General features: G+C 46.3%; 2 protein-coding genes and 1 long non-coding RNA gene across 3 annotated transcripts; 2 read left to right on the top strand and 1 right to left on the bottom strand.

Moving 5' to 3' along the window:
- Positions 1-21,970: 21,970 nt before the first annotated feature.
- Positions 21,971-30,486, bottom strand: LOC124654916 (nudix hydrolase 26, chloroplastic-like). The gene is made up of 6 exons (XM_047193889.1): positions 30,271-30,486; positions 30,141-30,191; positions 29,888-29,980; positions 29,590-29,684; positions 22,267-22,381; positions 21,971-22,180 (listed from the first exon to the last, which is right to left on the bottom strand). The coding sequence occupies exons 1-6, from the start codon at positions 30,484-30,486 to the stop codon at positions 22,094-22,096; spliced, it is 657 nt and encodes a 218-aa protein (XP_047049845.1). The 3' UTR covers positions 21,971-22,093.
- A 4,250-nt stretch (positions 30,487-34,736) lies between these two features.
- Positions 34,737-38,917, top strand: LOC124655869 (DEAD-box ATP-dependent RNA helicase 9-like). Its single transcript, XM_047194699.1, has 7 exons — positions 34,737-35,138; positions 36,022-36,149; positions 36,257-36,665; positions 37,269-37,367; positions 37,463-37,687; positions 37,820-37,981; positions 38,060-38,917. Exons 1-7 carry the CDS (start codon positions 34,737-34,739, stop codon positions 38,525-38,527), a joined length of 1,893 nt encoding a protein of 630 aa, XP_047050655.1. The 3' UTR covers positions 38,528-38,917.
- Positions 38,918-49,599: 10,682 nt separating this feature from the next.
- Positions 49,600-50,283, top strand: LOC124651838. The gene is made up of 3 exons (XR_006987513.1): positions 49,600-49,736; positions 50,024-50,142; positions 50,267-50,283. It is a non-coding gene; the product is annotated as an uncharacterized LOC124651838 (long non-coding RNA).
- The last annotated feature ends 21,806 nt before the right edge of the window (positions 50,284-72,089 follow it).

Here is a 72,089-nt window from a genome sequence, read left to right as displayed (position 1 = left end):
CCCCGAGCACGCAAGCCACCATGCCGAAAAGAAAATCAACAGGTTCCTCAACATCCGCGGCGAATAACACAGATCGCCATAGCTCCCAATGGGGGATTCACAGATGCAGAACCTTCAGAAACATCACAAGCAAACAACATACGAGATCCTCGTGTATCAAACACTAAGGGTAGGAAACGCAAGAAAGCTTTCCAAAAACCACTGGATATAGGGAGAAAAGAAATACGTGTTTGCAAACAGTGTGGTTCCACACAACATGATTTCAGGACATGTACACAGAGAGGAGAGCTCGCAGATGAGAATTAAGAAGTACTGATGATTTGTTCTTGAATGTAAAATGATCTTCAATTATGGGACATATTCCGATTACTGTAATGTTATTTGACTCCATTCCTATCAAGTTGTTTTAGGCAAATAATGAGAACTAATATCTATTTATGTCTATTTATTACATAAGATATCTGCTGGTACCAAAAATGGTAGTGTTAGGCAGTGCCGTGTTCATGTACTTTTAAAATTCCAGTTGCTTCAAACTGTGGTTATGCATAGTTTGCGCGCCACGATGGAAAATTACATCGGCCCCCTATAGGCACCGCCTACTCCACCTCACATCTTATCTGTCTGTTTAACCTTATCTCTTGATTATCCGATGGAGGTACTGATGGTTTTTGCCTGTCAACTACTCTCTCGTGAGTGATTTTCAGTTGCATCTGTCTCTATTTTTAAGAACATGGTATTCATTGCAATTTTATATCTAGAGAATTTGAAGTCATAATTTACAGGCACAATTATATTGGTAGCTAGGCGTTAGGAATCTGGGAGCTAGGCGTTGAGAATATGGCAGCTACGTTTTTTGGAGGCTCGCAAACTATGCGCTGAGAATCTGGCAGCTAGGACTTGCGAATATGGAAGCTAGGCGCTGCGAATCTGGCAGCTAGGCGATGGGATTCTAGCAGCGATGATAACACAGTACTCAGCGAATCAGTAAACTTTTGACAATTAGACATTAAAACCTGGCAGCCATCAACAAGAATTTGGCAAGCATTCGAAATGAACTTGGCAGCACGGAACCACATATATGCGGCGCCGCCGCGTAGCACAACCCTATTTAAAAAGCTACATGCAAAGCAAGAGCATGCCGAAGGATGGTCAGCCAGCCGAATGGAAAACAAAACTACCGTGCTAAAAAACTACTCAGTGGCACCGCACAGATAGTCCTCCTGTGTGTCTTTAATTAGAGCTAGTTACCAGGATAAAAAAGATCGGATATACCTACCAGATTAATTATGACTAGTTACCAGGATCAACACATATAGCTATCAGATTACTTATCAGGCCATTTTTGATAAGTAGCTACCATGTTTCTCTGACATAGCTATCAGATTATTTTAACACCCCTGCCAGGTTTTTGTAGAAAACTACCAGATAGTTTTGATGCTACCAGATAGTTTTGATGCACCTACCTGATTTTCTGAACCTTCATGCCCCTATAGAATGCATTTAACAGAAGTAGAAAAAAAGAAGATATCCTACCTGATTACATTGTTGAATAGGTTGTACCTCCACCTATCTTTCTCTTCATTGAAATCTGCAGTTAACCATCTATATGGATAAATCCTCCTTAACTTCAGCACATCATCTTTTGCAAGTGCAGGGACCTTCTGCCCATCCCACTTCTCGATATTATAGATAGTGTGGAAACCACAATCAAAACTTTCACATGAAAAAAAGGGGGAAAACTAGATTATTAAATAAGCAATGCGCAAAAAAAGAAAAAACCCACAATGAGGGAATCTTGAAAAAAAGCAAAAGAAAATGTAAGAGAAAAAAATGACATACATATTTGCCTGTATTGGCACATCTATGATCTTCAGTTCCCAGTCCTTGATCTGAACCTTTGATGTGTTGTAGTGTATCTCCCATAAAGCCTTGATATTATTGATAAGACGAGTTGCATGACTAACAAGCGACTCATCCCCTTGAGAACGCATGGAATCGAGTGCTTCAAACCTTTCAGCTTGAAAGTTCATAGACAAACAGTACCAGTGATTTCCCTCTTTATTTGCCTTTTGAACCTCTTCCAAAACAGGGAATGAGATCTGCATAAAACAAGGAACACACAAAAAAAGTGGATTAGCCACCCCATAGCTAAAAAAGATAGTAGACATGTAAATACAAAAAAAAACACAAACTCACTTGCTTCATCACACTAAGAGAATAATTCTCAGTCCTCTTGAACATGGAAACAAGTGCTTTCTTCTGGAACTGCCCATTGAGCAAGTAAACAGATACTTGGTACGGAACAATCATCTTTCCGACCGAAGTGTTGGTGCGCCGAAGATACTCAATGCCAACTTCCATACAGTGGTTTGAGAGTTCACCTCTTCCATGAACTGAATTAGCTAAATCACTTGTGGTCGTGAAACTATCATGGTACTTGATGATTTGGTACCTGATGTTTATGAGGAAAAATAAAAAAATAACTTAAGTTAGTATCCAAAATGTGCTGCATTTTGGTTTGTAGGCATGGATATACAGATAGGTAGAAAATGAGAACACACTATATTGGAAAAAAAAACATAAAAAAAATGCTTACGTCCTAATCTGTGATTTCACTGGCCTCTGATGCTTGTTACTGAGCATGAGCTTCTGGTAAATTTCTTCCTGCTCAGGACTAACTTTTATTGAACTGTCAAATGGTGACTGCATAAAGTGTGATGACTTCTTCACCCTAACTTTGCATGGATGAACCTTTGGAGTGACACTATGCAGATTAGAAGCCCCTAATGACACTGAAGGTGCTGAAGCAATTTGCAATGCTTTTTGCCTCGCAATGAACGCCTTTGACAATTCCTCATATCTTGCAAGTTCTTCCATACCTTTCTCGCTCAGTTGAACGGCATCTCCTGCGATAACTGCTTGAACTTCTTCTGAAAATTGAAACTCTTCAAAATCATCCCTGCTAGCTGCATATACATTATGAAAAAAGTGTATTTTTAATTATGTGCATATACATGTTTAATCTCATGTGTACACTATTATCATGGGGCATGTAAAAAAAGACAACAACGAGTAGCACAAAAACTATGCTGAGATGCAAAAAACAAACGAGTGCAAAAATACATGTGATAAAAAGAAATGGAGAGAAAGAAGAAATACCTGATGGACCTGCCCAATCTAATGGAGCAATAGGTGATATGGACTTAGGAACTGCATATTCTTGCGATGAGAACTCTTCTTTTTGAGAATCACTGACTATAGTGTCTGGTGAGCTGAACCCAAGATCAAAACCCGGTGGAGTGAACATACCAACACGGTTATCTCTAGTAGCACCAGATGATGATGTTCCTTCGCTCATATGCTTCCTTTTCCGTGAACCATCTCCTGCTGAGCTTGACTGGTTGGCAGCAAACCTTGACAAGAAACCGGACTTCACCACAGATTCGGAGAATTTCCGAACAGCTTCTGCAACTTCTGGAGATACAGTAGCAGGGCTGCCCCTCTGCAGGCCAAGTATGCCTAGGCGTGCCTTGACTTGAGGAGACAGTGCCCATGGTTTCCTTGATCTATTAGCATCAGCGAATGTCGTAATGGGCTTGCACAGATTCCCTTCATCACTTTGGATCAATTGCTGCTGTTCAGTAATAGTCGGAGAGATTGCAATAGCGGTGTCCTTGCATTTCCCATCGCTTGATGCAATCTGTTTGCTCTCGTTGCTACTGGTTAAAGCAATGGTTGCTGGTGTCATATATGCAACAGATGGGGAAATAGCAATAGCGGTACTCAAAGTTTTGCCATCGGCGACACCACTTCCGGACATATTTTGAGAGTTTGTTGTACCTGACTGTGGGTGAAAGTACAATGGCTGTTCTTAATGACTTCCCATCCACTTGTGATGAAGCTTGCGTAAAAACACCAATGGAATCTCTGCTTACTACTCCATCAACAGCAACATCAACAGTTTTTGTACCTTCGGTTGGTATCTCTGAGTTGCTTACAGCAGAAATACTTGCGAGCCTTGGAGATTTCCTTGACGGTGTAATGCTTGGGATTCTGAGCCGTTTCCTGCATACAGATAAAGTAAAAAACACTGGAGGGAAAACACCAAAAAAGTAAAAATTACAGCTTCATGGCCAGTGTGCAAAAAAAAGATGATTAAAAACACCAAACCTCTTCTTTAAGGATTTGCTGGATGCAACTTCACACCTAGAATCGTGCACTGTTTTCTCTACTTCATGGCCAGTGGCATTACATTCAGAATCAATTTTATCACTGCAGGAAAACACAAACACAAAAAAGATTTTCAGCTTGCCAAATTCTGCACTATTTGTTAACGAGATAAGTATGTGTTAAAAATTCGGATAGGCATTATGAAGCTGAAAGCTATCAAAACATGAATTTAGCAAAACTACTTACCTCTCATGAATTGTGTCCAAGTCAGCACGACCAATTGGTGTAGTAAGCTCTATTGCAATTGCATTATTGTCCTTTGTGTGAGCACTTGCTTTAGACGAGGTTCCTATGGTATGCTTCTTCCTTTTGCTCAACATCGCTGCAAGACCAATCGCACTCCCCTTTATCATTTCATCATCTCTTTGTGTACACTCTAATGGTGAATCGAGCCCGCACCTCGGCTTCATTCGTGCAATCGGATGTATCCAAGTCACCGAGTGATGGAATCATTATCTGTGAATGCATGGCAGGAGGAGATTCGCTATAACTTGCATCTTTAGTATTAGCCAAAGCAGTAATACTGTTTGTTTCATCAGCTTTTGTGTCGCAAGGGGATGCGACAGCACTAGTGTTTGCATCTGGACTATTGCTTGCATCTGGACTATTGCTTGCATCTGGACTATTGCTTGCATCTGGATATACAAGAACAAATTCATTCCCCTGAACTTCTTTATCTGTAGGTGCTACCTCCTTCACATAATGGCGGATTCTATGACCAACTATTTTAGTAGCAGCTGGTGAACCTCTTCCTTCCTCCTGATCTGCTTCATGTGAAGATAATTCTATGTCTTCATGTTCTTCGACTTCATCATCAGTTCCTTCATCATCACTAACTTCAGTATCCAAATCTGACTCACTCATAGTTGTCAAACCTTGAACAAGAGTACTCAACAAACCATTGAGTCCAGATGCAAAAGATTGCATTAAGGTGGATGCTTTAATCCTTTGCTGCAACAAAAGAAACAGATATAACCAATTAGACACAACAGAAACAAAAAAATTGTACAACCAGATAATTCCAAAAACAATATTCACAAAAAACACACAACTACCAAATTATTTAGAAGTGGCTACCAAATTCTCTTGTACTAACTGCCATTTAATTTAGTACTAGCTGCCAGTAAAAACAGTCATAGCTGTGATTTAACTTAGTCCTAGCTACCAGTAAAGCTTATTTGCAGACAACTACCAAATTATTTAGAAGTGGCTACCAAATTCTCTTGTACTAACTGCCATTTAATTTAGTACTAGCTGCCAGTAAAAACAGTCATAGCTGTGATTTAACTTAGTCCTAGCTACCAGTAAAGCTTATTTGCAGACAACTACCAAATTATTTAGAAGTGGCTACCAAATTCTCTTGTACTAACTGCCATTTAATTTAGTACTAGCTGCCAGTAAAAAAACAGAAACTGCCATTTAACTTAGTCCTAGCTACCAGTAAATCACTCCTAAAAATGCTAGCTTCTTTAATGGCCAAGTAATTTACAACAAAAAAAGCAACTACCAACTTATTTAGAAGTGGCTACCATGTTGATTAGAAATGGCTAGCAAAAATTGATTAGAAATGGCTACCAGATTATTTACAAAAAAAAGCTAAAATGAACCCATACATAGTTAAGCTAAAAAAATGCCATATACGCCACTGCGCCACCTTAAATTATCCATAAAAAACTGTGGGATTGCTACAAGAAAAAATCCTCTGTACGAGAGATCATATGCAGTAGAAAAAGATGGGGGCATAAAAGCTAGTATACCTTCTTTGTGCAAGTGGGGTGTGTATTAATTTTCATCCAAGCATCAAAACCATCAGGGCCACCAAAAAGGGCCATCCCTGTAGCAAATTCCTCTTTGTACTCATCCTTCAGCTGTATTGTTTCATAAATTCAAAATAAAAAACACATATTAAAAAATATGGTAGATACATGATCTTGAATCAGAAAACACAGAGTGTGTAACACATATGCAAACACACAAAAAAATGCATACCTGCATTGCCCCAAAAGTGGTTGTATCATACTCCTGCGCATCAAGTGCCCCGACCGCATCGATGGCTAATTTCGACCATGCGTTGATAGCAAATGGAGCGTCCTCAATCTCAAGCTCCAAATGATTTGTCTCAAGAGCATCAAAATATCGCAACTGGTATTACCACACAAAACAACAACAAAATTTGAGACAAATTACATATATAACAGAGAAAAAAGAAGAAAAGGTTACATGTAAAAACATGGAAAATGAGGAAAATTTACTCACCATGCGATACGACAAGCAACCCTTTGTATACTTCCCATTGGACAAACTCTGATGTAGTTCAACAGCAACAAACTTGCAGATGTTCATCTCATTTGCACGAGCAATGTCGGCCTTTGTAATTTGGAAGCAATAGATACATGCCACAGAAAAAGGAGGAAAAAGAGACAATAAATTCAGATGGGCACACAGGATGGTATGGAAAAAAATGTCTGAAAATGAAGCAGATTAGTAACTACCAGCATGGGATAACATTTGTTGCTCATTTTAGTATCTGTTGTAGGGGCAATCATTGTTGACATGATGAAAAGCATCCACAGTTCCTTAAATGTGTCGTCGGCACCATCGTATTGCTCAACCAGCCTTGCAAGTTCTGAAACCCTTGGCCTACTGCTTAGTCCAGGGAAAAGCCTTGCAGAAATTTCAGCCTCTAACGTGTAATCAGCGTAATATTTGACATCCAACTGCCCTTGAGGAAGACCCGTCATTATACGGACAGACTCGTCTGTCAATGGGATCACACCGCGACAAGGGATAACAAAAGCTCTTCTTGCTGGCTGATAACACTGAACAAACCAATTGATCACTGGGTTGTGCAGCTGCTCGCACTTAATGTCCAGTAAACTGCCTTGCCCCATTTGTACTATCGCTTCACGCTTTTCAGGAGTCAAGCTTTCATAAAGCTTAATTACCGGAGCTGGAGAGGCCCTATTCCTGTCTATACTGGAACCCTGTGGAAAAATAAGAATAGCGAAAAAGCATGAAACCAGCAGTAGTAGGTAGCTACAAAACACAAAAGGATAGTGCCATCTACATGGAAGTAAAACTATGAAGGGAACCAGAAATAAAAATGCATATATATTTGGTGACACTGAACAAAAAGAAACCCCGACAGTAGTACATCATAATTAGGTAGTTAGAAAAAAAACAAAAAAGAACAATGGCATATACATGGAATAAACACAAAGTATAATGGATGTATATATATGGTGACAGTGAACAGGAAATCTGGCAGTAATTGCGGCATAAAAAGGTAGTTAGGAAAATAAGGACAATGGCATATACATGGAATAAAAATCCTTGGAAACACAAAGTATAATGGATGTATATATATGGTGACAGTGAACAGGAAACCTGGCAGTAATTGCGGCATAAAATAGGTAGTTAGGAAAAAAAAGGACAATGGCAACTACATGGAAATATAAAACCTTGGAGACACAAGAAAATCATCATATATATGGCAAAAAACATTAAACAAAGAACTTCGGAGTGCTACGATATTAAATGTTGTATCAAATTTAAAGTTCAACATAGATGATTCGGGAAAATGTGCAATATTATTATGCAAAAAGAAACACATAGTTATGCCACATGAGAACTTACATGGTGACGCTTCCGTACTGCTTTCCCTTTGACAGCAGCCTTGTTTCGTACTCCCTTCCTCCTAGCCATCAAACTGTTGCCTGCACACAAAAAAACCCCACGCATGTTCATCTAAATGCTTGCTCTCACATAAACTTATTCACTAGTGGCCAGATATAAAAAAGTAGACATGGACATCAGAAACGGTCTACATCGCCAACTAATTCTACAAAACACATCACACTTATATGGTGAACACAACTACCAGATAAAAAAATATTAGAAATGCAGGGATATGTGATAAAGGTATCGCAAAGAAAAAACAAGATCCCTACATACACTTCTACTATATAAAACATGAAGAAGCTCCCAAAAGAAAATCCATCCATAGCAGGGCAGGCCATCTAGAAAACCTAATACAAAATGCCACATCAGGGGCATGAACTTCAGCAAACCAGTACAAAAAAATTACAGCTAGTCCACCACAAGCTATAAAAAATGATGGAAACAAACAACAACATGTAGGTATGCAAACAGATCTGCCTATTCTAGGCATGTAGGTTGCATCCGAAAAGAAAATCCCTACCACTCTCCCCGAAGAAACTACCACGAGCCAAAAACAGCTTCCAAAAGCCAAAAAATCAACCGCGCAGGAGGCATCAAAACTTCACAAAAAACGGAACCTACAACTGAACTACCAGCAGCACATATAACTTGACCACCTTGCTGCGCGCACGCTGAAGGAGACAACCAGTGTATACTAAGCTGGGGGACAATTCCACCGACCCGCGTGCGGAGAAGCAACGGGGGATGACGGGCCGAGACCTCAATGTCCACAACAGGTACACGCCGGGGACGCGCCTTCCCTCCGCCGCGCCTTTCATATCCAATCGGGCCGGACAACATGAACCCGAAGCTAGCGGGGTACTCCAAACCTTGATGTTGGTCCATGGCATAATAAGAAGGTAAATTCCAAAACCATGCAGCAGAGTCAACTGAAAAACCATGGCTCGCATCATCCAAGCATCATGAAAAATATGTCACGAGTTTGCCTAAACCTCCATATGCCTACATACACAGAGAAGTATCTGGGAGCAGACGAACAAGTATGAAGGGGGCGGGGGGAATCATAACCCTAGGACGAAAAATACAGGGGTATACCCAAATTCATCTACGGATACGCATCAGAGGCATCCAGATCTACCGACAACCATCATAAATCCAAGGTGGAACCAACGAATTGGGCACCCATCGCGTGATTTGGAGGCGCCATACCTCAGGTCGGAGCAGACACCCGCACCAACCCGAAGCGAGGGGGTGAGATGGAGGCCGGAGAGAGAGGTGAGGGAGGAGGTCGTCCACCGGACTCGTCGCCGGAGAGTGGGAGAGAGGCGTGGCTCGGTGCGATGCGGTGCGTAGAGAGAGGGCGAGAGGAATGGGTAACAAAACGTACACGGGGAGAAGCGCGGAGACTCACCACCTTGAGCGCGGCGACGGATCTCACGGCCGCCGCCGAAGAATCGAAGAAAAAACGGCGAAGAATCGAGCTCCGCCACGAATCGCCTCCGCGTCGCCGGAGATAGAGGAGAGAGAAAGAACGAAGAACTCTGAGCGGTTCGGACGAAAAAACAAAGGAGAAATGGCACGGTTCCCGAAATTCAAATGCCACTCACTTACAGGTGGAGCCCACCATCCGACCAGGCATCCAGATATGCGGTGTCAAAACATTGGCCCGCCCACCCGTCCACCACGAGGCCCACCACCACACGCGAACCCTTAGATGGCGATGCGCGAATCGCGACGCATCCGTCGCACGGGAGACGCGCTCGTGCGGCGCTTGCCTGTATCATTTCCCATTAATTAATGCTCCAGATGACGTAGTACAACATCAACATCGTTGGGGGTGTAGATACATGCACGTTTCTTCGAGAGTGAGGAAAAGAAAGGATGGACGAATTGAAGAGCTTTTCATCCGTTAATTAATTCGTTGACAGGCTGGAACCACCGGGCAGTCGCGGGGAGAAGCGAACGAACACGCATCCCTTCCGATAATAACGACCACATCGATGGATTTAATGCCTCACGCGCGACCAGCCTGGCCTCGATCTGCCTCCTCCTCCTCAGTCCTCACGCGCGCGGCGCGGCCAGCTTCCGCGTACGTAGATGCGTAAAGAAAATGAGCAACGAAAATGTACTCGGACATTATTATGTGTCACAGCATACGTAGATGCGTGCACGATCGAGAAGACACGATTGGAGCGAGCAAATCAACAGACGCCCTTGTAGCCCACGCACCAGTCGGCCACGAACTGCTTATGCTCACTGATTTGCCACTGGCAGTCCGCGCAAGGCAAGTCATTGCAAATGGCGGAGAACGCCATCCCTGCCTCGCGATCGCAGGCGTCGCAGCGGCTGCCATTGCATTTGGACCAGATGCAATTATTCATGTTCTGGGACAAGCAGGCGGGGCACCTGCCAAGCAGCTGGCACTGGCGCAGAAAAGGTCGCAACTCGGAGGAGGAGGGTCGCCGCACTTCGGGCCGCAGTCGCTGCAACTGCATTGCACAGCAGGCGCCGGCGGTGAAGCTGGCACTGGTTCTGGGCCCAGCGACCGGCAGCGCGCCGACGAAGGCAGAACCAGCATAGCGAGGATGGCAGCGATGGCGGCCATCTTGAGAGCGATGGTGGCTGAACCTGAAGCCATATTTCAGAGGAATGTGGAGATCAACGAAGTGGTGTGCATACGAAGGAGCACGCTGATGCTACTTATAGGCACCCAGCAACCCTAGCCATCCATCTAAGGCTGGTACCTCCTCCTAAACTACGTTTATGTTGGCTGTTTATTCAAGTGCACCAAGTGTCCAAGTTGCACGTTGAGATCTACGCTCCTCATAAGTCATAACTACTCATCTGAATTGACCGGCACCATTTTTCATGTGCACGTCTAAGAAATAGAGACATGGGCGCTCACCGCGGCCTCCAGTGCGTTTGGCAATTTTGGCCGCCCGATCTTGACCGTGAGGCGATCACAGCTGTCCGTTTGCATTGTAAATTTTCTCTGCAGTTTTCGGTCCCGCCTATCATCGACTGTGTGGTTGAGAATTTGTGTGTATGTGGTCTCATCACCGACTTGCCGTTCATAACCATCCGATCCAGGACCAAACCCACGTCGATATGAACCTTTGGTTTGTCACTGTGTGTGACATGGTTATTTATGCACTTGCACCAAGTTGCACGTTGAGATCTGCGCAGTGAACGTTCCTTCATAACTACCCATCTGTACAGTATTAACCGGGCACCATTCCTCACGTGCACATGGTTGTTGAGAGCCACTCAAGAAAGCTCCCCGTGGCTTCAGCCTTCAAGTACCTTGACCATCATTTTAGGAGGGGCAAAAAGGCGCATTGATGGCAGCTGAAGGGGCCAACTTTTAATATTTATGGTTGTGTGTGGTCAAATATGACAAATACTAAGTGGTATTATGCAAATTTCAGTTTAGTTGAGGCAACAACAAAAACAAGGTGCGAAAATGGTGTTCAGAATCTATGATTTTCATACGACCTCTAAAAGGGCTAGGTTCCACTGTCACGACGATAACAGAATAAGAGAACAACATTCAGTGCAAACAGAAAATGAAACGTGGTTTTTGTACGAGACCCTATACTGCTAGCGCCAGACTAAAGATTTATAACATAACAATATAGGGATAAACTTTTACATACAGCGCAAACGGTAGCCAGAAGGGTCAAAAGCAATGCATGATCAAAGAAGACACGTCATAGGAGCGACCTAATAGTCGGCATACATTTTCTCGTACAATATTATTTCATCTTATGTTTTGTTGCCGCTTAATGGTTGTTAGTAATTCTTTGTTTGTGATGTGGAAATGTTTAGCATACTGAATGTACACACATGTTTCCGTTTCTTTTATTATCTTTTTTGCGGCTTCTCAAACGATGCATATGTTAGGGCTTAACCCTCCTTAAAAAAACCTTTGTTGCGAGGGAAAAAAAGACTAGTACTTCAATGTATTTAGCAGTATGTATTTCATATGTTTTTATTGAAGTTTTTTTATAGCACACATTAGTGGTTGTATTATATACATTACTAGATCATGGATGCGCGCTTTGCTGCGCCCGCCCATATTAAAAAAAGAAGGATGAAAATATGTAGGAAAGTCTAGATCATATACAAAATTGCGTGTAAAAAAGTTTGATGTATAATTTCTCACATAGATGCTATATCATTTAGTTCTATCCATGACAACCGTTGTTATTCATACAGGACACTCAAGAAAATAAACCCACACATTACTTCTCGCATAAATATTTTTGGTATGATGCTTATACAACACATTATTGTTGATCAAGTCACAAATTAACACTTCTTTTCAGAGGGAGAACCCCAATTTAAGTGTTCAAAACATCATAATAATCATGGTTAAAACATTCCAAAGATTGAAAAGTTGAATACTACTTGAGGCAGCAAGCTGCTCTATTCGCTAGTTTCCTATCATCAGCCATGAAGAGTGAGAGCGCCATCTTTCCAACATGGCCTTCATGATTTCAAAACAAATAAGCACTATGACTGAAATGCTGGCACTGTTGTGCTCGCTTCATATCTTGGCAGCACAAAGAAAGGGGGGATATCAGGAACTCACCAACCATTACTAACATCATTCTGCATTCTCAAAAATCAGGATAAGCACGGGAATAATCTAAAGGAAAATCAACACTTCACTCTCTGAACAACATAGATGAGCAAACTGCAAGATATTTTATAATAAACAAAATTTCTAAACCTTATATGGACCTAGAAAGATCGCGGAACTCTCCTTGATTGTACTGATTATCAGGGTTGTGTTTATATATACACATTACAAGTAATATACCGGCGAGCTAGCTAGCTAGTTCTACAACAGAATCAGTTAGAGTGCCGAGTATGGTGTACATGCAATCGAGATCATTAGTAGCGTGGCTAATATGTTGCCGTGGGCGTAGGGAGACACGGTTTGCCAAGGTCAAGCCAGTCCGCAACGGTCAGGTGAAGCTCAGCCAGAGCGCTCTTTCGAACAGACATTCCTTCAAGGCAGGAGTCATTGCTCCTGACTGCATGATTATATTTCTAATAAGATTAGTAATAAACCATCAAGAATTTTTATCTCTCAAACAGTGAGTCCACGGTGAGGTATTACAGTTCCCGTAAGAACTACCATCTCGAAAGTGACAGCACTGAGTCTGCGATTTGTAGTAGACTTTGTAGAAGTAGTAAAAGATGAGTAGTAAACTGAACATATAGTCACTCAACTAATCATTCTCTCCTGAAATCAAATATTACTGCAAATTGTATCAGTCGTTTTCTATATTTGGAGATAATAGTTTTCCTTTTGAGTTCAGCTGGTGTTTCCTCACCGTTCCTGCAAAATTAGACCTAATAAAACTTTGGCATTCATATTCAGAGTAACTCGCATCAGATGTGTCCTCGACAGAGCGGCATTTGATAATACAACTACTGAGTGTAACTCTAATCCATCAGGCAAAGCTACTTACTGATTCTAAATTGGTCAATAGATAAAATAAAATAAAATGAACTACACAAAAGTTTAATTATTAACCAAACTACTTACCCTTGTACGTTTCCAGTAATAATTTCATCAAACTCTAATTGGGAAACCTGCAAAAAATACTGGGGCAAGTGAGGAAAGAAACTTCGAAGGGAGAGTTGGGCACAAAATTATAAGTGCTACCACTGATTAAATGATTTCCGGTGCGGACAATTTCAGTATTTTTTGTCTTCTGTGCAGGATTATTGCGAGCCAAAAACGAATAACAGAAGGAAAGAAAACGCACCTCAGTGTCTAGTTTCTCCCACACATAAGTCGGACAAAAGAGCAACAAAGGAAATATACCTTCTCACAAATTTCACAGTTTTCATCAAGAAGGCCCTGGATTTTTCATTATATAACTGCGTACTTCGAAGCTCACAAAAATATATATGTGACCGACAACAGTTCCCACAGATCCCAATATTTAACACTCCTATTCTTTGGATTATTATGCACCTTCTGTGGTGAAGAGTTTCAATATTTCAGTTTGCCTATGTGCGAAGATGCATACAAACAATCCTTTACTATAAGGGCTGGCAAGCTTTCAGGATATTACAGCTTTGGAAGGAAGCAATTAGAATATAATCCAATAGATACAGCATAGTATGAAAATATAATTATATCTCCTAAACGAAACCTGAAAGTAAATGCATGTACCATTAATTGAGCTAAATTATTACTCCATTCCATGTTACAAAACCATGAATATGAAATCGATAGAATTTTCAGTTATGCCAAGCAGAGTAGGTACATCTAATACCTTGAACAGTCAGTCCAAAAACATGACCAAATCTATAGACCTTCCTCCTTTTCTCTAGGGAAAAATAATGAAACTTAGTTTCCTTGGATGGATCAACCTTAAAGGATGCTTTGAGGGACTTTGAGACCGTAACCTACAGAACACCCCCTGGTGGTTTCACCCATCTCGATTAGCACATGGTACAAATGGTTCCACTCTGCACATTTGATATGTCCTTCTTCAGTCCATCAAACCTTGGTGCAGAATTCTTGACAGAATTAACCATCTGCGTCTACCTCTACACCATGTCGTTATGCTCAATTAGAGAAAAGGTCTTGCATCCATCCTTAAGCTATATGTGTATGATTGTCTGTCTACCTACAAACCATGGGGCAGCAAGAAGGTCAAGGATTGAGAGCCTGTTTCGTCACTGGAATATAATGAGTTAATCATCACTGTTCCCCGAATTCTTAAAAGAACAAGAAATTTAGAAGTCATTGCCAAGGAATACAAGCCAAGCAGTATATAAACGGAAACAATCAAACATAGGTTCATAATAGAGGACGAAAGAACTAATAAATAGGAGCTAGAAAGTCCAATATACATGTGTGGATGAAACAAAACAGAAATCACCTCCAAGAAGTTACAGAGAGCCTTGTCTTCTACTCCTGCAACTGATCGAGGCACCATTTTCTTCAACCACCGCCTCTTCTCCACCACTTGTTCGCTGTTCATCATCGTTTCGTCATCTGACACTATAAAAAACTCTTCACCGTCAAGCGGATAACAATAAATCCTATCACTTGGTTAATTGCTAAAGACAGATCGTACATTTCGGGCGCAGATGCGTCGATTTATATATCGTCGTTTGGACCCGCGTAGCAACTTTGCCTCGTGTGGTTTGCGGACTCCATGCCGATGCGAAGAACTTACTGAGGAGACTCTTTATTTCTTGGGGCAGTGGACATCGAAGGTGTTGATGTAGATGATGACGCGGCGGATGATTTGCGTGATGAAGGCGAGACCGGGGCCGTTGGCGAACAGTTGCTGGACCATTCAATTCAGTGCGTGATGCGCACCTGCAAGTGTAGTGGTCGAGGCGTCACGAGTAATCGCCATGGGAGGGATTACATCACCGGAGGAGCCGCCGCGCTCGGAAGAGGAAGAGCGATGGGGGCGCTGGTGCGAATGCGGAAGAAAAACAGAGATACAACATTGGGCCAGCCTCCGAGAGAATGGGCCATGCGCTAAATTCGGCCCGAGTCACCACATGACGCCGAGGTTGATTTTCGGAGTAGCAGCCCAACCACGTTTGGGCCGACCGGGACAAGCGGGTGTACGAAGTAAAAAACGACCAACAATCTGGAACGTCCAATGATCATATCCAACGGTGTATAACGTTAGATCGCTGAGAGGGCTCCTAGCTGGTTCAGTTTTACTGTTACTCAATGCACCATATCACGGGTTAAAGAACACATCAAGTGCTACCACATATATAGGTGATACCAGATTCTTGGCCAGTGTAGTTTATATATATAGCAAATGGCCAATGAGATGTTCCACGATTAATTTGTGCATAGAACTTTGAATTTAACCGAAATATAAGGGATGGACACTGGCTTATCAGCCAGTGCCAATTACATAGGGGCAACTCGTAGATCATGGAGAGTACGTATATGCATCTGATGGCTGATGCTGATTAGTATCTCAGCCTTTTCATAGCAGTGTGAGTACAATCCCGCCATATCATAGTCACGCTTAGCCATTAATGCTCCTTTTTCTCTTAAAAACAAAGCTAGTAAAGCTAAAAGCAGACCTAGTTTATCCATCACTGGCTTCGACTAAGATACAAGACAATATCCAATCTGAAATCATATATATGCAGAGATACTTCATGTATATTCTTACAGCCCCCTGCAAAGATATTTGTTTTTGAGAGAGTAACTAAGATAGTCAAGGTCTCAAGGACATTACAATTGAACACATACACATGTCTATAACTTTCTTATTTCCCCCCTCAGATCCATGAGAATATAATGTGTTCAACAAATGTTTGTATGGAATAATCAAGTATGTGTTTTTGCAATGAACATTTATAAGTCAAAATATGCATCCAAGCGACACAAACCAATCTACAAAGGCTTTTAATATTCTTCTTGCTTTTTCATAAAAAAGATGTTGAACCAAAAGCTTCTTAAGGGGCAGTTCTCGGAGGGCAAGAAAATAATGGAAATTTTTAAGAAAATAATGTTTCTTTGTAGTTTATGATGTTAAATCTTCAAAATCCATTTTGAATACGAAAATACTTCTTACTATGCAAAAGTGTTGTTATATAGCTAGTTTTATTTAATTAAATTTTTTTAAAAAAATCTATTTAGTATAGATAACTAATAACCACAAAGAAACTGAAAAAGGTTGAAAAGCGGATCCATAAGTCTAATTATAATAGAGCGACTCTAGCGGATTTTATTGCTTAATGCGTATGTGCATGTGGTGTGCTTCCTATGGGTCATACTATGTAGTGCTTTGGGAGTTTCATTGTGCTTGTGTGTACTTATCTGAATTCAATCAAACCACTTATTTTCCGGTATGAGAATCTAATGGTGTTCGCCCCATGATCGGGGAAGAAACTCTCAGCCGATAACAATTCACTAATCGCTCCATAAAAGGCTCTACCCCTAGAACCCAAAGACATACCCACTTATAAAAGAAATTGTACTATACTTTCATAGAGTGATAAGGAATATGTGCTTCCGCAGATTTCTTATATATTTATTATTTTATTCTTTCTTCTCTTTGTGATTATAATATTTACTACTAAACTCCGTAATAATACAAACTTATATGCGGTGTCGGCTCTTGCCCCATGTAACTTCATATTCCACCGCGTAGTACTTGACTTTTAGATGGCCGCTGCCGCACGAAAATGGTCAACATGGTCGGAGGATGGAGCACGCAAGGGGCACTAGTACATAATAGACTACTAGTCGCGTGTATATTTTGGCTACCAGTCGCGTGCCCCGTCCCGCGACTGGTACCTCGCCACTGGTAGTCTAGGTACCAGTCGCGTGTCGATTTTGGCGCGCTGCTATATATTACTATACCAGTTGCATGCGCGTTTTTGGTCCGATGCTAGTGCTTTATTTTTATTTAAAAAAGCTAGGAACATCGCCCAAGTGTCCACGTGATTTTACATAGAACACCCTAAAAACAGAAGTAAAGCAATCGAGTCCATGTCACATCCTCGTAGAGTTCACGAGATCTAGGAGAGGAGAGGAGACGGAGCAGGGAATTCGAGTTGGTAGCCGTTGCCAAAAAGAAGACGCTGGAAAAGTGAAAGAGGAGGAGAGGAAAGAGTAGGAGGGAAGAAGGTGGAGAAGTGGAAGAGGATGAGGAAAAGTGGGTGGAGAAGCGGAAGAGGGTGAGGGGAGAAGGTAGATGGAAGAGGATGAGGGAAAGAGGATGGAGAAGTGCAAAAGTGATTTTTTTTGAAAAAAAAATCGATTTGAAATTATTTTCATCGAAATCTAAAACCTCTCTACAAACTCTGTTTCTTTTTCGATTTTTTGGAATCTAAAAAAAATAGTAAACGGTCCTAGGCAGTTGAAATCGGATGTAAAATTTTCTGCAGATACATTTTCATGTAAAAAAGCTTTTTCATCGGAGGTCGTATGCAAAATCTAAAGCCATTTTACGGAAACATGACGCCATTTTTCAAAATAGGTCAAAATTATTGTTTGTTAATTTTCATTAAAACTAGATGACATAACACATGGCCATCTTGAAGGATGTTTTTGAATTTTCCATTTTTTCAAAACTGAAAATACGATATCGATCCAAGGGAGGCGGCGGGTGCAAATCCTAGGAATTAGTAGTAGCATGTCAAAATAGGGCACGCTAATTAGTAGTACCATATCAAAATAGGGCACTCTACAGCTCACCCGCACCCTGTTCGCCAACTATATTGGAAGCGGGCAAGCAAAAGGATATGCGATCGTTCGCCAATTAGTAGGGGAGCGGTGATGCAACACAGAACATTAGTTGTCCAAGGCGAGGCTGCAAAGGGGCAAAGGGAGGCGTGGGAAGGGGCAACTATGTGGATCCAGTTTCTTCCATTAGCCCGCCGCCCGCCAACAGCGAGACAAGAATGGAAGCCAAATACAAGAAAGATCGGCAATTTTATGAGAAATAGTTTGTGTTAAGGAACCTGGCAGAGTGATGGTTTGCATCATATTCCTTAAAATTTAAGTAATGATGGCTTTATAAGGAAGTGGTAGAAAGGAAAATGGAAGGTTTCAAACTGAGGACAAAAATGTGTCTGGACGAGTAGTACTGCAACCTCATGCTTGTCTTGTCCTTCCGCATAACGAATTGACCTTATGCTAATTAACCGATGTCCTACCCTTTTCGTACTTCTTCAGGTCCTTGCATTGCATTTGCGATCGGTCGTTTAAAGGCATGCAAAGCTCAGCGGTCCGCATGCAGTGTGCTATTTGCAGCATTACTTTGCCTGGAATTCAGAGCTAGCCACCATGACAAAGCGCCGCCAAAGGCAGAGATGAATCTGTGGTTTATGTTCCAAACCATGAGTGCCAACTGAACTAATTGCAGGAAATTGTATTAGAGGAACATCACTAGTTACTTAGTTAGTTATTAGTTAGCACTACGCAAACAACACATCGACTTGAATCTTGATCTTGCATGCACCATATGATCATCAGCTCGACTTTTCAGGGTGAAAGTTTGCCTATCTGCAGCAACGAATTCTGCTAGTTCACAAGAACTTCAAACCTTGCTTGTCCTAGCGATCAAGTCTTCACTTCATTTCATAGTTTTTTTCTGCAGCTACCGAAAGCAGAGCAACAAAAGAAGAGCCAGCTCATATCAAAAAGAAAAAGAAAAAAAAAAAGAGCCAGCTCAGTGCTCAGCTCTCTAACAAACTAGATCCCCTTTGGAAGCATTCCATTCGCTTGGCCTATTTTCTTTGAACTAAAGCTCCTTGTTCTTCCAGAAAAGGGAACTAAATAAAGCTCACCTAACTAGTGAAACCTTTATTTCTAAGCGGGATCGTTGTGCTCGGTACCTCATCTGGCAGCAAAGTGAAGGGGAAATAAAATGTTCTCAGAATCTCAGACAGTTGAAACAGTGTTAGACATGGACTAAATTACGGAGAACAAAAACTTTTAATCTTTTGTACGAAGAAGACCAAACACGACAGCATTGCTAGATGACTATTATCTGTCAGTACAAAATGATCGCTTTTACCACACAAGGAACTGTGAAGGGATCCCACAATCCCCACACAGAAAAAGGGATCCGACCATGAGATGCATGTCCTGAGAAAAGAACACAAAATATGGTACAGAACAAAGAGAAACAAGCAAATGCGAAGCCAGTCATTAGAACTGGTCTAAAATCAACCAGCCTCGTCATACCATGACTTGGAGTTTAAAAAGAATGGAACTGATCACCTGAATACACCTGGTCTCTCTGTTCATTGTCCTCGTAAAATATTATGCCTAAATTCATATCTATCATTAGAGGCAGGTAATACAAGCCTAAAAATCCAAAAATACCCTCCAGGGCACCAAAGTTTGTATGAGCCACTATCCAGTCACCGAGAAACATAGCTTCAGACGGGTGTCACTGAGGTCTTCTTATATAGCATTGTTTCATTTCTGCTACCAAAAAACTCAAGCATTGCAGGAACGACATAAAGATTCAGGCGACTCGGGCATCTTCAATTTTAGTACACACACGCCCGCGCTCTGGGGAAAAAGCAGAAGGAAATGAAGGTTAGGAATAAATAAATAAGGGAACAGTTTGACATCGGATCAGAAATTTTTGAGAATATTTAAAACCCTGTACCGTCATCTCAAACAGAACACAGTACCATCATTGAGGGAATCGTCTTCCATGTCCATCTCCATCTGTGGAAAACATGTATCATTATTTAATTTGTAAGATCAAATAGAAATGAAAGAAATAAACATCACATAACAAACATAATATCCTAACATCAAAATGGCACATGTTCTGTCATATGCAAGGGAGAAAAGAAAAATGAAATATCTATAGCCAGCAATCACACAAGATTCTAGCCTGAAGTGAATTGATGGCAATCTCTAGTTTGTAATGGTATCTAAAGCTATGCACATAATAACCTGAACTTTCGCAAGCTAGTGATATATGGAAATAGCTACTTCATCTTTCCTAAGTTGGCACTATACCATAAATAAATGCAACATGGCATAACCACCACAGAATGTGAATAACTTCCTAAACATATACAGATGTTTCCTTTTTAACTGATAACATGCAGTTATTGCTCCTCACTATGGAAGCATGTGTTTCATGATATAGCGAGCTGAAAGCTCAGAGCATAGGAAGTCGACCATACAATACACAGGTTTTAAAAGTAAATAGGACACGTAAGATTAAATGAAGATGACTAATACCAGAAATGAATACATCCATGCACATTTCAATACAGACAATGCCAATCATTTTTGACAAGTGACAGTAAATGAGAAACTAAACAAAAAACATCACATAGCAATTATTTCCCCAGAAAATATTCATCCTAAAGATATACAGACAAAAATGCCAACACGAAGATGCAGAGTACAAACTCAAAACCATAAATCATAGTACTACTAAATATCTGATTGCATTTGTCACCATTCGTATATGCCAATACTCCTGCCATACACGAGTGCAGCATGCAGACAACAAATTCATAATGTGCTGTTCTAAAACTTCGACGACCTAATTTCCATGCAAGCTAAAAGCCTTACACTACAGAGGGCAAAATGGCATAGAAGCTCCACTTTCAAATCGTATTCGAGTGGTTTATATTGCTCATGGGAATTATGGTATAACCTATAACCACAGAATAGATGAGGTGAACAAGTGACCAGAATGACACCAAACACCTTAAACTAGACAAGAAATCCACACGTATGCAATTAATTGCAAGAAAGAAACCTATTAAAATTCACTGCAAATGCACTGAAAAAATAATGCCCAAACGATATGCTCCAGTCCTACATTCCTAAATGCTCTTCAGCTGGATAAAAATAACATGACATCTTAACTGCTGTGAGCACATCTAACAAATCTAACGTATTTATTCTCGCACTATGAACAGGACAGAACAGAACAGAATGGCAAGGTTTAGATCAATCATATTCCTAATAGGAAGAATTTATACCTGACGGTTAACATGGCAAATCCTGATGCAGCTCAACTCTGCAGTGGAGGTGCATCCATCTCCGTAACCAGCCACATCGCATTGCATTTCCTCATGAGCTTATCAGACAGACAATATCATGACAGACACGTAGTACAAAATGTAGAATGCCAAATTGATCATGTGCTCCCACAGCAAGTTATTCTCCGATTCAGGGCTTTGTGATATTTGTTGCCAAGCGATACTAAGAACATATTCATCCATACAGAATTTCATGGTTGGAACCTAAGTATCAGATGCTGCTGCCAAGGAGTTGGTTGTACCTGTAAATTCGAGTTATGTTGACGACAAGAAATTGGAAAGGATTGATGACAGGGGCAATAATATTTTCTCTTGCTGACAATATCCAGCCCCTTCCGTTTCTAAAAAATAAAATAAAAACCCAGCCCTTCTGGTTTGTTGCATGGCACGAAAATTAGCCAGAACAAGAAACGGAACAAAAGCATAGGAGGAGACTGTAGCTAGATTCTTATTGTAACAGCGTACTCATATCAATGCAGACTCGTGAGGAAATTTAGCGGCAAGATAACAATGGCAAGATAACATTTAGCGGCGAAATGCCAAAAATACTCGCACGGTTCAGGTACATTCTGAGAAAATTATTGAGGCTGTATGCAGCTCTAGACATATAACTTATGGAAGCCGCACAAATCTATGATGAAGTCGCTGGATCAGACTGTAGATACGGGGCGAAGTGCTTTAGGGTCTCCTCATACACAGGCTTCTTGAATTCAACAGCCTGCTCGACATGGAACTATATTAGGCATTTATCCCAGAATGAAAGGAACAGGAGGGTGGGTATTATTGAGCTAGAAAGCAGCTCACCTTCTCTATCACTTGCTTAGGTGTCATCCATGTCCATTCCGAGAACTCTGGCTTCTCGGATCCATCACCCATCAGGTTGATCTCGTCATCGCTCCCAGTAAGTCTAAATAGAAACCTGCTCATTTGCATTATGAGTCCGCAGTTAAGTACAAACATGGTTAATTCATAAATGTATTATGTATATAGATCAATGTTTCGATCAAGAACAACGGGAAGATTTAAGTGCCACTGACAGCAATTAACACATGATAACATCTGACCAAGTTGCAACTTACACAAGTCTAGCTGGACCTAAATGCACGACAGGATGAGTCAAGGCACAAGCCTAGATGGACTAAATGGAAGAGTATCAAAGAGGTGAAGAGATGGTATAAGTGGGCTGTACCATACATCACTAAACCGTAAACTCGAGCCAAATTTGGGATACCCATACATACCAACTACCAACCACAAATTTCATACCAGTGACACCAGCTGGTAGAGACTAGGGTTCTACCGGGTCTAGGGCGGAGATTGTAAGGGTGGAAGTGAGGGCGGAGAGGTTGGAGAGCTCGGCGCCGGCGGCTGGGCGCCGTCGCGGAGGAAGGAGGCGGCGGCTAGGGTTGGTGCGGCGGGGGCACGGGGTCTCCGTCTCCCTTCAGGAGACGAGACAGTAATGATACTGAATATTGTCTGATTAATCTCGAAGGGATACAAGTGTTTATATAGGAGGACGGCCTCCTCTAAACCCTAATTTACTTGGGCTAAGCCCATAACTAGCCACTAGTGGGCTTCCTGCGTGTATAGGTCAAACCGACCATAACATCTCTCCCCGCCTTCTCAAACAGCTCGTCCTCGAGCTGAACTCTGAAACCTGCGGCGGAGATCTTCAAGCTTCTCCCAAGTCGCCTCGTCCTGCGGCGGGCCTCGTCCAATGCACCAAGACGTGCCAAACACCACGGCGCTGCTCGGGCCTTCAACACGCGAGCCACACTCGCCGGGGCAGGCTCGAGACGCCCATCCGAAGTAGGTGGAAGAGCTGGTGGTGCGAAGGAGGGTCGCCCGGTAGGCCTTCGGGAGACCGACGTTGAAGACGTCGTGGAGGCGCGAGCCCGCGAGCAACTCGAGGCGGTAGGCGAGCTTGCCGATGCGCTCCGGCACACGGAAAGGACCGGCGTAACGAGGGCCCAACTTGCGCCGGGAGCGCGGGTCCAAGGACCGGGTCGTCCGGTGAAGAAGGCGGAGCCGGACCCGGTCGTCCACCGCAAACTCCGCCTCGCGATGATGAGCATCATAGTACCTCCTAGCCAGCCGCCGAGCCCGAAGAAGCCGGCGGCGTGCCTCGACCCGATATCTCGTCGCGGGTACGCGAGCGGGTCATCCGCCGTCTCGGTACGGGCCGTGCCGGACGCATAGGGAAGCATCGCCGGTGGTGGCCTCCCGTAGACCACCTCAAAGGGAGTAGTGTGCAGCGCGGAGTGGTAGGACGTGTTGTAGCGGTACTCGGCCCACGCCGACCGGTCCACCCAAGCTCGTGGACGATCCCCGGTGATGCGGCGCAGGTACATGGCGATGATCTTGTTGACGACCTCGGACCGGCCGTCCGTCCGAGGATGAAACGCCGTGCTCATGCGGAGCTTCACGCCTGCCAACCCAAAGAGGTCCCTCCGGACGTGACCCGTGAACACGGGATCACGATCACTGACGATGGAGGACGGAAACCCGTGGAGGCGAACGATGCCGTCGAAGAAGGCGCGTGCCACGGACGCCGCCGTATAGGGATGGCCGAGGGCGATGAAGTGCGCGTACTTGGAGAAACGGTCGACCACCGTGAGGATGACGGACTTGCCGCCAACCTTCGGCAGCCCCTCGATGAAGTCCATGGAGATGTCCGCCCGCACTGGGACGGCACGTCCGGCGGTTGCGGTAAGCCCGCCGGACGGAGCGTTTCCGTCTTGTTCCGCCGGCATGTGACACACGCTCGCACCCGGTCTCGCACCGGGACGCCATCCCCCGGAATGTAAAAATCAGCGCGGAGACGGTGCGGGGTCTTCCGGACGCCCTCGTGACTGCGAGAATGCGCCAAGGACAAGGCCCGATGGCGCGAGGTCTCCATGATCCGGCACAAAGATGCGGCGCCCATGGAGGAGTAGTCCCTCGTCCGGGCGCCATGGCGCGGCCAGCTCGCCGTCGGCCGGCGCCGGCGCGGCTGCCGCGCATCCGCGGCCTCGGTAGTAGCGCGGCGAACCTCGTCAATGAAGGCGAAAGATGGCCCGGAGTGGATGCGGAGGGCCGCACCGGCCGTGGGCGCGTCCGCGGCGTCGTCGATGTCGCGGCGGGACGAGGGCGTCGGCGACCGTGTTGAGGCGGCCGGGCGGTACTCGACGGTGAAGTCGAAGCCGAAGAGCTTGCCGATCCACCGATGCTGCGCGACGCGTGGAGAGGCGCCGATCCGGCAAGAACTTCGGTGCGTAGTGGTCCGTGCGCACACGGAATGTCCGGCCCCAAAGATACGCCCGCCGGTGGCGCACCGCCTGGACCAGCCCGATCAGCTCGCGCTCATATGCGGCGAGCTTGTGGTGGCGCGCGGCGAAGGGCGGCGAAGAAAGCGAGTGGCCCCTCGCCACGGTGAAGGACGGCGCCGAGCCGATGCCGGAGGCGTCGCGGTCCACCACAAACGGCTCGTCGAAGTCCGGCATCCGAAGAACGGGGCCCGTCGTGAGTGCCGCTGCCGGGCGGCGAAGGCCGTGGCCGCCTCCTCGTCCCGGGAGAAGCGTCGCGGCGAGCGGGCGCGTGAGAGGCGCGGCGATGAGGCCGAAGTCCTGGATGTACCGCCGGTAGTATCCCGCGAGGCCCAAAAATCCGCGAAGAGCTCGCGGCGGCCGGGGCGTCGGCCGAGGCGGCGGCGGCGGCGACCTTGTCCGCGTCCATCGCGACACCGTCGGCGAAGATGACGTGGCCCAAGTACGCGACGGAGGTCGTGCCAAACGAGCACTTCGAGCGCTTGAGATGAAGACGATGCGCTCGAAACTCGTTGAAGATGATGGCCACGTGCTTGCGGGTGCTCCGCCCGGGATGCGGCTGTAGATCAAAATATCATCAAAGAAAACAAGCACAAAGCGTCGTAGGTAGGGGCTGAGCACGTCGTTCATCAGGGCCTGGAAGGTCGCCGGCGCGTTGGAGAGGCCGAAAGGCATCACCAAAAACTCGTAGTGGCCATGGTGAGTGCGGAACGCCGTCTTGGCGATGTCGTCGGGTGCATGCGCACTCGATGATAGCCCGAGCGCAAGTCGAGCTTGGTGAAGAAGCGCGCGCCATGCAGCTCGTCCAGGAGCTCATCCACGACGGGGATGGGGAACTTGTCCTTGGATGTGACGGTGTTGAGGGCGCGAAAGTCGATGCAGAAGCGCCACGTGCCGTCGGCCTTGCGCACAAGGAGCACGAGGGCGCAGAACGGCGGCGTCGAAATCCGGATGATGCCCTGTGCCAGCATGACCGCCACCTGGCGCTCGAGCTCGTCCTTCTGCAGCTGGGGGTACCGGTACGGCCGCACGGCGGCGGGCGCCGTGTTCGGCGGCAGGTGTATGCGGTGGTCACGGGGCCGCGAGGGAGGGAGGCCCTGCGGCTCGTCGAAGAGGTCGCCGTGCTGCGCTGCGGTAAGTCGGCCGGGAGCGGGTGCGCCTCGTCCAAGCGCGGCGGCCATCGAGGTGGAGCTGCGGAGATGCGCCGGTGCTGCCCAAGCCCGTCCGGTGGAACACGGCGGCCGCCCTCGCGCCGAAGATGAGGGACAGCACGTCGAGGTCCCAAAGGATGGGGCCTAAGGTGCTCAGGAAGTCGAGGCCGAGGATGAAGTCGTAGCAGCCCAAGTCGATGCCGACGCAATCGATGGAGAATGGCTCGTCGCCTACGAGCACGGGAACCTGTCACGCCACGCCCTGGCACGTAAGACGGTCCCCGTTGGCGACGGTGACACTGTACCTCTCCGATCCCGCCGGCTGGAGAGCGAGGCGGCGCATGGCGGTGTTGGATAGGAAGTTGTGCGTCGAGCCCGTGTCCACCAGCGCAGTGAGACGCTCCCCATTGATCGTCACCGGGAGCAGCATCGTCTTTGCCGTCTTGATGCCCGCCATAGCATGAAGAGAGACGACGAAGGCGGACGCGTCGACCGGCGCGTAGGTCGTGACACCGGCCTCAGTGACGGTGGCAGTGACGGTGGCGGCCGCGAGCTCGGCGGTGAGGGCCTCCACGTCGGCGTCGTCGACGGTCTCCAGGTAGAAGAGGCGGGCGCACGTGTGGCCCGGCGCGTGCACTTCTCGTCGCGGTTGAAGCACGGCCCCGGCGGCGCCGCTCGAGCTGCTCCGCGGCCGTCGGCCGCTTGAAGGGGCGAGTCGGCGCGAGGAGGGCCCGCGGCGGCCGGCGCGGGCGCGGCGGGGCGGTGGGCGTCGGGGTGGGTCGGAGCGCGGGACGAGCGGCTGCCACGTTGCGCGTAGACCTGTCGCATGGCGATGGCGCGCGCTGCTCGTAGGCCCGTGCGTAGTACATGGCCGTCTCGCGAGTCCGCGAGCTCGCGCATCTCGACGTCGACGCGGATGTAGTCGGGGAGGCCGCCGACGAAGAGATCGGCGCGCCGCCGCGCCAAGACGCCCGGGGCATGGCACGCGAGCGCCGAAAGCGGTCGGCGAAGTCCTCGGACCGTGGTGGTGAAGGCGAGGCGTCCCGGCTCGGCGAGGCGGCTTCCGCGTAGGGTCGGCCCAAACCGGCTGGAGGCACGGGTCACGGAAGCGCTCCCGGGACGGCATCCCGCCCTCGTCCCGCTCGAGGGCGTAGTACCAAGTCCGCGCGGCGCCCCGTAGGTGATAGGAGGCGATCCACGTGCGGTCGGCGCGAGCGTCCGCGCCCCGAAAGAGCCGCTCACACCGGTTCGGCCGGTTCGGGGATCGGTGGCGCCGTCGTAGGTGGCGAACTCCGGCTTGGTGAAGCGGGCGCGGCCGCTGTGCCGAGGCGGGACCTCGGGGGCGCCTCCGGCGGCCCGGGTTGAAGGACGTGCTCGCGGCGAAGGGGGCCGCAAACCCGCCGAGACCGCCAAAGGGTGGGCGGGCTGCTCGAGCCGTCGTCCGCGCCGCGGTCCCGAGTGTAGACGGGCGACGCGTCGATCCATGTGGGAATTGGCGAAGGCGATGGCGGCCACCACGCGGGGCGACCGTTGTCGGCGGCGGAGGCGGGCGGCGGGGGCGGCGGCGGAACGGCGGCCGGTGGGGGCGGCGGCGAACGGCGGCCGGTGCGGGGCGGCGGCGAACGGCGGCCGGTGGGGGCGGCGGGTGCTGGCCGGCCTTGATCTCCGCGAGTTCGAAACGGATGGCGCGGAGACGCGTCGGCGAGGTCCGCCAAAGTAGCGGGCGAGGAGGTCGAGGCCCGTGGGGGCGGCGGCGGCCTGGTCTCCGTTGGAGGCGGCGGCGGCTCCCTGCAGCGCGTGGGCGCCGGCCATGGCGGCGGCGGTGGCGGTGGTGGTGTTGGTGGCGGCGGCGGACGTGGCGGCGATGGGGTCGACGGGGGGGCCATTGGAGCCCATGAGACCTAGGCAATCTGATACCAAAGTGGTAGAGACTAGGGTTCTACCGGGTCTAGGGCGGAGATTGTAAGGGTGGAAGTGAGGGCGGAGAGGTTGGAGAGCTCGGCGCCGGCGGCTGGGCGCCGTCGCGGAGGAAGGAGGCGGCGGCTAGGGTTGGTGCGGCGGGGGCACGGGGTCTCCCGTCTCCCTTCGGAGACGAGACGATAATGATACCGAATATTGTCCGCTTAATCTCGAAGGGATACAAGTGTTTATATAGGAGGACGGCCTCCTCTAAACCCTAATTTACTTGGGCTAAGCCCCTAATTTACTTGGGCTAAGCCCATAACTAGCCACTAGTGGGCTTCCTGCGTGTATAGGTCAAACCGACCATAACACCAGCTTTTGGGAAAGATAATAGGCATGTACAGTGGCGGAGCTAGGGGGACCAGCAGGGGCCACGGCCCACCCTATGCCAACATGCAGCAAGAAGAACTCCCAGGTTTAGAGGTGATTGGTGGGGCTAATCAGTGGAGATTACTTTGACCTGCCCCCCTTATATGAAAATGAGCTTGCTCGGGCCCCATTTTGGTTCAATCCTGCCTCCACCCCTGGGCATGTACCCTATACCAAGCTATCAAAATAGTAAGACCATAAGATGAGAGAACAGAGGTGTAACTTAGAAAGAGTTTCAGTCGCCAACAAATGGATTGTGTTCCTATAGGCTTTTCGCAAAAAAACCAATATATAGGCATAGTTCGACCTTACTAGAGTTAATTTCATGTAGCCTAACAATTTGCGGGCTTGGGATCTCAGAGTTCCACTGAAACCAAATATTGTCTAACAAGTACAGGCTACGGGAAGTCCTGTACTAAAGTTCATTAGGAAGCTTTCTACCAAGGGATGCATTACGAAAACTTGGATCAGTACCAAGTATGACCCTTGGATGCATGTGAGTGAGTTGGATAGATGCAAGCTGTCCATCACTCGCAGCTTAATGGCTCCTCAGACTTTCCTACCTATGCTCACCTAAGGAGCTTCTTACTGAACTTTTGTCCATGATTCCCATATAAATTTATTCCAATGTGCTACAGCTGGAGACATGTGTACATCCACATGCACACCGTGCAAGACAAGTGTGCACAATGTACCCCGCACATGCATACAAATGCATCAGTACAATTAATAATTGCAAGCTCAAATGCACAGGAGCATCCTGCTAGGTGTAAGGTGCTAAACACAGACTTCCAACAATACAAAAGATGGTTTCTCGGAAATGGAATTGTAACATATACGTCACATACAAATACGCATATAAGATCTTGCATTGTAGTTATAATTCATAGTGTACTCCATAAAATGCATAATGAACCATGTTCTAATATCAATAAGGATGCTATATAATAAGGCATTTTAAGATATCCGCAAGGATACTTACGATACAACATGTTTTAATGGGTTTTTCTAACAAGGTAACTGGTATCAGATTTAGTTTGTGAATCACTATATGTCATGTATAATAGCGTGGTAGTTTGCAGAGAGGGCTATAGCTACCCAGTTGTATCATGGGGTTGGAGTATGCTGTATGTTTATTGCTATGGCATCTGAAAATTGGGCGACTCAAACTCAATGATTCCTTCAGAAAAAAACTACCCAGTGATGATGATTAGGTATCGAGGTTTCAAATTGTATAACATGTTTCTTGTAGGACTAATCTGCAGGTCGAAACAGGAAAAAACAGCAAGCTGTGGTTACTGGGCATCATCATTCTTAGGTCAAGATGTTACGAGGCTTACCATTTCTGAGCCTGGCCCTTCCAGTTGGTCCCCCACCTCGCATTCAGCTTGTCTCTCACGTCCGCGGGGAAATCATATGTTAACCAATTGGGAGCCTACACATGGACACACACAACACGACAGATCAGCAGAAATATCTTGTGAGGATAATCATGGAAACGGATTAGTTAAGCCACATATTCGTAGAAGACATAGACAATTCATCATACACTGAGACAGTTGGATAGTAGTCATTCCATCTACGCTATGCTTGAAAACGATCATAAGAACTTGGGAAGCAACAAAGGAAGCGACTGACCTCGGCGACGATCTCGGCAGATGTAACGCCGGTTTCTTCCCTCAACTCCCTAACCGCGGCCGCTCTCGGCTCTTCGCCTGGGTCTATACCACCCTGTCGCAACACAGAGCAGCACGGAAAATCAACTAGGGGTTGGGTTCATGTGTAGCATAATGCAATACCAATGGAAGTAATCGATAGTTAGGCTACTGAAAACGAATTCCCGAGTGGCAGTAGAACAGTGCTAGTAGTCTTCATCAGACTTTCAGTGTACCTGAGGCATCTGCCACGCGGTGGGGATGTCGATCCTGGACGCGGAGAAGATCTGCGGCAGGAGAGGAGAAGGGATCAGCGGGAGAGGGGGTGGGTATAAAGAGGGAGTAGGAGGGTAGGGGGGCGGGTGCCTTGGTGAGGGAGGGGTCGGCGAGGCAGATGCCGACGTTGGTGCGGTAGCCCTCCGGCGGCGCGTCCATGGAGGCGAAGGGAGAGGCCGAGCAGGAGAGCGCGCGGCGGCGGCGGCGGTGGACGATCCTTGGGAACCGGAGGACGGCGGAGCAAGAGGAGGCGGAGGAGGATATGGTGGGGGTCAGAATGAGGCAGCGTGCGGCGGCCACCGTCATGGAGAAGATCGATTGGCAAGTGGGAGAGACGATAGTGGTGGCCTGGTGGGGCCGCGGTATTGGGTGAAGTCAGTGTGGGCCTGCTTTCGTAATTGGCCTGGCCTGGACTGGTTTGCCCTGTGATAGAACGTGGGCCTGGAGGACAGGCGATTTGCACAAAAATAACCTAAAAGTGAAAGAAATCGATTAACCCTTCGGCGAAACTATTTCACCCATTTCACTTTTTTGTGTGGCGCTCCTCCCATGGGTGTGTGGCGCCCCTCCTGCCGGCGCCACTCTCCCAGCCGACGTGGCGCCGTCGACGCTGAGCTGCTCCACCGATCCGACGTGGCAGCATGTGTGGCGCCCCTCCCATCGGCGCCACACATGCATTTGTAATTGCCCAAAACATACTATCAGACAATTCGTCTGGGACTTAGCCGTTTTGGCGAGGCTCTATGTGTGGCGCCGATGCCACGGGCGCCACACATCACAGTGTGGCGCCGATGCCACGGGCGCCACACATAGAGCCTCGCCAAAACGGCTAAGGATTTATCGTCCGGAGCCCCTGGATGTTTTCGACCCAGTACTTGATATAAGTTGGCATGTGTGGCGCCGATGTCGTGGGCGCCACACAGTGCAGTGTGGCGCCACTGTGGAGGGTGCCACACGTTGACTTGTGTTAAAAACATGAAAAATCCTACCAATCTCCAACAGTTTTCATTGGACACAACAAGTAGCAATCTCAGAACATACACAACAAGTAGCAATCTCAGAAGATGTAGTCTACATCGTAGCAAGTAAATTCAAACAACAAGTAGCATTACAAACATTGTTCGAAATGACATAGGGTTCACAATTCGATACTTATGAAGATATAGTTCACAACAACGACGTAGCACATCCTCATCGTCGTCCTCGACGTGCCGTCCCTCGCGGGCCGCTTCGGACGGCCATCCTCTTCGTCCGCTGCCGTGGCTCTTGTTGCTGCTGCTCCTGCTGCTCCTGCTGCTCCTCCTGCTCCTCCTCCTCTGAAGAGAACGGCTCGTCGTTCCTCATCCTCGACAAAGATGATCTCCGCGGCGGCCCCTCATCCTCCTCAATGACAACCTTCTTTCCTCGGGTGACATAATCTTCCGGAGTGTACCGGTTTGGAGCCTTACCCCTTGGCTTCAACCGGTAAGCCGACCGTGGGGCTTGCTTGGAGGTATGCTTTGGAGGTATGCTTTGACTCGTAATCAACTCGTCGTCAGAATCTTCACAAACATGAACACATGAGATTACAAAAGTTGAAATTAGTAAGAACATGTTTTACAGCGAACAAAATAGTCCATACCGCGCTTCTTCGAAGAGGAGGATGTAGGGATTTCGCCTTCGCGGCAACCTAGCAAGTTGGCTAACCGCCGCATCTTTCGTGCGGTGTTCCGCGTCATGGAACTCATGGTTACAAAGCCACCGGAACATAATAGCGTACATTCAAAGTTGGTGATCATACCTTAATGAAATGCCGCAACGGTCCGACAGGCTTTTCATCTCTCCCGCTCCGGTCCCACATAACCTCGCACTCGTCGACTGTTTTTGGATCTCCGACCGCTGTGACAAACATAGCATACACAATTTAAGCGAGCACATGGCAATCTAGATGATGTACTAGTTAATGAGAGAATCCATTACCACGAAGTTCAGCTCGGAAGCAATAGAAGTCGATCTCCCTCTGCGAGCATAGGTATCGTGCTGGCTTTGCGCAACCTCATCGAACTCGATGGGGTCGTCCAAGATGTGCTCAGCATACGCGTCCTTCACTAACTCGATACGCGTGTTTTCATGGAACCACTGGAGGTAGTTGTTGAAAGCGGCCAAGTCGTGAGGCATAATCTCCACAGGCTGGCCAGTCCGTGTCGCTTCCAAACGAGTGTTGGAACGCCGCGATGTGGCCGCTATGATGGACCGGCCAATTTGTGATCTTCCTCTGCCGCCGCCTATCAAGCCCGCAAGAATTAAGAAGTTAGATTGTACCTCTTCTATCAAGAATCTTTCATCGCATGAATCAAGAAGTTAGATTGTACCTATGAAGCGCCTTGTCCGTGTCTTGCCACTGAGGTGGGCACTCCTGATACAGCCCAAACTGTCTCATCACTCTGTGCGGCTGGTGATGTTCAACAAGCCACATGTGTGGCGCCGATGGGAGGGGCGCCACACATGCTGCCACGTCGGACCGGCGGACCAGCTCAGCGTCGACGGCGCCACGTCGGCTAGGAGAGTGGCGCCGGCAGGAGGGGCGCCACTCGGGCATATGTGGCGCCCATGGGAGAGGCGCCACACAAAAGGGTTAGATGGGTGAAATAGTTTCGCCGGAGGATCAGTCTGTGCTTTTCTTTCACTTTTGGGTTATTTTTGTGCAAATCGCCTCGAGCACATCTGCTCCTTTTCATTTTCCAGATAATTCCAAGGGCAAACACTTTGGAAAGTTGATGTAGTAGTAGGGATGCTGGGGCCCTTTCCTTGCAGATCTTTGGTAAATTTATTTACCAGGGAATTAGTATGTCAAATTTGATGATCACCATCAACATCTAATAGGGGATGATGACTAGAAAGAATTCTCACTATACTTGGGACAGAGACTTTTTTTTTTGCCCCTGGACACTAGTGCTCCTATTGTTTTAAAAAAAAATAAAAAATCACACTTATACGTTTTAAAAAAATATCATGGTGTAGCCAATGAGTTATTCCATAAACGTGCAAATTTTTTTTATTTCAAATACAAAATATTATGGGCTACAGAAAATGACAAACATGTAGATCTAGGTATGCATATTTCAAATTTCCAAATTTCAATTGATTTTGTCTTTATTGTGTAGCCTACAATATGAATAATTTCATATTAAAATTTTACACGCTTGTAGGTTACAACATTTACTATGTCAAGATTTATTTTTAGATTTTTTGAAACAAATATGTATGATTTTCCATTTTTTTAAACAGAAGGAGCACTGATGCCGAAGAGCCAGAGACATTTAATTAATACTTATAGTATGTTCTAGTTTTTACCCTCTCCCCCCAACCCAATATCTAGATGTGTAGCACACATGGGACAACCTTCATTTCAAGGAATAAGACGCACGTGTATTCCAAGACTAATTTTTAATTGAGCAACAAAATTTTAATTGTATTATATGTAATTAGCACCGTTAGTTTCGTATTGAAAAGCACTTTCTAATATATTTAAAGTAATTCTTGGTCAAATAAAAAAATACGTAAAACGATGACACCTTATAGCTTCGTACGAATAGCTTTCCTACACAAGAATTTCATAGGATCTTTTACAAGAAGTTTGATCTCTTGGAAAATACTCTTTTTGTCAATGATAACCATGACATACACTCTATCTCTGTACAAATTTCCTGCATTTAACCAAAAAACCTTTCTTACCGATTATTGTGTTGTTATTCCCGTTAGGTTTTAAGGAATGTACAACGTCCTCCATGCCATCTAGAGACGGCGATAACTATAACTTACAATGCATTATCTCTTATTGTTATCCTTTGTAATTGATGAAAATTAATTAAATTTTAGTACAAAATTATGTTGCTAAGAAAGCCATGTGGTACAATGGAGCAAACCATTTTCTCTTTATTTTCTAAGGGATCATCACTTAGCTAAAGGGAAGCTATTTTTTTCTATTCTCTCTCCTCTAACTTAGTAAATATCCTTCCTCTACAAGGGAAATCCATAACGTCACCCTATTGCACATGCTCTTAGATGCTATATTCTGTGTTTTTCTTTTTTTAAAAAATCTGCATTGACCCCCCCAATTTCGACGCCCGGTCAGGATTTTATTCGGAATTCTTTTAAGCGGAACAAAAAAAAAATTGAGAACTTCAATATCCGGCCCATTCAAGAGAAAGGGAGTTACACCAGCGTCGGCCTAGTCGCCCCAGCCCATACGAAACAAGCAAACCGAGCAGAGCGCCAAGCCCAGCGCCGCGCACAACCGTCCTTGCTTTTCCTCCAAGCAATACGTCCTCACCCATGCTTCCACCATTTCTACCCACTGACACCCGGGCTCACAAACCACGCGGCCCCACAAGTCATTGACGTGAAAACTGTTCTCCTTCTCACTCCCACAAGTAGATATTTTGGCCCGTACGCGCGCGCCGGAGCCACAGAAATATCCGACGCCTATTAACCCATTCCCTCTCCCCCGTTCCCCACTCCTCCTCCGTCCCCTCCAAAAACCCTAAACCCCGCCGTAAACCCTAGCCGCCGCCACGATGTACGCCATGATCCGCCGCGCGGAGCCGCTCCGCCGGCGCGCCGCGTCCGCCGTCCTGGCCGCGCTGCACCACCGCCCGGCCGCGGCTCCCTCCGCCTCCGCCGCGGCGGCCCTCGCGCCGCGGCCGCGGCCGCCGCCGGCGAGCTGGTTCCACTCGTCCCCGGCGTTCCTCGGGTTCCGCGAGACGGGCGCCGCGCGGGCGGGCGCGCGCCCCGAGTTCGCGGCCGACGAGGGGTGGAGCTACGAGGAGGAGAGCAGGCCTGCGGCGGGGGTCAGGGTTGGAGCCAAGGTTGGGGGCGGGGCCAACGAGGAGGGGCTCGAGATCGCCAAGCTCGGGATCTCGCACGAGATCGTCTCCAAGCTCGCTGGGAAGGGCATCACCAAGCTCTTCCCCATCCAGGTAACAGGAGCAGCCATGGGCCGCCTGCCTCTTTTCTCCCTATCTCTCAGATTGGAGCGTGATTGTTATCTATAGCTGTGATCGTCGGTGAATTGCTTGCTCTCTCGAGCTACTGCTTGATTGCTGCGCAATTAATTACTTTCTCCATTGGAAATAATATAATAGCATAGCTCAGTACAAGGCTTCTCTGTTGCGGGCAACTGTTTAGCATTTCTGCCCGTGGGGTGTCCCCAGTACTCCATCCCCGTCCCAAAATAACTTGCTCAACTTTGTCTAGACACCTAACTATATACACGCATTTCAGTAATAGATGCATCCGCATTTAGAAACAATTGAGAGAGTTATTTTGAGACACAGGGATTATGATATTTTTTCAGATGCTGCAATTGTACGGAACATGCTAACTCCATGAGTTTAGCTTTGTGTTGTCTTCCACTGCCTATGTGAAGCAAACTTGATCTTCGGTTGGTACTCAAATGAACGATTTGTTGCTACAGAAATTTCGACACCATAACCTCATTTTATTTATAACCATAGACACAAATTGATGGTTGCCAGACATTGCTCAGCAGTCGATGGATTGTTGCCATCACTTTGTACTGTTGTCTGCCTGCTCGGTTGTTTCAGACATATGATAGTTATATGCATGCTCAGCAGTTCTTGCTTCTGCTTCTAGATTGGGACAAATTAGAATATCCTTGTATGTATATATATATAAACGAAGCAAGAGCACCCCTACAAGTATTTTTCTGTTTTGCTTCCTTATGACATCACTGTGGCATTAGTGTAGATTGTTTGCTGCTTGCCTGATCACCCACCATTGCTGGACGCTTCACATGTTTTTGATGTTAAATTTGGCTTCTTTTTTATATGTCATGTGTAGAAAGCTGTCCTTGAGCCAGCAATGCAAGGAAAGGACATGGTTGGCCGTGCCAAAACGGGGACAGGGAAAACCTTGGCATTTGGAATCCCCATTATGGATGCGATTATTCGCCATAACAAAGCTAACTCGTAAGTTGGACAGTTTTAAGACCATGTACATTGATATTTTTCTGGGTGCTCCTTTTGGTGTGCTCTTGTGTCATACTGTAACCTCAATTGAATATTTGGATTCACAGACCTGGACAGTATCCCCTGGCGATATGTTTGGCACCAACAAGGGAACTTGCAAAACAAGTTGAGAAAGAATTTGTTGATTCCTCCAATCTGGCGACACTCTGTGTGTATGGAGGATCTCCGATTCAGCAACAAATAAGAGCACTTAGCGGGGGTGTTGATATAGTTGTTGGGACACCTGGGCGGGTGATTGATCTGCTAAAAAGAGGTACTCTGAATCTGTCAATGGTCCAGTTCGTTGTTCTTGATGAAGCAGACCAGATGTTGTCAGTGGGTTTTGATGAAGCTGTTGAGGTAATCTTGCAAAAGGTGCCTGTGAAACGTCAAACTTTGATGTTCTCTGCAACAATGCCACCCTGGATACGCAAGCTGACAGCCAAGTACCTCAAGAATCCTGTCGTAGTTGACCTTGTGAGTACTACTTTCTGTTGTGTTCACACTTCTCTAATTGCTCAACCCTGCAACTTCAATTTCATCGCATAATTGGTGGAACCATCTCAGAACTAGTTTGCCATGTATTTCCTGTGTCTATTTGGGATGGTCATCTTCTTAGAATTAGAGCTTATCCTTTGTAATAACTTCAATTCTCTTATGTTAGCATTTTACTTCTGCTGGGTACCCATATTCTTCATAACTGTTTAATTCTTACTTCTGTTGTCTGTACATAAGCATATTGTTAGTATCGAGCTGTATATAAGGAAACTGTTATAGTGATGCCAATGTTTAAGTCTTCCTGCAAATTTCTCTTTTCTTACTGTTGCACTGAAATTGCAAAACTCAGCTTGAATTGTTAAGCGCTAGTGATGGGAAAGCTAGTATTGGCAAATTGTGGTATGGTACTTCCCCACAGTAAAAAGCCAATTCACATCACTAACTGCAATGCTATGAACTGAGAAAAAAGTAGGGGTTAGCTTTGCTCTTGGTTTCAGCTGCATGGCATCATAAGCACATTGTTCTATTAAGAAATCAGTAGCTACCATCTGGAACTGGTTTATGATACTTGTCGTTTTCTAGGTGGGTGAAGATGACCAGAAGCTGGCAGAAGGAATTACCCTGTTTACTATTGCCACGGAGAAACGTGAGAAACCTGCTGTCCTTGGCCAACTGATTAAGGCAAGGGTGTTCTGTGTTTCTAGTACTTAATAAGTACTATGTAATTTGTATCTAGTTTTTTTGTGGCACTCTCAAGTAATTTTGTATTGTTCCAGGATCATGCTAAAGGCGGTAAGTGCATCGTGTTTACGCAAACAAAAAGGGATGCTGATAATTTGGCGTATGCCATGGGTCGGAGTATCCAGTGCCAGGCCCTTCATGGAGATATTACACAAGCCCAGAGAGAGAGGACACTTCAAGGATTTCGCGAAGGGCGGTTTAGTACTTTGATTGCTACAGATGTTGCTGCTCGTGGTTTGGATATTCCAAATGTAGATCTGGTTAGTGTTTTTCTGCCTTTTGAGTTCTTCATTTCTCATTTAGAACTGTGATTTGAACTGTTTGGTGTCGGCAAGTGCATCTGAGTAGAACATGTTCTGTCAACTCCTTGACTGGCTTTGGTTCCTTTTCAGGTGATACATTTTGAATTGCCAAACAATTCAGAGATATTTGTTCACAGGACTGGCCGTACTGGCCGTGCTGGGAAGAAGGGTACCGCAATTGCGATGCACACCTACAACGAAAGCCGAGCTGTCAGGGGGATTGAGAATGACGTTGGAGGCAAGTTTAAAGAGGTGAGGTTTTGCATCGTGTAGTTCTCTGTTAGAATTATGTTTCATGACATTACACTCAACTTGTTGATTTATTCCCAGCTTCCGAAGATCAATGTTGAAGGATCTGACTTGATGATGTCTGGTGGTTTCGATTCCTACGGAAGTGGAGGCGGTGGTTTTGGTGGGCGTGGTGGTGGCAGTTTCGGTGGGCGTGGTGGTGGCGGCGGTTTCGGTGGGCGCGGCGGTGGTGGTTATGGCAACTCTTCAAGCCGAGGTGGTGGGTTCGGTGATTCTGGAGGATTTGGTCGTTCAGGTGGTGGATTCAGCCGCTCAGGTGGATTTGGCGAATCAGGCTTCGGCCGTTCAGGTGGTGGCGGTGGATTCGGTGATTCAGGGTTTGGCCGCTCTGGTGGCGGCGGCGGTGGCGGTGGATTTGGCGATTCAGGGTTTGGTCGATCTGGTCGGTCCAGTGGTGGGTTTGGAGATTCTGGCTCAGGTGGGTTTGGTAGCGGCTCCGGTGGCTCTGGCTTCAGTGGATTTGGTAGCTTTGGAAGCAAAAGCTCTTAAAAGATTATCCACTGGGTTTGGCAACTCAGCATAGCCTAGCAACCCTTTAATTGGAGGAAACTGCCAAACCCAGCCAACTGGAGCTGTGATGGTTCTTATCAGAAGAGGTGACTATTCTTCTTATTCGGCCAAGGCCGAATTTCTAGCGCAACAAACACCATACGCTTGTCTGGAGCTGCCAGCTTTGAAGGCAGCCGGGAAATAATCACGAGGCTTTTTTGTGTTCTTTTTCTTTTGTGCTTTCCTGCTGCAAGTTATTTGCAGTAGGGTTCCTTGTAATATATGCAGTGTGTCTGTTCTTTGCGGATAACAGTATTATATCTGCTTTTCTTTTTTTGTAGTTTTGTATTGTATTAAGCAGCCCTCAGCGGACCTATCTAATGACCCGAACTATAGTCTCTAGAAGAATATGTTAGAGCATCTCCAGTCGCGTCCCCCAAAGCGATTTGGGGCGCGCCGGATAAAAAAAGCGTTCCAGCCGCGTCCCCCAAAGCCCTTTTTCGTCCGGCGCGCCCCCATTCGGTGTCCGGCGCCCCGAGCCCGTCCCCGTCCCACAGGGGACGCACCGGGGACGCCGGACACAACGAAAAGCGAGGCGGGGAGTGGCGGGGCCGACCCGTCGCCGGCACAATTAATTTAAACCCAACCGTCGCCTACCTCGCGACGGAAGTTATTGGCGCGCAGCGACGGTGCAGCTCCCGCGAGAGGGCGCAGCCGACGCGTCCCGTCGCGCCTAGCTCGCGTGCCGGCGTTAATGAGCGCCACCGCTCCTCCGCCTCTCTCCGGCCTATAAAAAGGGCGCCTCTCATCGTCCCTCTCACACACAAACCCTAGCGCCTCTCTCCCAAACCCTAGCCGCCACCATCTCTCAACAAGACTCGACGCCATGTCTGGTAGAGGCGGAGGCGGACCTCGCGGCCGCGGCCGTGGTCGTGGTCGTGGCCGCGGCGCGCGCTGAACGCTCGCCGTCGCCTTCCACGCCGCCGCCTTCATCATCGTCGGAGATGGACGTGGAGCCGGACGTCCCGTTCGAGTTCGTCCACGTCCTCAAGGGCGACCCGCGCGGCATCCGGAGGCTGCCGGACTCCTTCGCCGAGTACGTCGGCGGCGTACGCCCGCGCACGATGCATCCGCGGGAGCATTCGTGCGGCTACCGCCGGTGGATCGTCAAGGCGATCTACGACGCGCGCGGCAAGATGTACTTCAACATCGGGCCGGGAGAAGTTCGCGCGCCACCACAGCCTCCAAGCCGGCTTCATCCTCGTGTTCTCCTACTTCGGCAACAGGGACATGAGCGTCAAGGTCTTCGACGAGAGGCGCCGCCTCCGGGACTACCACGTCGACAGGGGACGACGACAAGCACCGACGAGGAGGACGACCGAATGAGTGTTGTTTCTTCGCAGCGAAAACGTGCACGGAGGTTTCGCGCTCGTTCGCCTCATCGGTAGAACCAACAAGGGCACCATCCTCCCGCTGGATTTTCCAGCTTAGGTGATCGGGTGTGCCCTCGAGTGTTCTTTCTTAGCAGCGGACACACGAAACCTTCGATGCACGGCCTAGTTAGGTTTAGTTTCTTTGCAATATTTTATATTTGTGTCCACCATGGTTCAAACTATGTATTAGTTTGTGGAAAACCATGTTCCAAACTGTGTTTTCGTGTAAACCACGTTCCAAATTATGTATTAGTTTGTGGAAATTGAAATAAAAATGTCAGAAAAATTATTTTAAATGTTTGGGGCGGCGTTTGGGGGACGCGGCTGGGGAGCGACGTCCCCCAAACGCGGCACGAACGAAACACGTCCCCCAAACGCTCGATCCGGCGCGGTTTGGGGGACGGTTTGGGGGACGCGACTGGAGATGCTCTTACAGATGGTTATTTCTGCATTCGCTTCAGTTACTCCCTCCGTCCATGAAAGATGTTAGATTTTTCTAAATTTGGATGTATGGATAGAGGTAGTACTATTTATTGCTAATGTCGTGGCAAGTAAAAGAGTGCTGCTATACACACGACAATTTATGTCCGATACCCGTATGATCCTTTGTAGCGCCAGCTTCCTTCACGTGGGCAACGGTTGGACTCTGCCTTTTCTCTTACCAATCCAAGCCCAGCCAAATTTTCTCTTGTGCTAATTCTTCTTTCCGCTAAAAGGAATGCTGAAGAACTCAAGCCAAGAGCACGCTTAGAAAATAGTCTATTAATGTTTTAATCTGATTTTGGGTTGTATTCAAATAAGCGAAAAAGCGGATGGCCGGCAATTTCGTCATTCCCTCCTTGGAAGCATCGCCAGATTTGCTAAGTTGGTTTGTCTCGTCAGCAGTTGCAGTGAATGTCGAGGCGGCGACCTCGAGGTTGTTCTTGAATATTGGGGAGGCGGAGCAAACATGTCCGTTTGTGTCAAAATGGACATGCGAAGGGCGGCGAGCGGCGGGACGAGATCAGCCACCGCCGCTTCATCCTCTCGCCGGTCAAAATGGACACACTGAGGGCTACGAGGGGGCTACCTTGGCGACGTGAGCTTTGGCAACCGGGAGTGAGGCGTCGGTCTGGACGATGATGAGGAGGACGAAGACAGAGGACCACGACGATGACCTCTTCAACAACGGCGGGACGCCTGCTCCGCCGTCGGCATGAACCCGGAGGTCCATCCACCAAACCTCACGAAGGAGGAGGTGATCGAGCTAGCCATCGCGCAAAACCATGCGGGACGAGCTCGCCTAGTGGCACGGCCTCGCCGTCCGCCTATCGGACTCCGCATTAGCTCAGGGCAGGCCAGTGACACCGTCTGGTCACCCTGGTCGCAGCCAAGCATGCACACCGCCAGCTCCTCCGATATTCGTTGACCTCGTTGACACCAATGATGAGGAGCAGGAGGTTGTGGTGAAGGTGGCTCTGGTACCGGAGCTTTTCCAAAAGTGAACGCCACACGTCCGGTACCGCAAGCGGTACCGCCAGCGGTAGTACCGGTTCCGCGGAGGAAGCGGTAGTAACGGCAAGGCGGTTCTAGCTGGCGTGTACCTGGTGTTGATGGTGGTAGCGGTACTACCGCTGCCAAGACTGGTACTACCGGTCATGCAGAAAACACATGCAGAAAATGTGCGCCGCCAGCGGCCCTTAGGAAGGCTCGGATATCACCTCGTCTTTATTGCCCTGCCATTGAAGCCGCTGCGACCCCGCCACCAGCGCACGCACGCGCACGGAAGGTAAGGCACGCTATTAACGCAACGCAAAAAGCTTCAAAGCGCCGCCCATCAGTTATGCCGCGCTGAAGACGAAATATCTGTGTCGCTATCAGGCAGGCCCATCCGTCCAGACGCATTCGCGGAGCATTTTTTTGGAGCGCGTTTGCGTTCGGCCGGGCAGATCGAACACTATGGATCCGTTTACGTCGCCCCGTTAAAAATACTCTTAGCACATATGAGATTCTCATTGTGGCGCTCAATTTTGGTCTTCGTCCATGGCTGACTGATATATCCCAATCGCGGCAAGAACAAGTTAAATTGCTTCAGATCCGGATTTAGGGAACCATAAAAAGACGCTCAACAGTATTGCTGGTTTGAGTTTGGGCTTAACTTAGCCACTAGGGAGGGAAGGGGAATTAACTAGCAGTAGGTCGTACACACATCGGACGGGAGTTGTCGTGTGTGAAGCATTTCCGCAAGTAAAACTATCACTGGTCTGTTTGAAGTCCAATGTTTAAACCGAAAAAGTGGTTTTCAGTCTTCTGAAAACGATAGTTCGTGCGAATTTGGCAGTGGTGCAGATTAGAAACCGTAAACTGGAACTGAAAAGCAGAATTTGTAAAACTGGAACTGAAAAGCAGAATTTAAAAGAGCGTGGGTAAATTCGACGATGATCATAGTTTGACATCAAATTGATGCTCCGATTGAGCATCAAAACATACATTGTTCGTAAAATCAAACCTATAGTATATAGTACTGGTACACCGGCGAGCGCTACTTAAGCTAAGCAAAATGCGGCCTATAAAGTGGCCTACGCGCGCGGCGGTGCCGGTGGTGGCACAGCGTGTCGGCGGCAGATGGTGCCGACGCTGTCGAGGATGAGCTTCACGCGTCGTCCGCGTCAAGCTCGAAGGTGGACGCGGGCCTCCCGGCGGGCCGCCTCGTATTCACGGATGAGGCGGACGGCTTCCGCCTCCTCCAGGCGGAAACGCTGGTGAGCCTCCGCCGCGTTGATGGCCTTGGTCTGCGCGAGGACGGCGTCCTCCTCGTCGCTGCCGTGGACATAGTCCCCGGCGGAGAAGGTGGGCGACCGCGCGGGGACGAGGTCGTCGTCGTCGCTGCTGTACGCGACGGGGAGCCGCGGTGCGCGGCTTGACTGGCCGGACGAGGAGCCCTCGCCAGCGTTGCCGTACCTGGCGAGCTTCCCTGGGGGCGTGAGCCCCCAGTTCGTCCACCGGCGGGCATTGCGCTTGCGCGCGCCCTCCGACCGGTTCCATTTGCGCCGCTCCGCGTCGGTGCGGAAGACGGGCGGACACGGCGGCGAGTCGCCGCCGCCCAATCCGTCGCCACGGCCTGCGGAGCCGGCTCAGGACGCCATCGCCCACCGTCGGCCGGTGGATTGCTGCATGGTGCTCGCTGGATTGTTCGCCGGAGATGGTGCTTGGCGGCGGCGGAGGGAGAGGAACGGCGGAGGGGAGTAGGGTTTGCGACCCGAACTCCCCTCCGCGAACCCTTTTAATAGGGCCGTTCGGAGATTTGTTCGGGCCCCTGAACTTATTTTACGGGCCGGCCCATCTTTTCGATCACTGATCTGCGACACATTCGGCCCGAACCCGTAAATCCGCCGGAAAAGTTCGATTCCGGCGGCTCGAAATCAAACTCTTTGTTTCGTAAGATGATGTCATTCTTGTTGTTGCCAGATGCCTTATTTATTGTCATTGCATATCACCTTTTCTTTTCCTAGGCATTAGTTGGCCCTCACCATTGCATAGATTGATACTAGCATCCTTTGCATCGCTTTTAGGATCAGCAGTTAATCATGTGCCATAGTTAATGGATTGAGCCTCCGTGAAAAGAGCGTCGTGCAGCATACCTATGCCAAATGGCCCCGGATCTGATTAAGTTGGCCTAGTGCTATTGGTCTCTCACAATCAAACCTGCTGCCCTGCATGTCCCTCTCAACCGAACAAACGTTTGTGTTTATCTTTACGGTTCCTTCGACGTTCCGACAAGTATTATGCTCCGCCCGCACCACCCAACACCCACACTTTTCCCCTTCTTTATTTTCAGGGCATCTTCAATGGACGCAAATGCTGAGCGACCGTTTGTATCCGTCGTGACCGAAAATACGTATGAGCCTTGCTCCAGCGGGGCGACGCAAAGTGATTGGTCCGTCCGCGGCGACGCATACCTGGCCCAAATATGCCAAATGGACCAACATAATGCTGAAAATCCAATACGAATTCTAGTTCTATTATTCTTATTCGTTCTATTTAACCAATTGCCAAACATATTGGTAACATTAGTTGGAGGAGGTATATTAAAATTGAAATAGACTATAAGCCAAATGATGTGGGCAAAAGGACATGAAATAAACAAGTGATCCACAGTCTCCAAAAAAATCACAAAAACAACACATCCTACATCCATTCCATTTTCGTTTTGCTAAATTATCTTTCGTGAGTACCACTTTATTATTTAGGAACAACATGAATATCTTACTTCAAGCGGGGTTTTCATTTTCAAAGATATTTACGTAAAAATCTAGTATGCCATTCATCAAGTCCACGTACATAGATTTTACAAAAAAATACATGCATCATTAAGGTTCCATTTAAAACTGTCAGGGGTATTAGATAGCTAAACCGCCATAGGCCTACAACGTAAATGCAACCATTCATTCCCTTTATATTCATTCAACACTCTTCAAAAACCAATTTTCAACGGTGTTTGAGCCAGTCCATTTGCTACTAATACATTTCATTTGAACAATGTTATATAAGGATGGATGTTGCTACGATAGAGGTGTATCACCTAACCAAACATCCTTCCATAACCGGATTGTTGATCCAGATCCTATATAGAAATGACATCTGCTAAAGAAATTATCCTCAACTCGCGTAAGACCGTTCCAAAAAGGTGATTCCATTGGTTTTGCGTGAACTTGACAAAGAGTTTTCTTGTTAAGATATTTGTTGCGGAACAACTGTTGCCATAATCCTTCTTCGTTGAGCAATTTGAACAGCCACTTCCTTAATAAACATTTTTTTTAAACTCGAGTACCTTGATTTTTAGGCCTCCCTGATATTTTGGCTGACATTAGATAGTGCATTAGTTAACCTATACTTTTCTTAGTACTACCTCCATCCCATGGCTTGAGGCCTTTATTTTTTTCAGAAAGTCAAACTATGTTAAGTTTGATCAAGTTTTTATCAAAAATTATTAACATGCAAAATACAAAATTAACATGCAAAGTACCATCTATTGCCAAAATAATATAGACCTAAAATAGTCTAACCCCTTGCGCACACCAATGGGAACTTCAAGAAAAGATATAGCATGAACATTTGTAAGCTAGTTAGGAGTGAATTAATAAAGACAGTTGATCTCAGAAAGTAGTTTACTTTGCCAACAACCGACTCTCTAGATTCCATTCAGCATCGCGCAGTTCTAAGGGTGTGTTCGTTTTTTGGATGGGGTGAAATAGAATGAAACCATTCCATTCCACTGTCACGGAACTGTTCCATCCATGTGTTTGGTTTGGACAATTTTTTTTGTCACGGAACGGTTCCATCCCTGTGTTCGGTTTTGGAATGGGATGAGAATGGAATGGAATGGGTGAGATAGTCACCGATTAATTATTCTAACTCGATTAATTATTTGCTAAACTTGATTAAGTAGTGCTAAACTTGATTAATTATTGCTAAACTTGGTTAATTATTGCTAAACTTGATTAATTATTGCTAAACTTAATTAATCAGCGTGTGACAGTCACCCGTTCCACCTCGTCCGGCCGAATCGGAGGAACCACTTCATTCCAGATCTGGGGGGAATATTCCATTTGGAGGAACCACTTCATTCCATTCCAGTTTGCAGCAGGAACGGGCTCTGGGTGCGGAACGGTTCCATTCCGTTCCACCCCATCCACAAACCAACCGAACACACCCTAAAAGGTTAGGAACAAAGAAATCCCTTAATATGTAGGAATACTGGAATCATGCACGCTGAAACACGAACTAGCGTAGATATATTTTATTGTGTCACACGGCTCGATTCCTTGGTTTCCTTTCCCTATAGTTCTGAATAAGCCCAATCTACTTTTTGATTGCACCCCCGTTGTGTTCACCAATCAGCACCATTGTGCTCCGTGTACATCTGTATTGGGTATTCTTCGCGTGTTGATATGATAGTACGTGCTTGGGGTTTAAAGGGTTAATCTCGTCTCAATTCGCAACATAACAACTGCCAGGCTACTGAAGTTACCCTGTCACCTGATACGATACTCTGTCAGCCTCGGCTCGTTCTTATCAACATAACAACATAGAATACAGCTCTTCCGTGAGTGCCGTGCACAGCGAATAGAGTACGTGATCATCCCTCTTTTTCGTTGGGCTTTTGTGTTTGGGATAAAGTAGCAGTACCGCAAGTTCTTAAGGACAAGAGAACACGAGACACTTAATACTGCATGTTAATTGTTACTCGAAACCACAGACACACAGACACGCAGAACACTGACAGAACACAGAAGCACCTACTTCAGTTCTAACACACTTAATACTGCACGTTCATTGTTACTCCAAACCACAGACACACAGACACTGAACACTGACAGAAGCACCTCCTTCATTCCTAAACCTGGATACCTCTAACACGGACCTAGGACAACCTGGATCGATCTCTCTAACTAAGCAACACAAGCACACATACGGACTAGTGGCGACCGGCCGACTTCTGCCCGGCGAAGGCGAATACATGGACTAGTTCTTGGAAATGGCGACCCACGCGGAGAAGATGTGCATGATCATCATGAAGCACGTCAGGCTATTCTCCCAGGGCGAGCTCGCGCTGTGCCCGTTGTAGCAGCCGCTACGGTAGAGGTAGCCGTCCCCCAAGGCGCAGACGGCGAGGAAGGACGCCTTGCCGGAGAAGAAGATGCCTGATAACAGCAGAGAGCGGACGAAGCGCAGGTCGGCCCAGCCGGCGGGGACGAAGGCGATGCCGTTGGCGGCGGCAGCCGCGGCCTCGTGGGCAGCGTCGAAGGCGCTGCCTTTGACGGCACGAGCGGCGGCGACGGCGCGGTCCTCGACCATGTTGACGGCCATCCGGACCACTAGGAGGTGGATGGCGGCCATGATGATGTTGGCGACGAGGCGATATTGGGTGTTGAGAAGGCGGCGGTAGAGGTCGCTCTCGCAGTGATTGGCCGGCGGGTTCGCTGGGACTGTGTTGAAGCCGTTGCCCAGCATGAAGATGAGGACGAGCAGCTTCAGGTGCTCCGTCGCCACTCTCTTGATCATGGCCATGGCCGCGGCTCCCTCCCGGCCTCTCTGCTGTCACTGCCTCTGGCTGCTTGCTATGCAAAGGGGCTCTTGGGCTTGGGGTGCTGGTTGGATGGATGAGGAAGGAGCACCTCGATCGTGTATTTATAGCCTGCTTGTAGGTATACTCCGTAGTCCGTACCGCAGTTCCGGACGGGCACAGGAGTGCCGGAGAGATGGGGAAAAAATGATTGATTGATCTTGATCCCAGATTGACGTAAAGCTAAAGCGGGAGACGTCGAATATTTGAAAGACAAACTCTCGCTCTTGCCAGCCACCGTTCCGTTGACGTAAAGCGGAGAGAGGGAGATAGAGAGGGGCATGCAGGCATCAAGACTGAAGAGACTAGACTATGTGGCTTGAACCTTGTGTCAAAAGTCAAAACTAAGCCATGCCATAGGATTCCCCTGGTCGATCCTTACTCAGTCTGAAAAAAATGCGTCGTGGTTCTAAATTTTTAGAGCTTTTGCAACTATAGTAGTTTGATGTCTCCCTTTCATTTATTCTCTTCCTAGGCACCCCCTTTTGTTTTGATATACTTTGTTTTTTCTTTACCTTTGTCCTTGTAGAGGATAATATGGTTTTTTGGAAACTCTTTTTTTCTTTCGAAAAGAGAAATTGCCACAGGGTTCCGCGATAAGGTATGAATAGGTCACTCCCTCGACATCATCCGTATATAAGAGAGGGAGGCAACGATATGCGATCTCCGGAGGTGTGACAAATGACAATTCACAATGAATTCAAACTCCTTCAGAGCAACGCTGCAGAAAATAGAGTGTTGCTACTTTTTCTTCGATAAAGGGAACTCCTTCCAAGTGTGGTGTCTTGTACGAAGGGCATATTTCCCTTACGTAGTTGACTCAAGGTTTGAAAAACCAACAGAAGAATATGTCAACCTCCTTACAATATCTCTACTACCTAAAAAGGACGAGGGTGTTCCGTTTCGTGCCACTCCGCTGATCCATTCCGTCCTTTGTTCAACTCATCCACCCGTTGCTTCCTCAATCATGTGAACTGCACCTCGTCGCGAAAAAATGCGTCATGGTTCTAAATTTTTGGAGCTTCTGCAATTATAGTAGTTTTGATTTGTGACAGGCACTTTTGGAACCTGGGTGCGCGCGCACCCAGTATTTTAAAAATTGAAAAATGCTATTTAAAAGTTTCAAAAAGTATTGAAATAAAATTTTGCATTTACATATTACGTTGATACTTACTCATGTAAGTTTTTACGGAAACATACAATTGTATGTGGCCTACACGAAAATAACAAAATATCCAAATGACACTATAATGTTGGATTTATTCTATTCACACGAATAGGAACTTCCATTTTGTCATTTTATGTAGGTCGCATACAATCGTATTTTTTCGTGAAAACTTACACGAGTAAGTATCAACATAATGTATATATGCATGCATTTTTTCATATTTTTCTGAAATTTCGAGAATGCATTATTTTGAATTTTCCATAACTAGGCCGGTGCGCTCGCACCCAGGTTCTGTTTGGTATTTCGTTTTTGATGTCTCCCTTTTAATTATTCTCTTCCTAGTTGGGAATAGCCTAGCTTGTAGGCGCTCCCTTTTGTTTGCTCTACTTTGTTTTTTTTTACCTTTGTCCTTGTAGAGGACACTGTGGTTTCTTAATATTAGTTGCCAAGGTAAATTAGATAGCAAGATATATAATTTTTGTATTTTTTTCTTCATAAGTGAAATAGGAAATCGGTTGTTCAGATACAAATATCTTGTAATGCACTAATTAATGCGGGCGCATGGCTTGGACCTTCTCACCTTGTGTAACCTTGCCATGCCACATGATTCCCCAGGTAGCCGACTGGGAGAGAATGAGGGATTTCTCCTATAAATGTTAAGAGTACCCAGCCAATCAGGCCATCTGAAAGGGCATCTGGTTCCTTCGTTTGGCAATGCACAGTAAATTTCAGATCCCACTTTCTACCTCAGCCGTTGGATGTAGTAAAAAATTTCTCACTTGTTCAGCTTCTGAAAGAGTCGATGACGTGTAGGACCGGCTATGTGCGGGGCCCGACGATGAGAGGGAGGCACGCCCACTCGCTCGGTCGCCTTCATTCTCCTCTCCACGGTGAAACCCTAGATCTCCCCCTCCTCGCTACCCAATCCCCGACCTTCATTTCCTCTCCCAATCCTCGTCTCTTCTCCTCCTCCCCAATGGCGGCGCCGCACCGCCGCCTCTCCTCCTCCCCCAACCTGCGTCGCCGCCTTTCCTCCTCCCAAGCAGGATGCGACCGCATCGGGAGAGCATCCGCGGGGCTGCTGCGTGGAGCACCGGGAGGCGATGGTCACCGCCGGTCGCGGGCGTCGCGGTGCGAAGAGCAGGTGGGGCCGCATCAGCCGTCGCCTTGGGTCGCTGCTGTCGTCGCGACTCATCCACGCCATGGTCGTTGGATAGCGCCATGGAGCGCATCTCCAACAAATCGCGAATCCGGGACATGACGTGGATCCGCTCCGTCGACGACCGGAGGCGACGGGCTAGCGCGGGGCAGATCCGCAGCGGTGGCGACTGGAGGCGCCGGGCGCGGCCGAAGACGGGCGGCGCGGGGCGGATCCGCTCCGGCGAATACCAGAGGCGAAGGGGCAAGGCGGCGGCCGCTCCATCCTTCCCCACGTGCTGGTTGTGCTGATTCCGGGCTGGATAGGTCGGTGCTGGACCTCAAGGGCGTCTGCTCCACTGACAGGTTCATCTCTCTCTCTCTCTCTCTCTCTCTCTCTCTCTCTCTCTCTCTCTCTCTCTCTCTCTCTCTCTCTCTCTAATTTTCTGGATAATTTTAATCCCTAGATCTACTCCTTTAGATCTCTGGTAGAAATTATGCTTATTGTTGCAGATAAATTATTTTCTATGTAACTATGCACCATTCCCTTTTGTCTCTCCATGTGCAATGCTTTTAGAATGTCCAGGAACATATTATGAGATCCAACGCAGAAATGGATGCCAAACTGAATTTTAGTGGTTGCTTTTATGCAGCCTCTTTGTAGTAAAAATGAAGCAGAGCAAGGGAATCATAAGGGAGGCAATGGGGATGGGAAGGTTTGATGGATAATCACCATTTCTTAACCATATTTGGACCTTCCAAGAAAATTATGGTAAAGCTTTGATTTTGGGGGCACAATGAATAGGGCTGTTGTGTGATATCAGTAAATTTGTTTCTGTAACATACTTGTGTGGGATGTATTATTCCTCACAATATTTGTTTTGCTTGGATGCTAGGCAGATTGAACCTCTCCGAGCTCATGCTTCTATCAACCAGGGCGGGCACTTTTTGCGGTCCCAAGCCTGCTCATGGACAAGGACGAGTACAGGTGGGGATTCCAATTTTCTTGAAGAGGAGTTGAGGGGTGTACGTGGGAGACACCAGTAGCAGCAGCACATCTGCCCTCACAGCTCAATTCATGTTGTGCTTTTATGTACATCAAGACCTATGATTTTAGTGATTTGGTTTCTCACCAAATTAGTAAATAAATAACAGTAAAACCCAATTATTGTCATGGATTTTTAGATTTCCAGATTTTCCTTTTAGTGCTACTTGATGTATGAAGAATTTTTTTTCCTTTGGTTGAATCAAGTTGTTAGCTATCCCGCAGAAATTAATAATATGTCTTTCATCAAAGAATATTTCCATGGTGGATTGTCTGCATGAGTGGAATAGACAGTGGCGAAGCATAGGAGTGACAAGCCACGTGGAAGACACGGAGACGTCGAGGAAATACCCTCCCCTGCAGTAACAAGGTGATTGTCTGATTCCTTTTATACAAAATAAAGTAAATTATGGATCATTGTTATTAGGCACAATTGCTGACAAGTGACAAATAATGGATAATCACCATTTCACCTTGTCGTGCAGGTTGGCGGAGGTTTGTGGATGAAGCATCCGAGTTGGTCAGTAGCTTCTACCGAAGGACATCATGCTCAGACCTCCCAAGCATCAGATGGAAACACTACATGGACAGTAGGAATATTGCAATGAAGTCGATTGTTTGAAGATGATGGTGGAGCTCTAAACTCTATGCCTGCAAATCTGATGAAGAATCTCACGGAAGAGTTTCATGAAGGAGAACAAGGTGATCTCTCTCTTGTGAATACAATGATGTTTGTTCCTGCATTTTTATGTTATTATTTATTCTAGCACTGCTTAGATTTGTTTCAGTACATGCTAGATTAATTATTGTCTTTGCTTATATTCCAGTGATATATGTTGTATACAAAAATAATATATTTTGGACTGCTTTTTTTATGAAATTCTCATGGTGCATCTGCCTAAATTGGTTTCTTTTCCAGGTTATACTCTATTCAGGAGCCACTGTATATGCTTTGTGTTGGCTTTGGTGTTTCCAAACGAATGTTGTTGGAAGTCATGTAAGATTAATGGTACTGAATTGTCATATTAATAAGTATTGATGAACTGGGCTAGGTAATGAGAAGAAAACAAGTTGCTGATCTGTTTCTGCAAAACAGTAGTTATATAGCTTTTGTTCATAGATTTCAGTGCTGTAAATAAATACAACCTTTCAGCTCATATGCCGATTTGTAGGATTGTACATGTCATTGTGTTCATGTTGATGAAATTGTGAACGGTTTTATTCTTATTTGCAGGCAACAATCACATGATTGAAAACTTGATTGGTTAATTAGGACATGGTTAATTATTTCTGCATCTTTCTTTCTTGATAGGTGTAATTTTTGCAGTGTTCAAAGGTACAATTTTCTATTCAATATTTACTTATTTCATAGACTATGTTGTTTGAAATTTTCACGGTTTTCTGATTTGATTGTGAATGAGATTAATCTAACATATATATCCTTTTAAGTTATGCTCATTCAAGTGATTCCTTGGTATTGCAGCCTTTTGATTGCACATAAGTCGTTTGTTGCATGCTGATTGCTTGTATTTGACCCCGCAATATCTTTTCTCGCTTGATAATTTGATAATATTTTACAGGAGCACAGTATTTTGGCCCCTCTATTCATGTGGGTATCGAACATGCCAAAACAGGCTGTACGATCTTCATATCACTTATTATCACCATTTTCTTGTTGTTGTTTTACAAAGATTTTTCTTTCCATTTGGTGTTTCTCATCTCAAAATGGATTCAAACCAGATCAATTTTTATATATAGGTAAACCGCTTTGTCTTCATTCTGTCTTTGTTTCTTTGAGGTGTCAAAATCTTATCAAATGCATACTATGTGGTGCTAAATTAAAATTATAAGCTATCACAACAGTATACAATATTTAGCATGTTTATTACATTACTTATACAATATTACGGGGTGCTTTTAGCTTCCTTTTGTATGTAAATGGTCCCTTTGGTATTTTCAAAAGTTTTGAGTATTTTTCACATTGTTAATTGGATACATGCCTATGATTATGAATTTTATTTGTCGTACCCCTATAACTGAATGTTTTCTTATGTAAGATCAGAGAAGTCGCCATTATTTTACACTACATGCATTTTATGAAAGGTATAGTCTTGATGGTTGCATTGAATCCAGAGTATAACATGTATTTCACACATGCATTTCATCCCGCTTCCTAGAGGGCGAGCATGGAGCCGAGTTGAGTTTCCTTCAACCCCTTCCCGTTCCACCATGTAGCTCTGCTGGAGTTGGTACTTTGCATTTTTTCCTGCAGTTTGGCTTCTCCCAGCTTCATATTTTGGGCTTCTCAGCTTACTTTTGTGTAAACATGATTTAAGAGCATACATTTATCTATCTCCAGAACCCTGTGACTCAAAATAAGCTGCAAGCCAGCAAGAATATGATTTATTGTATCTCCCTTCCTTGATTTTTTTCTTCTTTACCTATGATATTTCTTTCGCAGAACCTGCTTTTGTTCCTTTCTCTGGGTGTGGTTGGGGTCATTCTCTAGCCCTTCCTGTTTCTAATTCATGTTACATTTCAGCTCCTCTAGGATTATAGCCAACATGTAGCCACCAATGTACAGAATAGATGAAGATAAAAAATTGTTTATGCTGCAAAGGTTTTAGTGGACATATGTATTTTATTCCTTGGCATTTGAGCTAATTAGTTATATACTTCCTATTCTGTACCTAGATTGCACATATAATTGATCTGCTGGTTGCCTCTTTTGTTTATTACCTAAATATAGCATCGAAAATGCATCCAATAGGTATATCAAGCGCCCTTTTTCTGTTTATTTTGCTTTCTTTTACATTATGAAATAAAGAGAGGAACCAGTATGTTGTGAGATCTTCAGCATAATTTTACACATCGGACATTTGATCAAAGACCAATTACTTGACTTGAGACATCTATGCTTGACAATACTTTTTAGTACCAAAATTCCATTTAATTTCCATCATTCTTTATTTGCAGAGCACCAAAACAAGGCCTAATTAGTAGATGTGATATACATTCAAACCGTAATAATAAAAATGCAGCTCAAATCAATACCAGCCTTGAATATGAAGCAATCAATTACCTTATTTTTCCTTTACCATGGTAGCGCGCTCATTAATTTCAGATTTAGTTGTGTATTATTTTATTTATAAACTATGCATGCATTGCTGCATAATATGGAAATCAAGGTCAAGCATTACCTGACATTCTATTGGTTACACTCTTTTGAACTAAAAAAAGTTACTCCCTCCGACCTCTACGGCCTGCTGCCACGCCACCGTCTGCAGATCCTGCAGAAAGTCCATGGCGTCCTATCTCTACGGCACGGGCTGCCACCACACCACCATCTGCGGCTCCTGCGGTAAGGCCATGTGTGCACGCCCTGCTCTGCCTCGGTCACCAATTCCTTTTGACGCCTCCTAATCGACGGTGGAGGCGCCGACGACAAAGCAAGCAGCCGGCCGCCGCAGCCACGGTCGCGGTACGCCTCTACTCAGCTAACTGTCTTTGTTTCAGTCGCAGCCCTCTGTTCCTCCTTTTCCTCGTAATTATTGGCAGACGGAGTAATTCCTGTGTGAATGGTGCCGAAGTTGTATTTACCGTGATTTAGTTTCATCTAACAACATGTTGAGCATGCTATTTGTTCTCCATTTTTAGAACAGTTGTTAGATTCATTCAGGAGAATTATTTTAGTGGCCAAGCAGTAACAATAACGATTTCTGTACTCAATTTTTTTACTCATCCGGGTTTTGATAGTTCCTGCTCCGGATGCTATCCCTCATCCAGTACTCGTGCTACTCGGATACTGTCTTGTCACAAGTTGAGTTTATTTTTGGATAAAGATGTGGTTCCAGATTAACCAACCATCTATATAGTTGTTGAATGCAAGAAACCTTCCCTAAGTAAGGTTTGAGACAGTATTTCCTTCATAAGCAAGTGCTTCGACTACCAATGGATACATCAATTTGTTTTTCTCTTGTAGTTTTGCACTGATGCTAATAATAGCTTGCTAGCAAAGATGTCATGAATTGCAAAGAGTGAAATTCCAGATGAGTCGAGTAGATAGATAAGCACAATGCTCTATAAACACCAAGATCCTCCTACTCCATCTTGACTTGGGCTTCCTTGGGCATGGTATAAGTAGAGAGCCACCAATTCAGACTAATGATAGGACACCAATTCAGAACATAATGGTAAGATGTTAGGAGACCGATTCAGAATATAATGGCCACCATTCCTTGGGCATGGTGTAAGTAGAAGTCCCTGCTTTCTTTGTACGGAATATAATGAACACATAGGACAATGTTAGGACACCAATTCAGACCACATATATACAATTGCTTAATGTCATATATACACTTGACACCATGGTTTTTAAGGCGACGCCTTGGCGCCTTAAGGAGGGAGGGCGCTTTGGCGCCTAGGCGGGCGGTTTGGACGCCTAGGCGCCTAAAGCGGCCGTTTTTACAAAGCGGAGGGGGAGCGCCTTGACGCCTAGGCGTCGCCTCGGCGACGACTAAGCGACGCTTTTTAAACCATGCTTGAGCTTGACACAATTACATAGGTTGACTCCACTCTTGGATCTCATGCTAGGATGGCTTCGGGTATTTCTACATCTTCGGCTTCGGGTACTTGTACATCTTCTTCCTCTTCCTCGTGTGGACTAGAGTTAAGATCCAAATAAATCACCATTTGTGGAGGCAAGTTGAGATTGAGGTCCATCTCCTCTTGTCGTACCTGCACTAAAAGAAACAAAAAAAACAGTAATGCATCAAAAGGAACAAAAATTATCAGTAATGCATCATAGATGATCCCTTATTTATTTCATTGGTTTCTCTTAATGCTTCATATGAATGTGCAAGTGTGTGTTCCTTGGTTTCTCTACTGACAAAGGAACAATGCATATTTTCAGCTTCGGAGTTGGAGCTGGAGGGGAAGATGCAAGTAATGGGAAATCTGCAGTTGGCGATCGACAAATAGAAGCTAAGCCCGATACGCTGACGGTTGATGCTGAGTGCTGGGGTTCCATTCCATCAAATATTTTAGTCAGTTTTCAAGTTCTTTGTATATGACCAGATATACAGAAAGCATGCTCAACAACAAGGTAGAGCTGCAAATATCTCTTCAAAGAATAATTATGTCCTTACGAAGAAGGTACAGCTGCAAATATCTCTACAAAAATATTTCTGTATATGACCAGGTATACAGAAAGCATGCTCAACAACAAGTTTCTTTAACACACTGAAGCTATCCATTTGATGTGCAGTTATCGACCATTCGAGACTTTGAACCCACTCTCAGAAGATATCTGCATGATTCCTCTTAAGAAGCTGAAGAGTTTGCCTTCTGGATTTACTATGATGATAGTTGCATTTTTGGTGTAGAATTTATCAAGGTTATCACTGTGAAAACAACAGATACTACTTCAGAAAACCTGCATGTTCAGCAGAGCAACACCTTTGATGACCATGGAGTGTATACTTGGATTATTGAAGGCTTCACCAGACCTCAGACCCCATGCAACTCTCCAACATTTGTAACTGGAGGCTCCGCCTCTGCCCCATGGGGAACTCGCCTTCTCTGCTCCTGGAGGCTCCGCCTCTGCCCCGCATCCCCTGTTCCTGGAGGCCCCGACTCCTATGCTCCTATGTTTCGGACGGCTGGCGGGGATGCGGGCTCACCGTCGACGTCGAGGGCGCGAGCCCAGCTCCGGAGCGGGACGGGGACGGAGCTCCGGCGCGGGACGGGGACATCGGGATCTTGAATTTATATGTACAAGTGATATTTACTAGCTGAATTTCTCATCACATGATCGATCCTCACATGTCAAATACAATTTCTTTACTTTTTCCATACAAGTAGTAGACTGAAATTTGACGAGTCTTGCTCGAAGCATTTGCTGCTGTATGGTTTTTTATATGGTTTAAGTTAAACGATGTGACAGTTTACAAACAGTTGGTGAGCACTGCTGGTTGTTAAGATTATTTGAGAGTTGGAGGATATGCTTCTTCAGGTAACCTAACTGTTTTAGTTTGGTTGTCGATCCAGCTTCAGTAATGCTTGTTCATTATTCAGATCCAGCTTAGCTCTTGACAGAAAAAAACAGATTGAGGATGTTGTTTCTCTTTCCATGTGTAGCAATAATGCATTAGAGCAGAACGATTTGCGGACTTTGCTAAATAAAGCAAATTTAATGAGAAGTTTGGGCACTCGCTTAAACCCAAATTTGAAAAACCATTTAGAATCTGGAAAACTGCTCTAATATTGCTTTAGTTTTGAGAAGAAATAAATGTTGATATGTGCTGCTACTTTGCTAAAATATAATGATATGAACTTACTTATTGTGTTTAGACATCCACGCGATATATTATGATTTAGTTTTATACCATATGGTGCTTACCAATGTGGTTTTGGTAAAGCCTGATAAGTTGTAGAAATTGTGAAATATTTAATATCAATGGACAATATCATAAAATGGGAAAACAAAATCTCATGGCAAAAATGGAAGGCGAATCTAATAGAACCGTGGATACTCTCCGCATTAACTTTGAATGATCAATACATGAAAGATCGTCTTACAACTATTTTGGTATGAAACATCCTGTATAATTCTGTAAAATTTAGAGGAACAAGAAATAAACGTCATATTTGATGCGTATATAGCAACTCAAGACATGAACAATCACCAAAAATATATATTTAAGCACCAAAATAAATTATTTATTAAATTACCGTTCTATATGTCAGCATTCATTGGCATATTAATACGCTTTCATTTGCACTTGCGCGATAGCGCAACAGGTCATCTAGTAAAGAAAAGAGATGAGAGGACGAGAGGGTAGAACTCAAGTTCATGTGCATGTATGGTGCAGCAGTAGCTACGCTAGCCTAGGCGATCCATCCATCAATCATTCGCCTCTCTGCTTTGCGTGTGATGTAGGACCGGATTTTCTTTTAATCGCGAAATGTGTGCTTGCTGATCGTCACAAAACAAGTGCCTATGTGCTACATCATTTTCCACTTTAACAATGGACTAAGCTTTAAATTGCAAGTTTGACATAGACATATTCCACTTAAAGTTGTAACCAGTACATGGCTAGCCTACCCCGCGGGTGAAGCATATACGTCATACTTCCTAGTCTCTTCATGAGTTTACTAGAGATTACCCAAATCTCATAGATTGCAACGTCTAACAATCGGACTCAGATATGTGTTCTTTCAAAAATGCTTTGTAGGATAGCATGTTTACTAAATAGCCAACATAAACATATTAATCCTTGTTGCCAACCTACCTTACAACAATTGAGGGTTACTTAATAGTCAGGTTGCAAGCGGGGCGAGAAGCGGCCAGCTGCTACAAAGCGAAGCGGGACAGAGCCGCGTCCCGCTGGAATTAGTGCGGACACTGCAGCTTGCCGCAACATCCCGCAAAACTCACGCTGATTAGCTAGCTAGATGATAGATCAGACTATCGGAGCCGCATGGCTAGCTAGTTGTGAGTCAATTCATCATATATCTTCAGCATGTCATCTTTTGCAAGCGCCAAAACCTACAGTCATTATGCATGGGTATGCCAACGAGGCTCTTATGTTCTTTGAGATGCCATGTGGGGCTTTCAAAGCCAAGGTGGAGAATCCTAAGCTTGCCAAAGTGACTGTGCAGGGGGAGGTAATGACCATACCGGAGATAATTGAATAGTTGAAGAGGATTGCACCGTACGAGAAATTTCGATGGGAAGTGTTCCATTATAAAGATAATATCTATAGAGTGAAACTACCAAGCAAGCACGAAGTTCAGAGGCTCAACAATTTTGGTTCTTACATGTGCCCACAGAAGGAAACTATTTTGTTCTTTGATCTTTGGTCTTCGGTGGAGGAGCCACTATATATGTTGCCGGAAGTGTGGGTACGTGATGACACGTAAAGCACACGCCCGTTGGGAACCCCAAGTGGAAGGTGTGGTGCGTACAGCAGCAAGTTTCCCTCAGTAAGAAACCAAGGTTTATCGAACCAGTAGGAGTCAAGAAGCACGTTGAAGGTTGATGGCGGCGGAGTGTAGTGCGGCGCAACACCAGAGATTCCGGCGCCAACGTGAAACCTGCACAACACAATCAAAGTACTTTGCCCCAACGTAACAGTGAGGTTGTCAATCTCACCGGCTTGCTGTAAACAAAGGATTAAACGTATTGTGTGGAAGATGATGATTGTTTGCGAAGAACAGTAAAGAACAATTGCAGTAGATATTATTTCAGATGTAAAGAATAGGACCGGGGTCCACAGTTCACTAGTGGTGTCTCTCCCATAAGATAAAAAGATATTGGGTGAACAAATTACAGTTGGGCAATTGACAAATAAAGAAGGCATAACAATGCACATACATATATCATGATGAGTACTATGAGATTTAATCAGGGCATTACGACAAAGTACATAGACCGCTATCCAGCATGCATCTATGCCTAAAAAGTCCACTTTCAGGTTATTATCCGAACCCCTTCCAGTATTAAGTTGCAAACAACAGACAATTGCATTAAGTATGGTGCGTAATGTAATCAACACAAATATCCTTAGACAAAGCATCGATGTTTTATCCCTAGTGGCAACAGCACATCCACAACCTTAGAACTTTCCGTCACCTGTCCCAGCATTTAATGGAGGCATGAACCCACTATCGAGCATAAATACTCCCTCTTGGAGTCACAAATATCAACTTGGCCGGAGCCTCTACTAGCAACGGAGAGCATGCAAGAACATAAATAACATATATGATAGATTGATAATCAACTTGACATAGTATTCAATATTCATCGGATCCCAACAAACACAACATGTAGCATTACAAATAGATGATCTTGATCATGATAGGCAGCTCACAAGATCTAACATGATAGCACAATGAGGAGAAGACAACCATCTAGCTACTGCTATGGACCCATAGTCCAGGGGTGGACTACTCACACATCGATCCGGAGGCGATCATGGTGATGAAGAGACCTCCGGGAGATGATTCCCCTCTCCGGCAGGGTGCCGGAGGCGATCTCTTGAATCCCCCGAGATGGGATTGGCGGCGGCGGCGTCTCTGGAAGGTTTTCCGTATCGTGGCTCTCGGTACTGGGGGTTTCGCGACGAAGACTTTAAGTAGGCGGAAGGGCAGGTCAAGGGGTGTCACGGGGGCCCCACACAATAGGGCCGCGCGGGCCCCCTGTTGGCCGCGCCGCCCTACTGTGGCGGCGCCCCGTGGCCCCACTTCGTTTCCTCTCCGGTCTTCTGGAAGCTTCGTGCAAAAATAGGACCCTGGGCGGTGATTTCGTCCAATTCCGAGAATATTTCCTTACTAGGATTTCTGAAACCAAAAACAGCAGAAAACAACAACTGGCTCTTCGGCATCTCGTCAATAGGTTAGTGCCGAAAATGCATAATAATGACATATAATGTGTATAAAACATATGAGTATCATCATAAAAGTAGCATGGAACATAAGAAATTATAGATACGTTTGGGACGTATCAAGCATCCCCAAGCTTAGTTCCTACTCACCCTCGAGTAGGTAAACGATAACAAAGATAATTTCTGAAGTGACATGCTATCATAATCTTGATCATACTATTGTAAAGCATATGAGATGAATGCAGCGATTCGAAGCAATGATGAAGATAATGAGTAAACAAATGAATCATATAGCAAAGACTTTTCATGAATAATACTTTCAAGACAAGCATCAATAATACTTGCATAAGAGTTACTCATAAAGCAATAAATTCAAAGTAAAGGCATTGAAGCAACACAAAGGAAGATATAAGTTTCAGCGGTTGCTTTCAACTTCAACATGTATATCTCATGGATAATTGTCACACAAAGTAATATAACAAGTGCAATAAGTAAACATGTAAGAATCAATGCACAGTTGACACAAGTGTTTGCTTCTGGGATAGAAAGAATAGGCAAACTGACTCAACAATAAAGTAGAAGATAGGCCCTTCTGTTGACTGCCAAAACCCACCGGCGGGCAGCGGCCTTGTCAACACTGTAGAGCCGGGGGGAGCCTAGAGCTGCGGCTGGCTGAGACCCCTCCGAGCGACGGCCCGCAATGCTCTTCTCGGTCACACGCGGCGTTGCGAAGTGCAAGGGCGTGCCACCTGACCTATACCTGGTCGGGAAGGTGATGAAGTTGCCTCGCTTAGTTTCCTGCAGTGGCATACATGTAAACGTTAAATACGAGCCTCGATCGGCTCTCGAGTTATCCCGTGAATCGGCTCAAAGAGCCGATCCACCCATGATCCGTACGGGGTGCACGAATACTTGGTGGTCCTGCTTGATCAAGATGAAGCTAATGAGATCTACGACGATTTAGGGTTTTCACCGCATAACCGGATCATCCTACTCCAGGTTGGGCCTTGCGGCCACGCACGGTGCTCGTAAGCCGATCCTAAACAAGGCCAAAAAACCAACACGAAGTTGATCCTAGGAACATCCCGTTTAGGACTTGCGAACGCCACCCTACGTGCCACCTGGATCCTCCCCCCATTGTAAGGCCAAACTATTGCAGATATTAAACTAATCCTTGTAGAACAAGGAGCGATCGTAACGGATCAGATCTACTAAATAATGATCAAGCGGGGTGCCGCCCCCACACCTGAGATAGGCGTGAGGACGGCTAGATATGCAAGGGTTGCACTACGTAAACATGCTTAAACGAAGAACAATGCTAACCCTAACACATCTAATGATAACTACGTTGCTCGCCATCAAAAACGCTTCAGTACGAGCAACGCATGAACAACGTGGGCTTAGTGCTGCCTAGATCGCAAGATGCGATCTAGGCAGCATGTCGCTACCCGATAGAAACCCTCGAGACGAAGGAGTTGGCGATGCGCCGAGATTGGTTTGTTTTTGGGGTTGAACGTGAGTTGTTGTTTATTCCATAAACCCTAGGTACATATTTATAGTCCAGACGGACTTTCTAATGTGGGCGTGCACTAAACCGTGCACGAGATAAAATCTAACTTCTAAACCGATATACAATCTATTATATTAAGATACACGGGCTAACTAGCCCAAATTCTCCGTGCGAGGCCGCTTCATAGTTCTTCCATATGTAATCTCCCAAGCCCATCTTGATCGCGGCCCACCTCCCGTTTTAGCCAAAATCCGGTGATAACACATGCCCCCCTGGTTTTGGTAATGATAATTTCAAAACCACTCGCTTTTTCCTCGTAGGGGTCGTGTCACGGCAGAGCGGAACCGTCGCAGCACGCCTCATCATGACGACTTGCCTTCCCAACTTCTCCGCACGATTTGACAGTTTTGGCACCATGTCCTCGAGAACTCGCTCGGAAATTAAAAACCCCCACCTCCTTTTATTTAGCCGCAACGAACAGTTCTCTTCTTTACCCCTTCCGCAAGTAGCGCTCCAAAAACCCTCCCCCGCAACCATGTCCTCTTCCTCTTCCTCTTCTTCTTCGTCGGATCCTTCCCACGTGTCTTCTCCCATCCGAGAGTCGACGCCTCGTGGGGTACACAAGCGGCGTACGACATCCTTGCCCCGACAAAGTGGGACAAAGAGGATCATGACTCCTCCGTCCGGTCCGAGGATGACAAATCCCAAACCGACGGGGAGAGCGACCTCCGCTTCCTTGCCGACGAGGAAGTAGTGGAGGAGAGCGAAGACGACCGCCTCTCCGGGCGGACTTCACCACCTCCGAGGAGGTGAAGGAGGAGGGAAAGGAGGAGGAGGATGAAGACAGCTCCTCCGACGAGCCGCCGGCCAAACGCCGCCACCTTCGGCCCGGGAACTTCGGCGACGGCGACAGTGACGACGACGCCGACGAAGAGGACGAAGACGACGAGGGTCCTATCGGCGGCCGGCTGGAGCAGCGACGACGAGCCGGCGGGGAGCAGCACCGGCGGTGGCGACGACGGCGACGACGACGACGACGAGGGCAGCAGCAGCCCCTAGATAGGGTCTTAGCATAGGGCTAGCAGTAGCAGACGGGGCAATGTATCCCCCTGGTCTTCCCTTTTGAGAGCAATCAGCCCTTCTATGTAAGAAATCTGGCTTATTAATGAAGAAATTCCCCAACTCGATTTTGCCGATTCTCTTTATGATAATTTAGCCGATTGTCTTTCCTTCTGATTCTCGCCGATTGCCAAACCGGACAATGCCCAACAAGCCGATGGCATCGCACCGGTCTCCCACACTAAATTTCGAGATAGATCCACCCGAGACCCAAACTCCTTGCCACGCAAGGCCAAACCTTTACTCGCGCAAATCCGCAGATCTCTCAAGATGGCATGTTGAACCTAACTGCGTAACTCCCGAAATAATGTCGGTCTTCTTTTCATTATCCTCTCCGAATTCTGCTCGTTCAGCTCCGGCAGCTTCCTTCTACAATAATCACTCGTCTTTTGAACGAGCCGTCACGAAGAGTGGGCCCACTTCGACAGAGTTGGTTAAACTTCGAGGGCGAGCTGCCCCCGAGCCTCAGCCCGAAGTGAGGATAAAGGACAGATCATCACCATCGAGATTTCGGGGCGGGCTCAACCTTGTCCAAGAGAGCTATCCCGCAGGCCACCAGCCCGATCACCTCCCTTCCGTTGAGGGTCCATACAGCCGATCCATCAGGCTATGATAGTTTTTTGCACCATAAGCACCATTCTCTAGGTAACTTGTGGTGCAGAGTTCAGCCGATCCCAACGAAATCGGCTCCCCGGAGCAGAGACCTTCACGGCGAGCTGCCCCCCGGGCCTTCAAGGTGAGAATAGCAGCGAGCTGATCACGTCAATCATCCTTGATTTCCAACTCGCAACGCCGTATCAACCGATTCAGAACAAATCGGCTCTTCGAGTGAGGGAATTTCAGGGCGAGCCGCCCTCCCCGAGCTTCTCTAGTCCAAGCCTTGCGCCTTGCCGATCGGATCAGCTCATCATCTTCGGCAGGCTGAGGCAACTTCCGGTGAGAACGTCTTCGTATTTCTGACGCCCTCCAGATTCTTGGAGGGAACTAGCTCCCCGCTCTTAAGTCGATATCTGTGCATCGGCTATTCCCGAAAATTTTCGAATTTTTTGGCCGACCTGTGTATCGGCCCCCATACTCCAATATCCACCATTAAAGGATGAGACTCTTCTACTGCATACCCTCGTGTTTCATCCACTTGGGCGCCCCCCCGAGCCGATTCTCGTCGAGAGATTCGATGACATCGGCTCCGATGGACCATGAATGTGTTGAACCCAGTGCAGTATGGATGGTGAGGATATTCGCGGCCGATCATCGGAATCGGCCTCCACGCTGTTTGCTCAGTGAAGGTTTTGTACTGCTCCTTCATAGACCCTTGGGACCGATCACAAGGATCGGCCTCGGCAACTTGCACATCGCTTGGCGTCAACTACATGGTCAGGCCAGTGGATAAAACTAGCTTAACCCTTCCCTTTGTCACATCGATGCGCTCGCAGTCGTCCAATTTGATGCCTGAGAGGGGTTCTTGGCCTGCTGCTTCCCATGCGTTCATGCCAGCCGTTGACACTTCGGCCGAGTCGTCGGCTTGGACGACCTCTACCTCATCACCATCCCACTGTATTATGCATTGGTGCATCGTGGAGGGAATGCAGCAGTTGGCGTGGATCCAATCTCTTCCTAGCAAAACAGCATAACTGCTCGTGCTATCAACGATAAAGAACGCCGTGGGGATGGTTTTTCTTCCTACGGTCAGATCCACATTCAGAACTCCTTGTGCTTCAGACGCTTGGCCGTTGAAGTCGCTCAACGTTACGTTGGTCTTGATTAGATCCGAACTCGAGCGTCCCAGCCGACGTAGCATAGAGTACGGCATGATGTTAACTGCCGCTCCGGTGTCCACCAAGCATCCCGTTTACGGGCCTCCCATCGATATACCCTCGTAAGTACGGGGCCTTCGGATGCCCGTAGCTCTCGTCTCGGGGCTTCTCAAAGATAACCGGCCGTGGGCCGCAGATCCAAGTTGTGCCACGGATGTCTCATCTAAGCCCGGAGTACCGAACTCCGACGGGAGGATAAACACCATATTTGCGCCAGCCCGACGTTTCATCATCGGCTTTTCTCTCGTTCGGGGCGCCACTCTTTTCTTTGTGGCTGACCTTCCTCGTCCGGGGTTCGCAGAATTTTGGCGGCCGGATCAGGCCGTGCCTTCCCTAGCGTGCGCAAGTATAATCTTTCGGCTTTCTTCCAACTCACGCAGTACGCCGGACTCTTTGCTTCTGGGAACGGCTGAGCCCATCAGGGTACCATCTGGGCTGATGATATTTGTATTCTTCACTACCGTCCTCTAGCTCCTCGAGATCTTCCATCTGAGGGGACTCGGCACGCTTGTCCCGATGCGGGAAAGGCCCTAGCCGGCTGAACACGTACACGTTAGCGGCACCCTTCTTCCTTTGTTTGCATTCTCGGGCAGTCCTCGATTGTTGGCAATCGGCTCATCCCCGAGTCCCAAGCAATGTTTGAAGAACGGGCAGTCCCGGTGCTTATCCATGTCACTCTGCCCCTTGGCCTCCCTTCGGCGCGACGACCGTACCCGTTGTTGCTTCTACCATGTTGGCGGTACCTTCCGACCTCGGCATCAGACCAGAAATTCCTTTCATCGTCGGCGTCGTAGCGCCGACGTCGATCTTGGTGTTGCTCGTATTTGCTGAGAGGGTGCTTGGAGTGTGGGCGTTGATACCGCATGCTTCTTATTCCCTCCCTTGCCGTGTACCGCATGTCCTCACCTCGGGGTTGGCCGCGCGGATCGGCTCCCTCTTCATCCTTGCCACGGGAGTGGCTCGTCGTCTGTTTCCTCTTTGTCATGGCGGCTTGCAGATCCCGCCCCGTTGACACCAAAGGAAAACTTTGGCCGATCTCTGGGGTGGCTGAGATCCACCGTGTCGACACCGGGACCCGGGCGTGGGTTTCTACCAAGCCCGATACCGTGCGGCCGGGTCTTCTCAGCGGAGCCGATGAGTTCGGTTCCAAGGGTTGCCTTGATCCCGTCATGTTTCCTTCTGAGCTCCTTGGGCAGATCCCCATGCTTCGGAGACTTGGTGCGCTCCTCCAACGGGGTGGAGAGATTTCCCCCATCAAGTGCGCCTTCGGGCGTGGAGCCCCTCCCCCGACGCCATGGGAGTGGGTTCGGTGGGAGGAGCCGAAGAGTGCGGCTTCGAGGATGGCTTTGATTTCGTCGCATGTGATCGGCGTGCCGTCCGCCATCTCGGATGTAGATGGCGATGTGGTTGATGTAGACGATGGTCCCACCGGGCGTGCCGGAATGTGTTGACTGCCAAAACCCACCGGCGGGCAGCGGCCTTGTCAACACCGTAGAGCCGGGGAGCCTAGAGCTGCGGCTGGCTGAGACCCCTCCGAGCGACGGCCCGCAATGCTCTTCCGGTCACACGCGGCGTTGCGAAGTGCAGGGCGTGCCACCCGACCTATACCTGGTCGGGAAGGTGATGAAGTTGCCTCGCTTAGTTTCTCCGCAGGGCATACATGTAAACGTTAAATACGAGCCTCGATCGGCTCTCGAGTTATCCCGTGAATCGGCTCAAAGAGCCGATCCACCCATGATCCGTACGGGGTGCACGAATACTTGGTGGTCCTGCTTGATCAAGATGAAGCTAATGAGATCTACGACGATTTAGGGTTTTCACCGCATAACCGGATCATCCTACTCCAGAGTTGGGCCTTGCGGCCACGCACGGTGCTCGTAAGCCGATCCTAAACAAGGCCAAAAACCAACACGAAGTTGATCCTAGGAACATCCCGTTTAGGACTTGCGAACGCCACCCTACGTGCCACTCGGATCCTCCCCCCATTGTAAGGCCAAACTATTGCGGATATTAAACTAATCCTTGTAGAACAAGGAGCGATCGTAACGGATCAGATCTACTAAATAATGATCAAGCGGGTGCCGCCCCCACACCTGAGATAGGCGTGAGGACGGCTAGATATGCAAGGGTTGCACTACGTAAACATGCTTAAACGAAGAACAATGCTAACCCTAACACATCTAATGATAACTACGTTGCTCGCCATCAAAAACGCTTCAGTACGAGCAACGCATGAACAACGTGGGCTTGTGCTGCCTAGATCGCAAGATGCGATCTAGGCAGCATGTCGCTTACCCGATAGAAACCCTCGAGACGAAGGAGTTGGCGATGCGCCGAGATTGGTTTGTTTTTGGGGTTGAACGTGAGTTGTTGTTTATTCCATAAACCCTAGGTACATATTTATAGTCCAAATGGACTTTCTAATGTGGGCGTGCACTAAACCGTGCACGAGATAAAATCTAACTTCTAAACCGATATACAATCTATTATATTAAGATACACGGGCTAACTAGCCCAAATTCTCCGTGCGAGGCCGCTTCATAGTTCTTCCATATGTAATCTCCCAAGCCCATCTTGATCGCGGCCCACCTCCCGTTTTAGCCAAAATCTGGTGATAACACCTTCGCAGAGGGAAGCATTGATTACTATATTTGTGCTAGAGCTTTTCATTTTGAAAACAAGAAACAATTTTGTCAACGGTAGTAATAAAGCATATGCGTTATGTATAAGATATCCTATAAGTTGCAAGCCTCATGCATAGTATACCAATAGTGCTCGCACCTTGTCCTAATTAGCTTGGATTAACATGGATTATCATTGCATAGCATATGTTTCAACCAAGTGTCACAAAGGGGTACCTCTATGCCGCCTGTACAAAGGTCTAAGGAGAAAGCTCGCATTGGATTTCTCGCTTTTGTTTATTCTCAACTTAGACATTGATGTCTACGGGAGCTTCTATTCTTGTAGACAGTGTTGGGCCTCCAAGAGCAGAGGTTTGTAGAACAGCAGCAAGTTTCCCTTAAGTGGATCACCCAAGGTTTATCGATCTCAGGGAGGAAGAGGTCAAAGATATCCCTCTCATGCAACCCCGCAACCACAAAGCAAGAAGTCTCTTGTGTCCCCAACACACCTAATAGGTGCACTAGTTCGGCGAAGAGATAGTGAAATACAGGTGGTATGAATAAGTAGTAGCAACGGCACCGTAAAAGTGCTTTGCCCAGGACAAGTAAACAAGCAGTAGTAACGCAGCAGTAGTAACGCAAGAAAACAAGAAACAAGCAACGATAGCAGTATTTAGGAACAAGGCCTAGGGATTAGACTTTCACTAGTGGACACTCTCAACATTGATCACATAACGGAATAGATAAATGCATACTCTACACTTTTGTTGGATGATGAACACATTGCGTAGGATTACACGAACCCTCAATGCCGGAGTTAACAAGCTCCACAATAATGCTCATATTTTAGTAACCTTTAGTGTAAGATAGATCAAAAGACTAAACCAAGTACTAGCATAGCATGCACACTGTTACCTTCATGCATATGTAGGAGGAATAGATCACATCAATATTATCATAGCAATAGTTAACTTCGCAATCTACAAGAGATCATGATCATAGCATAAACCAAGTACTAACACGGTGCACACACTGTTACCTTTGCACACGTGCAGGAGGAATAGAACTACTTTAATAACTTTGCTAGAGTAGCACATAGAATAGTGGTGATACAAAACTCATATGAATCTCAATCATGTAAAGCAGCTCATGAGATTATTGTATTGAGGTACATGGGAGAGAGATGAACCACATAGCTACAGCGGAGCCCTCAGCCTCGGGGGTGGATTACTCCCTCCTCATCATGGAGGCAGCGATGGCGGTGAAGATGGCGGTGAAGACGGCGGTGGAGACGGCTCCGGGGCAATTCCCCGTCCCGGCAGGTGCCGGAGCAGAGAGTTCGTCCCCCGAATTGGAGTTTCGCGATGTGGCGGCGCCCCTGGAGTCTTTCTGGAGTTCCGTCAAAAGTTATCGAAGTTTTAGGTCACGACGGCTTAAATAGGCGAAGAATCGGAGTCGGAGGGGCCACGGGGTGGTGCCACCATAGGGGGCGCGCCCCCCCCCCCTTGGGCCGCGCGGCCAGGTGGTGTGGGCCCCCCTGGCACCCCTCCGACTCTTCTCCGGTGCTCCGGAAGCTTCCGGGAATTATAAGGCCCTCGGTCTTGATTTCGTCCGATTCCGAAAATATTTCTTTACTAGGATTTCTGAAACCAAAAACAGCAGAAAACAGCAACTGGCACTTCGGCATCTTGTTAATAGGTTAGTTCCAGAAAAATGCACGAATATGACATAAAGTGTGCATAAAACATGTAGGTATCATCAATAATATGGCATAGAACATAAGAAATTATCGATACGTCGGAGACGTATCAAGCATCCCCAAGCTTAGTTCTGCTCGTCCCGAGCAGGTAAAACGATAACAAAGATAATTTCTGAAGTGATATGCCATCATAAACTTGATCATATTGTAAACATATGTAATGAATGCAGCGATCAAAACAATGGTAATGACATGAGTAAACAACTGAATCATAAAGCAAAGACTTTTCATGAGTAGTACTTCAAGACAAGTATTAATAAGTCTTGCATAAGAGTTAACTCATAAAGCAATAAATCAAAGTAAAGGTATTGAAACAACACAAAGGAAGATTAAGTTTCAGCGGTTGCTTTCAACTTGTAACATGTATATCTCATGGATAATTGTCAACATAGAGTAATATAACAAGTACAATATGCAAGTATGTAGGAATCAATGCACAGTTCACACAAGTGTTTGCTTCTTGAGGTGGAGAGAAATAGGTGAACTGACTCAACATAAAAGTAAAGAGAATGGTCCTTCAAAGAGGAAAGCATCGATTGCTATATTTGTGCTAGAGCTTTTATTTTGAAAACATGAAACAATTTTGTCAACGGTAGTAATAAAGCATATGAGTTATGTAAAGTTATATCTTACAAGTTGCAAGCCTCATGCATAGTATACTAATAGTGCCCGCACCTTGTCCTAATTAACTTGGACTACCGGATCTTTGCAATGCACATGTTTTAACCAAGTGTCACAATGGGGTACCTCCATGCCGCCCGTACAAAGGTCTAAGGAGAAAGCTCGCATTTTGGATTTCTCGCTTTTGATTATTCTCAACTTAGACATCCATACCGGGACAACATGGACAACAGATAATGGACTCCTCTTTAATGCATAAGCATGTGGCAACAATTATTATTCTCATATGAGATTGAGGATATATGTCCAAACTGAAACTTCCACCATGAATCATGGCTTTAGTTAGCGGCCCAAAGTTCTTCTCTAACAATATGCATGCTCCAACCATGAAGGTGGTAGATCTCTCTTGCTTCGGACAAGACGGACATGCATAGCAACTCACATGATATTCATCAAAGAATAGTTGATGGCGTCCCCGTAAACATGGTTATCGCACAACAAGCAACTTAATAAGAGATAAAGTGCATAAGTACATATTCAATACCACAATAGTTTTTAAGCTATTTGTCCCATGAGCTATATATTGCAAAGGTGAATGATGGAATTTTAAAGGTAGCACTCAAGCAATTTACTTTGGAATGGCGGATAAATACCATGTAGTAGGTAGGTATGGTGGACACAAATGGCATAGTGGTTGGCTCAAGTATTTTGGATGCATGAGAAGTATTCCCTCTCGATACAAGGTTTAGGCTAGCAAGGTTATTTGAAACAAACACAAGGATGAACGGTACAGCAAAACTCACATAAAAGACATATGGTAAACATTATAAGACTCCATACCGTCTTCCTTGTTGTTCAAAACTCAATACTAGATGTTATCTAGACTCTAGAGAAACCAAATATGCAAACCAAATTAGCAAGCTCTAAGTATTTCTTCATTAATGGGTGCAAAGTATATGATGCAAGAGCTTAAACATGAGCACAACAATTGCCAAGTATCAAATTATCCAAGACATTTTAGAATTACTACATGTAGTCATTTTCCGATTCCAACCATATAACAATTTAACGAAGAAGAAACTTCGCCATGAAAATTAAAAGCTAAGAACACATGTGTTCATATGAACCAGCGGAGCGTGTCTCTCTCCCACACAAGCATTTATTCAAACAAAAACAAAAACAAAAGCACACGGACGCTCCAAGTAAAGTACATAAGATGTGGCCGAATAAAAATATAGTTTCAAGAGAAGGAACCTGATAATTTGTCGATGAAGAAGGGGATGCCTTGGGCATCCCCAAGCTTAGACGCTTGAGTCTTCTTAAAATATGCAGGGGTGAACCACCGGGGCATCCCAAAGCTTAGAGCTTTCACTCTCCTTGATCATAGTATATCATCCTCCTCTCTTGACCCTTGAAAACTTCCTCCACACCAAACTCGAAACAAACTCATTAGAGGGTTAGTGCATAATCAAAAACTCACATGTTCAGAGGTGACACAATCATTCTTAACACTTCTGGACATTGCTCAAAGCTACTGGAAGGTAATGGAACAAAGAAATCCACCCAACACAGCGAAAGAAGCAATGCGAAATAAAAGGCAGAATCTGTCAAAACAGAACAGTCCGTAAAGACGAATTTTAAAAGGGCACCAGACTTGCTCAAATGAAAATGCCCAAATTGAATGAAAGTTGCGTACATATCTGAGGATCACTCACGTAAATTGGCATAATTTTCTGAGTTACCTACAGAGAATTAGACCCAGATTCGTGACAGCAAAGAAATCTGTTTCTGCGCAGTAATCCAAATCTAGTACTCACTTTACTATCAAAGACTTTACTTGGCACAACAAAACACAAAACTAAGATAAGGAGAGGTTGCTACAGTAGTAAACAACTTCCAAGACACAAATATAAAACAAAGTACTGTAGCAAAAATAACACATGGGTTATCTCCCAAGAAGTTCTTTCTTTATAGCCATTAAGATGGGCTCAGCAGTTTTAATGATGCACTCGCAGGAAATAGTATTTGAAGCAAAATAGAGTATCAAGAGGCAAATTCAAAACACATTTAAGTCTAACATGCTTCCTATGCAGAGGCATCTTGTACACAAATGAATTCATGAAGAACAAAGTGACAAGCATAGGAAGATAAAACAAAAGTAGCTTCAAGATTCTCAACATAAAGAGGGGAAACTTAATATTATTGAAATGCATATAACCATATTTCCCTCTCTCATAATAACTTTCAGTAGCATCATTGATAAAATCCACAATATACCCATCACTTAAAACATTCTTATCATGGTTCATATGCATAGAAGTATCATTAAATTTGGCATAAGAAGAGTTATTCTCATTAATAGTAATTGGAGTAAGATTATTATCAAGAATTTGAACATGATAAACAAATTGCATATTAAGGGAATTGTTTTTAGTAATCCAATCATGACTATGACAAGTTTCATAAGGATAGTTAGAACCTATATCATAGCATTCTTTATAATAATCATCAGAGATCGGGGGCACAAGTGTCATCATAGGAAATAGAATAGTTATCTTTCACAATCGGTTTATCCGTGTCCACACCATCATTGTTATTAGAAGGAGATGTATCAAGAACATAATGACCAGTAGCTAAAGGATTTTCAAACACCTCTTCCCCAAGCTTAGAGCTTTCTATATCATTATGGGAGGAAGCATGGATAGTACCGACACTATGGCAATTATTATCATCATTTTCAGAATTAGTTTCCCGGAGATTTGTAATATCAAAAGTAGTGTGCTCATTCAAATCATGATCGCTAATGTATGTAAAGGGCATAGGAAGATCATCGTATTCAGATTC

The sequence above is a fragment of the Lolium rigidum genome, chromosome 5 (assembly GCF_022539505.1).
Source record: "Lolium rigidum isolate FL_2022 chromosome 5, APGP_CSIRO_Lrig_0.1, whole genome shotgun sequence".
NCBI lineage: Eukaryota > Viridiplantae > Streptophyta > Magnoliopsida > Poales > Poaceae > Lolium > Lolium rigidum.
The sequence above is the reverse complement of the archived record's forward strand: the minus strand, read 5'-3'. Positions and strand labels throughout refer to the sequence as shown.

Coding starts and splice junctions, on each gene's coding strand:
- LOC124654916 (XM_047193889.1), bottom strand. CDS start 30,486: ATGACGGTGGCCGCCGCACGCTGCCTCATTCTGACCCCCACCATATCC. Junction 22,382..29,589: donor AAGGGCCAGGCTCAGAAATG/GTAAGCCTCGTA, acceptor GCAAATGAGCAG/GTTTCTATTTAGACTTACTG. Junction 22,181..22,266: donor CTAAGCAAGTGATAGAGAAG/GTGAGCTGCTTT, acceptor CATGTCGAGCAG/GCTGTTGAATTCAAGAAGCC.
- LOC124655869 (XM_047194699.1), top strand. CDS start 34,737: ATGTACGCCATGATCCGCCGCGCGGAGCCGCTCCGCCGGCGCGCCGCG. Junction 35,139..36,021: donor CCAAGCTCTTCCCCATCCAG/GTAACAGGAGCA, acceptor TGTCATGTGTAG/AAAGCTGTCCTTGAGCCAGC. Junction 37,368..37,462: donor TCCTTGGCCAACTGATTAAG/GCAAGGGTGTTC, acceptor GTATTGTTCCAG/GATCATGCTAAAGGCGGTAA.